This window comes from Eufriesea mexicana, unplaced genomic scaffold (assembly GCF_001483705.2).
Source record: "Eufriesea mexicana isolate 0111107269 unplaced genomic scaffold, ASM148370v2 scaffold1030, whole genome shotgun sequence".
Lineage (NCBI taxonomy): Eukaryota > Metazoa > Arthropoda > Insecta > Hymenoptera > Apidae > Eufriesea > Eufriesea mexicana.
Window position 1 is genome coordinate 1,025,918 of NW_016909159.1, and position 72,089 is coordinate 1,098,006.

The window sequence follows — 72,089 nt, forward strand, 5'->3', positions numbered from 1 at the left end:
CGTCAGTTTGGCTGCTCTTGAATTCACTAATCACACGATCATACATATTCTCGAAAATCACTAATTCATCACTAAACATGCGAATACCACTGACACGTATTCCCTACTAACTCTGTTTTCTTTCTCCTTTCCCTTTTTCCCGACCTGCCAATGACACGTTACCAGTTGTTCTCCCACTACCGATTGCGTTTATAAATATCCCAGCCACCGAAGTGTAGTTTCTCGTTAGCACAGACGACGCGTTCGTACCACGGAAGGGCATAAACTTTTTGATCACGAGTTCGGTATTCGGTGTTCTCGAAGGCGCTTCGCTCGTCTCCATTTCGTTAATGTTCGCCTATCGATAATATCGCGATTTCGGATCACCGATAAAAGCAGCAGAAGCGGAGATATCTTCGGGTTGATAAATTCGAAGGTACACCTTTTGTACGAAGGGCAATGTTGGTGTTAGTGCTTATAAATAGCTCGTGTTAGAATGTAAAGTGGTTAGGTTATCTTTGAATGTTTTAATATACAGCGTTTAATACAAGTAGAAAGTTAGATTAATACGTTCGGAGTGTTTTCATTGGAGGAATAATATACACAATCTGTGGTAAAGATGTTCAAGATGAAAGAAAATTGTGAGATAAGTAGAATGAAATGAATTTGTTTGAAATACTAAATATAATATTGGTTTTTTTCGTAACAACGAATAATAATAGCGAGCAAACGAATATTTGCTCCCGTTAAGAACAAAATACAAATTTGTCAGATATTTTAGTACATTCAAAGTTTTGTTTATTGATTACTAATTTTCTCAGTATGCAGCAAATCGACGTACATTTATAATTATTTGATTGTATCTCTTAAATAAAAAGTGAAATTTGTTTTTCGGTCTTGCATTTTTCATATAAAATTATAAAAAATATTATAATAGGTACATTTCCTTTCTCAAAATCACAATTTTATATGAAATTGATTTTCAACTGTATTATTTTTAATGAACAAATCTCTGAATGTCTATTTTTTCTACAATCTGAATTTTGTCTGAATATCTCTGAATATGTGATTAAATATATTCTGTTAGATTGCGAGTTACGTGCATTTTTAAAATATTACTATGGATAACCTTCACGATATTTTTACTGTAGGAAACGAAACAAACATTCCTAAGCAATCTTCGAACAACAATTTATGTAAGAGAATAGGAAATGATTTACTTTGTATTTTACGTGAACATCATCGTTTGTATAACCTACGTAATCTGTACATCGATAGGAATATTATCTTATTATATACTGTTAACTGCAAAATTTATTTGTTTTTTCTTACATATCATATTCAAATATAATATGAAGAAAATACTATTACTTTAACAAACTAATTTAATAAAATAGTAAAATAATACTATTCTTTTATTATTTTATAATAAAAATTAATCTTTTCCATAAATATAATAAATTTAACGAAAAATTAAGTTTTTTATCAATATATATTCATATAGATATACTTGGAATTCGTGTGATACAAATTTCAATTATGTTTTAATTTTTTTAGTATCTATATTTTTTCGAAAATGTTAAAAATATTCCTCGTTAAACTTCTTCTTAAATTTCCAAATTTTTTTTTTTCTGAATGTATAAATTTTTCATACATAACCGTAGCGAGTAATTGATGAAACAACATAATCCAGTAAAATTGGGAACATTTTTGCAAAAAGTAGAATTGCTTTCATTTTAATATAAATAATGTACTAATAAATAATATGTACTTCAACAAAAACATGTAAAATGCAAATGGCGCGTAGTACATTATTTAATTCAAATTGTTCGATATTTTTACTAATGGTTATTTATTTTATTACTGTTGCCAGAAATAAACATTTTAAATGCATAGTGAATTTGTATACACCTTCTGTATTTAACTTGAAAATCGTTACATATGCATTATAAATGTACTCCGTTTATATATTTGTCAAAGCATCAAAATTTCTACCACGAATAAAACCACCGTTGAATATAACATACTCAGTTCCATCAGATAGTCACTAACCAATCACGACACAATGCATACTATACTGCTCTGACAACCCCTGACGCAACAGTTGCGTCATACGAATTTCAGTGGTTCGTGACTTTTTGCGTATATACATATATTCCTATAGTGTTCATATCTTCTTATTTTATTAGTATCTTAAACAAGTGGTCTCACGTGAAAATCATTCTCGGCATTAACCAATCGTTAAGTGTTAAAAGTTATGAGTTATGAGCATGAGTTATGACATCATTCATAGAACACAATATTCACGAGGAAAACATCTTCGATCATTCACTTATCGCATAGAAGCATAGATTAAAATATATATGTAGATAAGCCAATAGCGCAATTTATAAAAATGTTACTGTAAATAATATCATATCTGAATATATAGTTTCTTTTACTAGTGATATTCTATATCTGTAGTTAGAGTTGTGCTCAGTATTTTAAAATGCAACGAATATTAACTTTAATATCTTAGAAATAATTAACTATTGTGACTAAAATATTTTATGTATATAAACAAACTTAGTTTAACTATTTATTCATGTTGTCAAGGATACAAAAAATTTGTTTAAACATTAAAAATAAAATATTAATAGGTAATATTAGTTCCAGATATTAATAAACTACCTTTGGCATCATCTTACTATTTATTATGGAAAATGAATTATAAATTTTGGGAACCACTATAGACCAGAAAGAAATACTATTTATTTATGTTGTCAAGGATACAAAAAATTTGTTTAAACATTAGAAATAAAATATTAATAGGTTATATTAGTTCCAGATATTAATAAATTACCTTGGCATCATCTTACTATTTATTATGGAAAATGAATTATAAATTTTGGAAACCACTATAGACCAGAAAGAAATACTATTTATTCATGTTGTTAAGGATACAAAAAATTTGTTTAAACATTAAAAATAAAATATTAATAGGTAATATTAATTCCAGATATTAATAAATTACCTTGGCATCATCTTACTATTTATTATGAAGAAAGAATTATAAATTTTGGAAACCATTATAGAGCAGAAAGAAATACTTGGTAACGTATTTATAATAAACAATTTATTAACCCTTTGTACTTTGAGAATATTTTAATTTTTACAAATACTGATATCGATATACCTACTTCTACAAAATTTTCTAAAACCAAAGAAGTTAAAAAGCCTTTTCGAAAAAATTAAAAAATTGCAAATATCATTGTAAATTTATTTACATCCTAGATTGATTTATTTTTACAATCTTATTGATGAAAGTAAAATCAAACGACAGAACATTAATTTTTAATCTCTCTGTACAGGTACACATAGCATGTGAAGGATTAATAAATGGAGATATAAATTTATAAAAAAGATACTTAGCAATGCGCCAATTGTAAGACTAAAATGTTTAATGGTAGAAAGTTAATAATTATACAGTTATTAATAATAAAATAATATAAATCCATAAAAATCTACTCAACTACGTATTAATATCTACGTATTAATAATAAACAGTTAATAATTATACAGTTATTAATAATAAAATAATATAAATCCATAAAAATCTACTCAACTACGTATTAATATCGATGTCTTTATGTTTATGGCAGAATAGATTGTTCTGGCTGAGGCTCTATCGATAATGTAGGTGTTGGAGCGAGCGATATTGAATCCAACGAGTATGGAGAACAGTGTGTACATTTCATAGAAGAAAGTGCTTGTATCTCTACTTCCGAGATTATAGAAAATATTCTGGCTTTAGCTACTGCCTGATTATACGGAGAAAACTTCTTAACCGTAGATGCCATGCTTTGGAAAAATAAATCGATGTCGTTTGTATCATCTCTGGGCTGCGTATTTTCGTATTTGTTACTCGAAATGAAGTCCATGAAAACAGGTGACATAGCTTCGGTTCTTCTTCTAATCCTTTTCTTAGCCGAAGATATCTCGGTTGCTGAATCACGAGGCTCGGGTGATGCTTGTTCCTCCATTTGTTGTGTACATGGCATATCTATACAGATATTTGAGGTTATGTCCACGTCTGACTTGTCATTGGTGGACATGTTAAACTGGCTATTCGACTTCCTTTCTTTTATAAATGGAACCAAGAAGGATAATTCGTTCTCGTATTTCCACTTCCTTATTTTTCCTATCTGCGCACTCTTCACCTTTTTCCTCTTCTTTAGAGCTCTTCGATAACAGTCTCGAAGACTGTTCCACTGTTTCTTGCATTCTTTAGCTGCAAGAATTAAATAAGGTTAATAAACGTGGAGCTTCTCAGCCAAATCTTTCATTAGTGGATTCTCGAAGTGTCAATTTCGTCAGCAAAATGTGATCACCGAAATATGGGATCTGGTTATAAAATTATTTATTTATTTAATAATAATTTAGGGGTAGTAGAACCTATTAGTGTACAAACAAGAAATTTAAAAATACATCAGTTTGTTACAGAGAGAAAGAATATAGGTTACGTATGGTACAAATGTCGATATAGTCGATATAAATAATTAGCTTAAAGATTTAAGATCTGGTTTCCAAACGAAGAGATACTATTGCCAAAAAATTGAAGGTTTGGTGAGAAATTGTTTGCAAGAATGCATATTCTATTGATAGAGTCTGCTGAATCAAGTCGTGCAGTATTATGCTGGTCAGGTATAAAGATTCGAGTCACTTAAATTTTTTGAAGGAGCATGAAAATTAATGAAAGATAATAATTCTGGACTGTCTATAATAGCGTTTATAATTTTGAAGAGAAACAAAAGGTCGGCAGCAATTCTGTGGATTCAAGAGATTTAAGATTAATAATAATATTATAAATAATAATAATATATAAATAAAACATATAAATTCTACAATTTTCAATAATTTTGTTACCAAAAATTAGAAATATTCTGCAAGTATAAATAAATCTGAGTACGAAAACTGCATGCCAATATATTTCATAGTTTCCTTAGAAAAAATTCCACGAAAAGTCGATTTTTATAGGCTGGATTACAATACCTCCTTAATTTTTTCAAAATTGATATATATTATAGTGATCTTCTCACACTTGTAACCAGATACTCATCATAATATATTCTGTTTATTCAAGTACATTTTTTAAATTTGCTAACCTTCTTGTTATTGAGAAAACTCAAATTTCGACTTATCCATATGTAGGATAAATATTTGGGAGAAGAAATTAACCAAAAAGTTAATTCATTGAATTTATTATTTAAATAAATAAATTTGTTACAAATTCATTTAGATAGTCAGACTAGTCATTAAAAAATGCAAAATTTCTCCATTTATGTTATTGCGCTATTTCTAATAATTCATGTAATATTCTATCAAATGTGTTTCCCCACCCCCTACCTTAGGGTCGATTTTCAAACCACATGAACGATGGCAGATAAAAAGAAAATACAAACCCAAGCAACTTATTCCAAGTATCTTTAACGATTTTAACAGTTTATGCATACATTCAATCAAAAAATTAGATATACCTTTATCCAAGATTCCTAAGTTGTCCAAGTTCATGAGGTAGTACTATATGAGCCGTTCACTGCACAAATCGATTAACTCCACTTTTTGAAAAATCTTAAATTTAAGTGTCAAAGCACTTGGTATAGTCATAACTTTTTATATTTATAATAACTTTCCCTGATAATTAAGATTAACACCATTAAACGACAAAAATTTTTTGGCCACTGAATAATAAATAATTTATTTCAGAGATCACTTTGATTAACTCCGTACTCTAATGTAAATCGTTGCAATAATGCAACTCAAATGCACTAGCAAGCCACGAATGATAACGGTGAATTTTTTAGTGCCGTCTTATCAGAATTTAAGTAAAATTTAGTAAAATTTAAATTTATTATTTTTTTCATCGCCAAATCGATTAACTCTTCCAGTAACATAAAAATGGTAACATTACTAACGATTACCTTTTGGCTATTTTTTCTTATAAATTTTATATACCGTTAGATGAAAGTTACATTTGTATTTATGCATTCTACGATATTTATTTCGATTTAAATTATAAAGGGAATTTTAAAAAACAATATACATTATTTCATTGCATTTCTCCACTTTTTGTTTTATGGAGTTAATCAATTTGTGCAGTGAACGGCTCATATGAAAACAATTGTATAAAAATATCGTGACAAAAGAGGAGTGTTGCAATTTTTGTGTCGTGTTTCGCCGAAATCGTGTGTTCAAGGTACCGTATCATAAGAGAGTTGACTGTACTATTTCTGACCTAAGCTATAATTACTCTTAAAACACAGTTGTGATAATAGAGCCTTATCGGTGAGTCCACTATCAGACCCTAAGCCAGAAATGACCTTCTTTCCTTCCTCTGTCTTTCTCTAACACGCTATAATATAATTTTTCGACCTAAATCCATGCACGAAACACGTGCAGTACTATCAAATGCAGTTTCGACATTTCGCAATAGACAGTCAGCAAAGATATTAAGGAGCTTATGGAGATAACGATTAAATCAATTTACACGCAGATGTTACAATTGGGATCAGAAGTGGTAGCAAACATACCACCGTATTAATATCCTAACCCACGTTTATGAGTATTAAGACGCTACTTCATGTGTGCAAATCATCCTGTCTTTTAACTCTTTGCACTCGACAGGCGACTCGGTGTCGCCATTTGCTTTAAGTATACGACTGTGCGAAGCAACATTGTGTAGCACTGGATGTGACGAGGATAGAGCTTTCTTTCTTTTCTTAACTATATATTATATATAAATAAATACAACTCACTACGCAAAACAGATTGCTGAAAACTGATTCTCATAATTGGCTCAATCAAACGACTCCTCAGAATCAACTTCTTCAAACGACAATACCACAATTGTAAAAATTGATAGTCAATTAGTATTATAGTAACTATTATGTTATATAGTAACTCGAGTATTGAAATATTCTTGAGTATTCAAAGATGATGTAGTAAAACTAAATATTAAAATAAACTCTACATTCAGTAACGACAGACATACCCAAAACTCATGATATTGCACGCGAACAGTTCGTAGACACTAGGGATTTCCTCTCGAACCTAGGTCCCTCTGTCGACCAACACTATAACTAATGTGGGGGCGATCCCTTCAGATAACAATAGCTCAAAGATTTATAAAGTAAAGAAATACAAAAGTAAAAGTAATTAACATCATTTATGAAAATTGATTGAAAATTTAAGATGTATCTTTTCGTGTCGTTATGGGACGTTATGAAATTTCTACGATACCTCACACGAAATTTGGGAAAAAGATATAATAAATAGTCTACGATGGGAATTACGTGGGTCAGTTCCATTGAATGGGAGGCGTTGTAGTGAAAACTAAGCGGTAAAGTAAAATCTACTATGCGTGGCTGAGAAGAAGTCATCTCGTTCGGTTGCGGGTCAAGAGGGGTATTCCACTAGTAATACCCACTCTTCTATGACACTGCCAAAACTACTACCTCCGAGTTCGGTAACGTGATTCGTTAACATAGGCGTAAGATATCCGTAAAATTCTTACACTCGAATAATAGAAGACGCAATTGAAGACCTAGGATTGGAAATACAAAGCAGTGAGTCGGATAAGGAATCAGATGACAATAGCTCGGAAGATTTATAAGGTAAAGGAGTACAAAAGTAATAATAATTAACATCGTTTATGAAAATTGATTTAAAATTTAAGATGTATCTTTTATGATAAATTAATTATGTAATTGCATCGTACTAGATAACCGTTTAAAAAATCATACGATGCAACATAAATATAAAAAATATGTGTACAGTACAGCACGTTTGCAGCATAATGCAATGAAAAGTTAATCAAGATGCTAATTAGTAATTAGTAATTGCAAATAATCACGTGTTCATCGGTAGAATCTGAAGTTAATATGTTTTTGGGATGAGTCTACGCTCTTGCTTCTATTTGTTGCGTCTGTCTCACTTTGTCTCGTTGCTTTGTTCGCTTTCTTTGTCACATGGTGTTCTATGACCGGGCTAATAGGAAGGGATCAGTTCTGCCAATAAGGAAAGCGCTTTACTCTACTTCTGCCATGACGTTAGAATGGTTGGGCTGGTGGGGATTCGGTCCTACAAGTTTCTCAGATGACTTCCTTTCAGCAACGCAGAGTACTTTCCAACTAGCTCACCCGTTGTATATATTGATTGCCATTGTCTACTATGTGTTCATGGCAACAATAGTGAAATGACGGTGGAAATTAAAGCGTACATCATCATGAACATGCACGTATATATGTATAGGATGTCCCAAAACTCACGTAAGATTTGAATTTGGCGCCATTTGTGCAGTAAATTATTGCCAACGAAAAGAAAAGACAGCGTGACAGCTGACAGTTCAGGGTTATTAAAAATGGAGTGCTACGCGAAAGAACAACGCGTCTTCATTGTTAAGCAATATTTACAACGTTTAATTAAATACCTACGTTTTCTATCAAAATTACTTCCTGCGTGAATTTTGGCACACCCAATACAAGTAAAATTCGATTTTTAGTACCAACATTTTTGTTATTAATATCTCGGAAATTAATAAACGTTGGAGGCTAAAATTTTAGATTTAGAGTCTATTCCCCCACTCCTCCCTTTTCACAAAATTTCTGAGATATTTTGGAACTTTATTCAAGTTTACCAATTTTCCCTAGGGATAAAAGTCTAGTGGAATGAGATCGAGAAAACAAGTTGATCACTTCATTGTTCTCTCTCCCCAACCCCATGCTGAAGGAATTGCGTATCAAGATTTGTCAAATAAAATTTTCGAGAATTAAGGACCAGACCAGTATGATTCAGGACGTCCTTAGATTTACTTTTCTCATGCTTTGCAATAATATCGAGCTACCATTTACTTTTCATAAACGAAAAGTAAAATATTGGATCGACAAAAAGATAATGTAGGTGTTTTTAATATAAAATGATAATCGGTTCATTTGAAACAGAAAAGGTTTTATTAAATAATATATTTGTAGGAATAGTAAGTGGGAGAGTTCGTGCAAAGGAACCCTTAGGCCTATGTAGCTGGTGACGGGCAATAGACAGCAACCTAGTACGTGACCCAGTGAGAGCAAGGCTATGGGAAATGCGTGATTGAGGAAGAAAGCTTGAGTATGAAAGAAGACAGAGTGCAAGGTTCAAATGAGGGTGTAAGGGCAGTCCTAGGGCAGTCCTGTTAGTGAAAGTTGTATAGGAGGTTAGAAAGAGAGTTGAGTCGGTGACAGTTCGAAAAGTTGACGTGAATTGCGTAATTAGGCTAGTCTTTTAGTTTCTATTTTTACTCTTAGGTCTCTTTAGCTCGTAAATAAAATATATTGGAATTAACAACATCCTTTATTCCGTATATTTGCCAATCAAAACATATTTCTGCATATTGAATATTTTGAGTTATGATAAATACAGCAGGACCTCGATTAACCAGTTTAATGGGGAGATAGGGAGTCCGGATAAATGGAATCTAACGGATAATCGAGGCCCGAGGGAAAATAACTAAACACATTTTCTGTATCAAATTAAACTGTTTGTTCCTGGAAAATTTATTTTCTGATAATGTGTCAACGATTACAAAATATGAATTACATAGTAATAGTTATGGTATAGTAATAATAGTGCATATGTCAGGTTTTGTTTTTATTTTTCGATAGTCATGCAACTCATATTTTCTCTGCTATTATTCAGTTACATAATATGTAAGAGCAATAGTATCAACTGATTTCTCAAAGTGACGAGTAAGTAATCGAGACAGAAAATTTTGTAGACACGTAAGGAAATCGTAACATTCGTGTACATAGGGTGTTCCACTTAAGTTGACACAATGGGAAATTCCGTAGGAGGTTGATTTATAGAAAACAATCTGACTTGTAGCATTTTGAATTACAAAATACTAAAAGAGAAACTAAAATAATAAGAAAACGCGTAAGTTTATATTTTTAACTCATTTGTTTATGAAATTGTTCCCTATGTTATATTAAATGGAACACCCTGTATATGTATACATATATACAAATGATATTAAAAAATGCTATTCAAAAATACAAAAGTACTAATTACTAAAAGGGAAACTAAAATACAAAGACAAAGGCTAATTTATTCTTTTTAAATTATTTATTATTATTATTAAATGAAACACCCTGTATGTATATACATATATACAAATGTTATTAAAAAATGATATTAAAAAATACAAAAGTATTAAATACTAAAAGGGAAACTAAAATAAAAAGAACACAGGCTAATTTATTCTTTTTAAATTATTTATTTATGAAATTGTTCCCTGTATCATTTTAAATAGGTCACCCTGTATATATATACACAAACTCTATTACAAAAACCAAAATACTATAAACTAAAAGATAAATTAAAATAAAAAAACACGCGCCAGTTTATTCTTTTTAAATTATTTGTTTAAAAAATTGCTGTGTCATCTTAAATGGAACACCCTGTATACGTGTATATACAAACGCTAGTTGTTGATAAACAGACTCCTGATAACCGAGACCCCGGTTGATCGAGACCGCGGATAATCGAGAGCCGGTTAATCGAGGTCCTACTATAATTCCAATTAGGAACATTCCAGATTACGAATTTGATCCAAACCGGTAGTCTGCAATAATGTTCGCTCGAACCCAACTATTACATAAACATTCCGTGCCTGAATCTTAAAGGTCGATTTACATTATCATTTAATTTCCGTTCAAACACGAAACATTTACGTAACACTTCGGTTGATGTAAATATTGTAGGATATTAAGGTACTAATGTTTATATGTGGCATCGCAGTCAGTTCACGCACGTTACGTTTCCAGTACACGACGATCGATATTCCCGTCGAGAATATTTCGGATGTTCATATTCTGGATGTCCACTTAGTCCACACAAAAGACTAACAAAATTCTCCAACAATTTTTCTTTTCTTTTAATAACTTACGAACAGCAAAACGGAATAAAGAATTTCCATTTCTTAACCTCTTCCTCTTTGTCTAATAACACTACTACCCAGCATAAATCACTTAAGCAAAAGTGTATATGAGAGATTTCTTTGCTTTCCTTTTCTTTTACTTCTTTCCTACGCCAAAGTTCGATTGACGCTATACGTGTGCACTAGATACATTCGAACCCAACTTTCCTGCTAAGGCCTATGAGGTAAACGGAGATTGCTGATGTTAGAGAGAGACAGAGAGTCGGTTCGTCCTGGACGCCATTTCGTGGAGGGCGCCACTTTTCATACGCAACAATTTTATTCTTCCACCATTCTTTTATTTGTGTAAACTTACTGATGTTCTTCGAAAAAGTATACTTCTTCGAATGACACCGAATTTTGAGAGAGGAGGACTTTTAAAACTTTCGAACATTTTTAATTTTTTAATCGTGCTCATAGTGATTTGAATTCTTCGTCATGTATATAAATCAAAATTAAAAAAAATTAGATATATAGCAGTTGATTTTGTAACATTATACTTTCCTGCTACACTTTTTGCACATTTATCAGATTTAAAACTTTTTTTGAAATTATATAACTTCAAAATCAAATATAATTAAATTAATTAATATAATAAAAAAATCAAATTAAATTTTTTTTCGTAATATCTCTCTTACATCTTTTTTTAATAATTGTCAAAATTATTTTTTTCTATTGTGCAACATTACAGTATGTTGAGTTATATTATTATTACATATTATCTGTTATTATTTATTTATCACTGTAATGATATTAAACTATAACTAATGATAATAATAATAATATTAAACTATAACATTACTCAATTATTATTATTTTTATTACATTATACATTTCCATATAATGTACTATGTTCAATAATATTAAATCATAATATTAATATTAATTAATAGTAAACTATAATATTACCCAATTATTATTATTTTTATTATTTTTCTATAACGTACTCTGTCAATTTCATGTTAAATTATATTTTAAATAGATTTCATTCTTCCCGCATAAAAAAAAAAGATAAACATGTTTGTATGTTTAGTATGTTTGTATACAATATTACAATTAAAAGTATCATGCTTATATAACAGAGGTTTTACTATGTGGTTAATAATATTGTCAATAATATGTGACCCCCAATTATATATCTCCCAAATATAGAAATAAACTGACAGTATTATTATCAATCTACATAATCAATAATATATAATACAATATCTAACTGATAAAATGTATATATTTACCTGGTTGGTTTAAAAGTTTTCCAATTTTTTTCCAAGCTAATTCCTTTTCGCTGTTATCACCGTATCTCTTGTTTTCTTGATCATATAAGAATCTGCAGTCTTTAACAAGTTCTATTAAACTCTCTGTATCCATTGTGGAACTATGCGTGCAAGCGACGAGTCCGAAACGAACGTATACTGTCTGAGCGTAATCGTCCAGTCACATTCCGACAGAGTAACGGTCGGCTGTTGTCGGAACTGCGACGAACTGAGTCATATAGGGTGACCCGAACGAACTTGAATATTCCTTTTGTTTTTATTAACGTTCGAAAATGTTCAACTCCTTCAATGTTTATATCGAATATACTCGTTGTGGAAAAATGAAAATATTTTTGTTTAATGTCGAATGTATTCATCATGAGAAAAGAAATTTGTTTTTGCATTACATATCGCAATTTTTAAAGTTTAGAATAGGTTTGAAGTAAGCTTATATTATATTTAGACGAGGTTTAGGTTATGTTAACTTACGGAATAAATAAAATATATTAATATGGAGGTACTACTTATATACTGTCTTCATAAGCACATCGACTGCAGCAAAGATGGGAAACCTAGGCTAATTTATTACTGAATTTGTATAGTATCATAAATAAAATAAGAAAATAGTCGAATCTAACCTAACTATTAAAAGTAATTCTCAAAATATTGATTAGGATAACTAATTAGTTGTAGTGATTACGTTAAGTTAGGTTATTTTTCATTTCGTCAATGAACGATGAGTTCATAATGATGAGTTTCAGGGAAAGTGCGATATCAAACATATTTATAGTTCGTACAATAAAACAAAACAGTAGATAAGGTAACTGCGTGCGATTGACGCGTGAGTATTACAGGATCGGAGCACAAATTTTATTTTAATTTCCCAAAATATATAGAAATGAGTTTACTACGCATAGAACTGTGCATAAAAATAAGTAAACACCTATGTGTTTATCGACTGTTGATAACATGTGATTCAACGCAACAGACAACATCCTGTGGTGAACCTTTCTACTGTGGTGAGAAAATGGTAGTAGTATACGTAATAGGGAGGAAATGATAAGTAGCATATACATATATGTAACAAATTATATTCTCCTAATTTATGGTTTCCATTTTTCAAAATATTTCGTCCTACTCTAACGAATTTAAACAATATTTTTTAAAGTATACATAAAGTATATATTGAATGAATTTTTATTTTTTAAATTTTTATAAATTTTAATTCAGTTAAGTAGTATCAAATTTAGAAAAATTTCAGTTTTCAAATCTGTATTTTATTTTATTTAAGTTCGTACCTGAGTTTTACATTTCTACAATATGAGTAGTATAACTACACAATTGGTCAAAATGATTGGTTTCAAAATCATTATTTTTGTTGTAAGTATACGACTACTTTTGGAAAAATTAATGTTAATTTCCATCGAAATAAGAACGTTGTCATATACAGTATGTCTCAAAAATATATGTCAGTCTGTTGCTCAAAACTTATTTCTTAGTACTTTTACAGTATTTCAAGTTAAATTAGTAAATATTTGAGTTTATTTAAGATAGCAGTTTTATTAATACTACTATTGACCTGTAATGCGTATTTAACTGTAGTGTACGTAGTTAGTAACTATTGAAGTAGTATAATGAAAGAAGTACTTTTATATATCCATAATTATGTTTATATTTTAGTGAAAGTTAATATTCATTTTGCTATAACTGCTCATATTCGGTAGTTTAAAACACAAAAGTCAGAAATCAATCATTTTGATCCATTTGGTAGTTTTAGTGTTATACTTTTGAATATATATAGTCAATTTCAGAAAATTCTATTTGGGTATTAAAAATGAAAAGTCCACCCAATGTAGGTAGGCAAGGTAGATAGTTACAATACCTACACTTGGTTACGATAGGTTAATCGATTCAGTTTACCCTGTTCTGCTATGTTTTCCTGTTTAGGTGATGCATTTCTTGGAGCTTCTAGGTTAAGTTCAGAAAAATTTGAAGAGTTTTCATAAATAGTAATATTAGGATGTACAGTGTATACATTATAAATATACGTGTGATTGTTATGTTACAATATGTATTTACTAGACTATACGATAATTTTATTTCCTGTATATCTTTAATTCGTGCATTTTAGGGTTTATGACAGGTAATCGTCAATGTATTTCTCATACTGTAATCTTAGAATATAACGTTAATGACAAAGTGAACTTACTGAAGCTTATTAGATTGCTTTATTATATGCAATAAATATATATTTGTAATTTCGAATCTCATGAACATATTACTTAAATTATAAATTAAGTAATATTGATATAAATGTAAACATTTATAAATAATAAAAATAAATTTATAAATCTATAAAATTATAAATTAAGTAATATTCACTATGAATATTACTTAAATGTCGTTTTATTCCTTTTATATTAATATCAAAAATTTGTAAGAAAGTTTTGACGAATTAATTCTGGTCGGTAATTTTAACAGAATGACATTATCGAGAATTGTACATATATTTATACATATATAATACATATTTCGCACTGAATTCTTTTATGCGATTAAATATTTTGTTTACTAAACCTGGTATGAATAATTGGATAAATTAAATACTCTATAAATATTTATATTAAAATTTCAATAATATTTCATATTAATTCACGAGGTGACCCACATAAATATTTTCGAAAATGTTGATGTTAAAAATATGATTCAGGAAAAATTTAAATAGTATCATGGGACGCATAATTAAATATAAAAGGGATATGATAGACAGCATTGTCTTTTTAAACGTAATTATATATTTTTTAATATTATAATTGGCGTAATCCACTATTTTCTAGAAAAATGTCACTTATAGCAAAAAATCATTAGTTTAAAAGAAATTTTAATTTTAATATTGAATAGCAGTCCACGCATTTAGACTGATAGTTGATTTTCTGAAAACCAACTATAGAATGAACTATAGAACTATTTTACTAATGCTCTTATTCAATATTAAAATTAAAATATTTTAGTAATTAATGACTTTTGCTACATGTGAGTTAGAATTTAATAAGCAGTAGTAGTTAGGTGAGCATTAAATAGTATTTTCAATAATCAAAAATTAAAATTTTGCCTGAGTAAAAATTACAAATTAAATTTGCCCATTTTATAAAATATTAAAATTAAATTTCTCTAAATTTTACGATTAGATGTTTTTAAATTGTTATATATACAGTACAATATAAAAACATAATACATTATAAAGACACATTGTTACATTAAAAATATAGAAATGGTAAGCAAAATTTTTATAAATAAAAATTTTACAGACATCTATGCATAGTGTTGCATGAGTATATGTACCCTTAAGTATACCATATTACAATATAACGTAAATAAACATGTCCTACTTACATCCATAATAAAGAGCACTCGAAGTCAAATTGGTTGTACTATAGCCTCTGTTTATTATTGTCACTAATAATTTTATCACCAATTTTATATTTATTTTTATATACTATTGTCTTATGTAACACTTTTCATACTATTAATTTTTATTATACTTAATACCAAATATTCCACTATAATTAATTTCACTCTTTTTTTTAATGTTTCTTCATATTACTTTATATTTTATTAAACAATTTTTCTAAATTTTCTTTATTAATTTCAAAAGTTTATTAAGTACCTTATTGCGCGGAATTTAACTTTCACTTTTACACGTAAAATACGAGTGCTCTAGTTACAAAACGTCGAATTCCTCTCGAACAATATAACCTTATCTCTGCACGGTTAAATCTGATAAGTGAAGCACACGATCTTGCTAATAATGCTTATAATTTCTGCACTATCAGCAGTCATTCAGTTTCACCGAACTGAAGCATTTTGAATTTAATATTTTTTAATTTTGTGTTTTAATATTTGTAAAATTGCTTCTTTACTTAACAAAAAAATATTTGCATTGGTATCTCAAAAAATATGAAATATATGTATCTAGACATATTGAAACGTTTTCCTTTAGTCAATAATTTATGACTTTTATAAAATGTTGTATTTTATGCTCTATATTGTGACTTAATTATGATAAATATTCAAATTTTTTCATGGTGCATTTTAAACATAAATTTTAATATTAAATTTTGATAAACGTATATAGTATATGTCCATACAGAAATGTAATAATCAATTACCATAATTATTCTCACATTTCACATTTCACGACTCCAGCAGTATCGTATTAAATATCTCAAAATAAACCGTCTCTCGATAATACTTTAACTTCTAATTATTGCGAATGAATAGTTCTAAATTCATTAAAGTGAACACGTTTGACAGAGTTCAACAGACACATCGATAATACCAACTTTAAATTTACCAACACTGCAGACGACGTTTTTATACGCTTGAGAAGTCACGAATTTTTACGATCTAAAGTATTCGCGGAACTTGCAATTCTAACGGGCGACTGCAACTGTTTATCCTACTGTTCATAATCAGCTTTATTCGAGCGTCGTTAATCAGTAAACGCTCGTGCCCAATTGGCCTTAATCGAATTGTCGTTAATTGCAAGCTAGTACACATTAAGGCTTGACCGAATGACTGCAATTGCACGTCGAGTAAACGTGTTACAAGAGATCGTAATCTAGAAATATTTCATTCGGCTCGGTGGTTGAATTATTGGTGCAATCAACGCAGTGGGTAAGAAAGGTTTGTAACTTGTCGACTTTAAGTTACGATTATTTCACCACAGATGACTCGTGTGTAGTATTGCATATAACTAGCCTATTAGAAACTAAGATGTGTCGTTTTAAAAATTGGAAGGATTAGATTCTGCGCAAGGAAAAAATAGTTACGTTTCGAAAACAATTTTTGGAAAAAAGAAATATTTTTCGATTTACTTAAGGAAATATTAACCCTTTGGACTCCACTAGCACCTTTAATTCTAATATCGCTGCTATTACAAAAGTTATATAATTTAATTGACGAGTTATAATAATGAAATAAAAAATTTTAATTTCAAGTGGCGATTTCAATACACAATGTGTACAAACTAACGAGCGATTTAAACTAATTTTTTTCTAACGTAAATTAAGATTTATAACAACATTTTTTTATTTTAAAGGAAAATAAATTTTTATTGACAGATCCGTTTATTAACAGCATTTTCAGAATTCGACTCAAATTACAACTTATTTACATTAATTACTTACAATCAGATTACCCAGACACCACTTATTAGTTTCTTTGTTTTTGGTTCTAAGCTCATGATTAAGACAATTTGTTATTAATAATATATTTAATAATATGCACATTTTTTACAATTTACAGTTACGTGTTTTCATCATTGGAACTACATACTTTTTTGTATTACTTTGTTAAAAAATTATCTGACACCACGCAATCGATGTTATAGGTACCTATTTCTTGTTTGGTGTCAATAGAAAGTTTAGAAAGCTCTTCTATGGTAAGGTAGAAGTCCTCGTTCGTATTTACAGATACTAGTGTTATTTACGATCGTTATAGTAGAACCACTTCTACATCAAACTTACAGGGTGAAAAAAGTGTTTGGACAATACCATAGTTATTTTTTTCATATTATATTTATATTTATATCACTTTTGTTTATTTAGAAAATGTACTGAAATAAAAATTTCATTTATGTAAATAGAAATCAAAAGTTTTATTAATTAACCATTGCTAGCTTTAAATTTTGGGTTCCATTTTAGTCTTGTATTCAACTCTATATAGTCTCCCTTGTCTCATTGTTGTTAAGTCCATTTAAGTACAATATCGTCTACATTTCCAGTTTTTGGATTCGTTAAGTTTCTCGTACTAATAGTAACATCTGGAAAGTTTATATCTTTCATCAAGTTAGAATTTACATTTTTGATCTGTGTGTATAGGCTTGACAACAGCATTGTAAGTATTTTTATTAATCTTCTTAAACTTTCGTCACTTTCGATCTCTGATTATTTTGCATTTTGCTCAAGTAGTTAGAAGTATCCGTTTTTTGTTTAAGTACTATTATAATACAATGCACTATTAATTTCGTAATAAGTTCTTATGATTAAGATTTGTTTGGCGTAATATAGGATAATATACATATAAAAGTATATAAATTGTGTCTAAGTACTTTGCTATAAAACGCTATTTTGATTATATAATGTTCGGATATTAGGACATCTGAACAATGGCGATTCGAATACGATGGATTCTAGTATAGTACCAAAATGTTTTTAATATTTTGAAAACTAATAAATTCCCGGGGCTGAAATTTGATATTTAAAATACATAACCCGACTTCTTTCAAATTTGGTACTTGACGTGTTTTGTTAATTTTCTTTTTGGTAGTATCAAGTAATAATTAGTAATTTAAATTATATTTAAGAAAAATTTACATGTTATTTCAGAACTGGATGTTTCTTTATGTCAAAAAATTTTTACAAAACTTTTTGTTCCACTGTTTACGTATTTTTATTTTCAAAAATTTATGTATTTCATTTGGATAATGAAATATATTTTAAATAAAATCGAATTATACATATACGTTATTTAAAATGTGTTAATGATTATTTCTGGAATAGTTGTATCGGATAATATTCTTTTCAAACCTTTTTTCTTTAATTTTACATATTTAAGTAAATAGGATTTGGAAGATAAGGGGAGAAATAAAAACACATATATTAATTAAATAAGATATCTGCATTTTACAAAGCAATAAGTTACATATGAATCCTTATATAAGAAACCAAAGAACTGAGTCGCAGCTCGCGTTTTATAATACAAACTGTATAGCCAATGTTATTGGCTACGTATAGCGAAGTGTTAAAAAAGCGTAAAATGCTTTCCATTTCTGAAGAAGTAAGGCTCTGATATTTCGTTCTCCATGATACGTTACATGTTCATACTTTGGGCCGTTGGAGAGGCAATCATTTGGTAATTGTGCACATGAACGTGTTTTCATGTCTCGATACCACTGTATCGAGAAGCTCGATATTTTTCCCTTGGAAGACTGGAACAACAATGTAGTCCGTCGACAAAAACTACTGTCGGATAATATAGCACCAAAACGCGTAGTAAAAAGCAGAATATAAATAGCCACGACATCAACACGTTTTTTAGAAATCGGAATTAGCACCACCTACGAACTTGTCATCTTTTCGATTATGTTGAGAAAACAGCCATGAGTAAAATTATGCTAACTATAATCGTAGAAATCGACGGATTTCACTTAATATTATTCTTCGGTTCTTGTTTAAAAATTTTACTCTAGCATGGTAGACCCTTGTATATATAATTAACATATATATATATATATATATATACATATTATATATAATTATACATATTATATGTATATATATAATCAATGATTTGATTTTTCGTCTATAATTTTGATTCGCTATCGTAAAAATTTGATGTGACCGACAGTGGTGACGACGTTGATAGTAAGAAACTAAATCTAGCGATTCTGAACTAGTATGTCCTTTTTCTTCTTTCGATATTCTTCATATTTGTTTATCTTTGTTGTTCGCCTTTCAGCCTTGTAAATCAACAAGTATCCGCGGATGATTCGACGTGCGGCAATTCATCACCAATTTTTTCGGCTATACGTTGTTCAGTAGGTTCCTTATCTTTGTTTTCGTCGGATTCAAGATCCGACAACTGTTCGCATCAATCACTAAAAACAAAAATGGAATGATTCTTATAATGCGATGTCATATATAGTATTGTAGTTTTAATAATTTTGTACTATAATGTAAAAAAATACATAATGTATTATCATAAAAAAGAAAAAAAAAACTGTTTATTACAATTGCTATGCTATTCCATACATCAGTATATTAATTTTCTGTTACGATTTTTAGATTTCTCCTGTATAACTTTTGACATTAATCATATATTTAAAAAATACAATATTTATTATATTTTATCGGATTTTTATATAGAGTATTCGCTCATTTTAATCGTCAAACTATATAGTTTTTATAATAATAAGTAATACAAAAAACATGGCAAATAAAATACGACATACAAAATTTTATAAAATTACTAACGTTGTGTATATTTTTGTTATTAAAACCTTCTGGTATATTTTTTTATATTTAGGCATACTTTGTCCTATTATAATATCTATGTATTTGTTTCTATCCATGTATCACAGTAGTACATCAATTCGTATAATTAATAAATTAAGCAATTAATAAATACCTATCGCTGTTTTCGGTTGTTCCTTCCTCGCTGCAGTCCAAATCAAGTTCACCTTGAATGGCGCTTTGTAAATCATCGACTCGTTGAAGCGCCAACCTAAGATCGTCTCTAGCAACTTTGGTCTCCGCTTCAATAGCCTCGAGGGATTTTTCCATTTCACGGCGCGCACGCGTGGATTCCTGCTCACGTGCAAGCGCCGCACTCGCTTCTTCCCTCGCTTCGCGTAACGATCTTTGCAATCTTCTCGCTGCGTCTTGAGCACTCTGTTCCTTTGTTCGAAGCAACGCTGTTTCGGTTTGCAACTTCTCAACGTTTTCTTTCAATCTTGCTATTTGAGTCTATAATAGAAGAAAGATAAATGAACTTTTATCCACCAACCTTTTAATTTTTCAGATATCTGTAACAAAACTATTTTATTTCACTTACTTCTAAGCGTGCTCTCGTCGTTTGTTCCAACTCGAGTTTACTTTCTAATTCCTTGGCGCGAAACTCGAGTCGTCGGGTGGCAAGGCTATTTGCAGTTGGATCGCCAAGTTGTTCAACGGACTCGAGCCGTTGAGTCAGCTCTGAGAGTTGATCCTTCAACGACGATTTTTCCGCTTCTAGTGAAGCAATCTGTACCTGCGCTTCTTGTAACTGGCCCTGTTCCGCTGATACTTGCTGCACTGCCGCCCGATACTTCTTCAAGACCTGTGAAAATAAAATAGTTATCATGTGTGGTCCATATGTAGTAGTAAATTTTACCGTGTAGAGATAAGATGATTAGTAGAAAGAATGTGCATTCCATCATAGTGTAATAGAATCATCTCGTACCGTATAATTATGTTATAAGATTTTTAAGTGTGTCTTTCATTACACTTCTAGGTATTCTTTAAAAGAGATAAGATATAGAGAGATAAAAGTAGTCAATATAAATAAATTTAAAGTAGTCTTGTAAAAGGATGTATTCTATGTAAGTGGAATATCAAATAATTAAATTGGGAACGTACTTCTGCCAATTCTTCTTCATTTTCTTCCAATTGCGACAGCAATTCAGTTCGTTCACGATTAGCTACATTAGCCCGTTCTTCCGCTTCAGAACGTTGTCGTAGAGCTTCCTCCAATGAAGCTTGTGTCTCATTTAGTTCTTGTTCCAGCGCCTGTTTTGCTTTAACCGCAACTGCTCTAGCACACTCTGCATCCTCCAATTGATTTTTCAATTGTCTTAGAGCTGCTTTACCCGTTGAGTCACCCTTTGATCTCTCAAGCATCGTTTGAGCATCTCTTAACAAAGCTTTGGTTCTCTTTAAGTCTCTTTTCAGCCTGTTACATACAAGTAAATCAAACAGATTATTACATAAGTAACATGTACAACTAAAAAGAACATATATTATAAAATATAGAATAGAACAAGTATCAAATATTTAACAAGAAATTATCTACGGTAGGTATAATTTGTTATTCTTGCACCATTTTCAATGTATATGGTGATTTGTGTATTTTTAATATGAAATAAATTTTTTCAGAAAATCGGAAGTATACTAATGACATTTCTTTGTATTTTCTAATAGAATTTTAGTAAAATTTTATACATTAACATGGACGGTTCATAGTTCTCTCTGTTTTTTTCTTTTTTTTCATTTATGTGTACTGAACCTTAAAAAAAAAAAAATTTATTAAAATCGTATAGCGATGTGATTGAATAGTCTATTTGTTACGTATATGCTCTTTTATATAGCAAAACTATTATAACGTTATAAGTAGGAAGTAGATTCGGAAAAATTTTATTAATATTCACGAAATAATTTTTTCTTTAGAATAAAAATTTGGTATGACGTTACTTCGTTCAAAGTTTAGAAAGCTCCTAAATTCGTAGATTAAACAGATTTTCAGGCTCGTTATATCATACCAGACATAAAACCGGATATAAGTTCGCCTATAACAAGTACCTATGCGTGGTTTCAGCTTCTGCAGCGCGTTCTGCACGATCCTGTTCTTCGATAGCTACCAAACGACGTTCCAGTTCGTGCTTCTCGCGCAGCAATATCGTCCTCTCCTCATGTTCGTTCTCCAGCTGCGATTCCAGAGCTTTCACCTTTTTCAATGCATTACCACGTACATCTTCCAGCTCCTCATCCCTCTGTTGCATCTCTTTACGTATTTCCTTGCGTTGCTGCTCGATGCTCATCTCGAGCCTCAGCTTCGCTTGCTCGAGCAGCTGCACCTGGCCTGCAAGGTCGTCCAACTCCTCTTCCTGATCCTTCGCTCTCTTCTCCAGTTCGTGCTTCGCCTTCTTCAGTTGTGCTACTTCCTCCTCCGTTTTACCGCCAAACGTTAGCTCCTCAAGCTCCTGACTCAATGTTCGTAATCTTTCTTCCTTTAATTCAATTTCCAGTCTTGCATCCTACAACGAAAAACAACAAATGAGAATAGTTATAAATGGGAAATTGATATATATTTTTTTTTATTTAAGTCTACAAATTCTAAAAAAAATTTAAGAAAGAGAAAATCGAATCGTTGATAAGTAATTTTTGCAAGTATACTTACGCTAAGGTTCTGTTCTATGGTAAACTTCTCCGCAATCGCAATTTCTTTTTCTCTGGCCAATCTTTCACGTTGCGCTTTCTCTTGGCGTAGATCGTTCATCAAATTCTGAGTTTCCGAATCGAACCTACAAAAACAAATAGAACGTGAATACTAAACTAAAAATTTGCGAGTATCTGGACTGTCATTCATTCATCTCGACTCGTACTTCATGATTTCGCATATTTATCGAGTATCAGTTTATCGACACGCGGAAACGAAAGAATCTCCGTTAGTGTCGCGATGTCAATACATTACGATCCCAATCCTATAAGGGACTGCGCGCATGCGCATGTTTTCATCCCACTGAAGGATGCACGCAGATTGATCTTTGTCTTTTTTTCCTTTTGTATTTTATCGAAGTTTACGGATTCGAAAAAAAATAACGGATTTTTTTGTTTTAACAGAAAAACTATTGGAATTCGTAAAATTGAGGAAGTTATGAACCTCGAAGTATGAAGCCATCGAATGAGGAACTGCACAGCAAAGGAGATCTCAACGATATTATTATTTCAATTATTCGTGATTCCTGCACTGTAAATATTTTTTTCAGTTCACATTACAATTGATTTGTCAGAAATTTACAATAATTTTGAATTTTATTGTCTTGTAATAGCAGACTGATTAAGTATAGTGAGGTTCGGATCGTCCCGTGCTACGTTGAACTGACAGACACGATATCTCAAATTTTAATCGACCGATTGACTTCAAATTTGAATTGAGTTTTCAGAAGACGTGCCTTCGTCGTTGGAACTATGGATTTTAAGATTCGACGTAATTTCATTTTTTTTTTTTTTTTTTTTTTTTTTTTTAAATTGGAACGTAAAAAAGTAAGGAGAAAATAGGTATTCGATTTTCAAAGTGCTGTCATTTTTTTAAATTTCGAGACTTTTTCTTTTTAAATCTGCTTGGGTATATCATTATATAAGTCCTGCAATTTTTAATATATTATCTAGAAAAAAATTGTGTATATTGTTGAAACACGAATAAATAAGATGGCGAAAACCTCGAGTTAAATTTTTTTATGGTTTCATTACGAAAAATTCTTAAAGATATCCTTGCTTTTGGCCTGAATTTGCAGATCTCTTTAGGTTCAACGCCAAAATTTTGATTGGGATAAATTTGAAAATTTGGAAAAAGGATGCTAATTCTATGGGTCCAATGATCTTTCAAATGTCGCACAACGAAATTAGAACATCCTAGAATACCGAAAATTCTGCGAAAGCAACTCAATCACGCTAGTTCAGTACCGTTTACGCAAAAGTTTCCAAAAATACCTCCTACATGGTGGCGATGGAATAAATGCGAGTCGTTATTGAAATACCGGATAAAAAAAGACGTAGAAGCTTTAAGGAGCACCTACTTGCGCTGTTTCTTTTCTAGAAGATTATTCCTGGCCGTTTGTTCTTCTAGCAGTAGTCTCAGGTCATGCATTTCGCCATTTAGTTTTTGCACGCGCCTCTTCCATTGTCCAACGACCTGACGTTGTTCCTCGACCTCTTCATAAGCATCAGCTAACTGGAAAACGAAAGGACATTATGTTATTTACTATTTCTAGTTTAATTTTCTATTATGATTCAGATACAGAAAGTATTGAGAAAAAGAAATTTAAGATTTGTGGCTGTTAAAAGTCAAAATTAAATTATTTTGAATTTTACTAAAGATTTTCTTGTTTTTTTTTTTGTTTATTTTTAGATTCTAATATTCTTAGATTATTGCACATTTGATTTTTTATTTGGTTTTTGTATAACAATTAATGTATGACATTTATATATTTTATGTTATATGGAATTTTTGGCATGTAAGATATATAGAGATATAGATATAAAAAATGTAATATACAAAATTTGGAAATTATTTATGTCAGTATGAGAGTATGTATCTTTTAATTTCATTTTGATGAAAATACGAAATTCTTAATTTCTGTAATTTCAACATTTGGTTACTTAAAATACTTATATCTTTATACATTTGGAAAATATTTATTGTATGAGTTCCTATGAGCAATATTTTTTCTTATTTTTTGAATATGTTACACTCAGGTGGATCTGTGTTCTTAAGATAAATTATCTCAAGAGCTACTGACAAGTTTTTTCTGCATATAGAATAATAATAGACAGGCATAAATTAAATCTCTAATTTCAGAAAAATCTTATGGAAGACATATATGAGGATATATTCACAAGCCAAAATAATTTACTCCACTTTCTGAATTTTAAAAAATTTTAATGTCAAATCATTTCTAAATTAAAAATAATTTTCAACATTCTGTTTTTTGTAGTTACTTGATTTAACAAGTAAGAAATTTGTATTGTAGAGTTTGTGCGAAACAAATTGTGTCTTCTTCTTGGACCCTAAATAACGAGCTCAAGTGATAACTTCAGAATAATGAAATTTTTAATATTTTAATATTTGTAACTTTGACTTATCTGAATAGAAGTTGCTTTTTGTGTGTTCACGACTGATAGTTTAATAAGACATTTCTAATAGATCCCTACTTTATGAAGATCAACGCTCTCAATAAGAGGGTTCTTTATTATTGAATTAAAGTAACTTAAACGTAATCAAGTTATTGTTAGAAGCACAGAACAGTGCACGTGTACCAACTATATATGTGTTATGAGTGGATGGAAAGTTGGCTAACAGAAGGAATGTGATTGGTCATAGTATAATGGGACCTGATTCCTGACACAATCATAAAGGCAAGGTACACTAATTTTCATTACTAGCTAAGAGTGTTATACCTACAAGTGACAAAGACAAGATGCATCAAGACTGAATGTGATAGACTGATAAGAAGAGATACAAAACATTGGCATAGATGTAGACTCATGAGCAGTGATCAGCCTTTTTGTTGAAAGGGTACTCCGAATGGGTTCACATGAAAATCATATGGCAGAATAGTTTTGTAAGTCATATACAAAGTTACATGAGAGGATGGCAATTACTTTTTTCTTTGTATAAAGCCTGATCAACTATCTTGACAGTAAAATAAAATAAGAAAAATTAAATCAGTCTACCAAGAAGTCTTTGTTGGATAAATTCTAGAAAAATATGTCTCCCCTTAAATACAATAAATCAATATCTTCTTGTATGTACTTAGATAATTATCATAAATTGCAAATGGCTAAAGTACATTCAATTTTAAGCACACATGGACAGAAGCCACGTGTCGTACACCCTACTTTGCCGACCTCTTCTCAGGAGTGCTAACTATTAAGATAAGATAAAACCCTTGCCGACATAACTTATCCTACTACTATACCAGCCTATGCCACCAGGAACCTGAAAGTGAAGACTTTGGAAGCATTGAAAGTGAACTTTCATTCCGACCTGCTAGACATTTCTCCAGCAACGCATAAGTACTCTGCTACAAATAACTTAATGCACTCTACAGGTGATCCGCAGTCACCACTTGATTAGAAATTGAAACTCTAATGACAAGAGCACACAAGAGAAATGATAAAGTTTGATGGCCAATACTAGATTTCAAATAATACAGCAATACATGAAATACTGAAGTGAAAGAGTTCTATTGGTTAATATAAATGTGACTATACTATAGAAAAGAATATCATCCACCATATGAAGAGGAAGCTTCAAGTTGCTACTTTACTATAATAAGAACATCTGCACATGAGTTGATAGCAGTTTGGTGAATGACCAGTTGGTGTTCTTTTTTAGGTGTCCATCTACTCACCTTCTTCTCCAACTGCTTCTTAAGCCCGACCAGTTGTTCCAGATCGTCCTCGTGCTGCTGTGCCATCTTCCTCTTCGTGAACTCTAGCTCCCTCACGGCATGCTCGTATCTCTGCTTGTAAACGCCACCGTCCTCGCCGTCTTCAGCGTCAGAAGCCACGCCGTTCAGGTCTGCGGCCCTCGCATACAAAAGTTCCATCTCCAGACGTTCGGTCGTTTGCTGAAGATTCTTGTTTGCCTCGGTCACATCCTGGAGTTCACGCTCGAGTCGTAGGCGTTCGGACGTTTCGGCGTCGATTCTCTCTGCTGCCAGCGTCGATGTCGAGTGCTCTTCCGCGAAATCGGCGGTCATTTCGCTCAGCTGTAATAAAAAGCAAGACAGGAAATTATTTACGATTCATTTGTGTGAGTACGATGGAATTTATCTGGGCCGAGTCAACAGCGTTTGATGGTATGACAAATTGGTAAATGGGGTATATTTGGTAGCTCTGTCATATGAAAGAATAGTGGTTTGAGTGTTTTTGGATCTGACTGAACAAATGATGGTGCTTAGTCAAAGATTTAGGACTCCCATTGGACTCTTTTTGTAACAGTAAAGAATTAAAATATGAATATAAGTATACAAGGATAATGTGAGTCTGAGTTAGTTGAAGGTGAGCTATAGTCAGTCAGAGGTAGAGGCAGAGTTTGGAGTAAGAATTTAATGAAGTGTTGGTATGTTATTAATCATTATTATTAAATCTTATCTTCTTTATTAGGTATAGATTTATAACTATTAGGTATAGTTATATTACTGTACCTAGTATAGTTATATTACTACACCTTGTACTATTAGGTATAGTTACTATTATGTAACTATTAGGTATAGTTATGTTCTCTTTACTGTAAACTTTGTTTATCGACATGCAATTGTCATCAGCATCCAAATTTTTCTTCATTTTTAAACGTTGTTAACTCACTTGTGACCTTAAGTCTTGTTTCTATCGATGATGGTGTTTAGTACAGAATTTGTTCCATTGTTTTAGACAAGGGTATTTGCAATACTGAAGACGTTGGAATTATTATCAGCTGAATATGTGTTTTCTAGGGACAGACTTAGGTATTGTGAACAATTTGGAAAGTTACTGTTTCAAATTATTTAAAAAATAATCCACTTTTGAATTATATATCAAATATCCTATAATATGCATCATATAAAAAGTGAATCAATGTATTCACAAATAAATACATTTTTTGATATTTACAATAGTTATTCATTATTTGGTTTCTTACTTCTTATTACTGCTTCTCACTAACACTATTATCATGATTATTATTGCACTTATTATCCTATACTTATCTTCAGAAGAACATTTTATTTTTTCAAATAAACAATTCCCTAATTCACTATCTAGATATTACCAAATAAACAATATAGTAACAAGTGGCCTGCTTATTTATCAAATAATATTTAATGCTATTTAAAATAATCATTCTTAAATTATCATTTCAAATAAATTTCTGTCTGTTCTTGAGAATCATTTTATGTAATAGTGACAGTTTCCTATATGCATAATTTACCATCCCAGGATTTACCATTCTGATTTACAAAAGAAATAAAATAAAAATTCGTTTTGTTCAAAGACTAAATACTGATTAAATACTAATAAGTAAGAAATTTGGTATCTTTGTCAAAGACAGCACACGTTCAATGCTCAAACATGTTACTGCAATACATCTTAGAAATTTGTACCCTTCAACGTGAGTTACATAACAAATGAAAAATAGAAGCGGACTCTGAAGCTACATAATTCAGCATAATAATAGTAACGAGAATATTAACGAGGAAAGAAGAAAATACAGTTTCGAAGTTTATCCGCTTCCTTAAGTCGAATTTCCAACTCGTTCTCATTCACAACTCGCGCATAACCGATCGAGAGTGCTCGCTTTCCTGAATACTCTCCCTAGTAGTCTGTCTCGTGGATATACGTATGGTCTATGCGAGTGTGTTATACACTATATACACATTCGTGTTTGCTTCCTTCAAAGAAAACAGACACGAAGCCAACGGAACACTTAGCACTGAAAAAACACTGCTAGATCGATTTTCACGAAGTATCATTACATCGGTGCGCGTTGGACCACCCAGTGATACCCTATTATGCTGCGCTTGTTTTCTAGTAAGATTAGCTTTTGATACTATATTTAATACGGAGCTCGGAAAATACGTCTCTAAATGTCGTGTTCGTTTTAGAACACAGGATGAAGTTGTAAATTCTGATGTTTGAAGTTAGGGGTTATGTCATTTCTTTGATCAAAGATATCGACGTATAACTCTGTGTAGGATGGTGTTTTGATCTTGGTCAATAAATTGAATAATAAGAATGCTGTGCGACATTATATGGTATATAGTAATTCTATAGTGTAGAGTATATATATACTTATGTGTAATAAAATATAGAAAATACTTGGATATAAGAATATGATAATGGGTATATAGAATATAATAATATAATAAGTAATAACTATAGTGTGTAGTTGGTGAAAATTATCCTATTCGATAGATGGATTGTCTTATTTAATAAAAGTTAGATATTGGTGTAAATTGGTTGTTAGATGTTTGGTTTGACCATGGAGCAATGATTTTTTCTTTAGAATAGGAAAATTTTTAATTATGAGTAGTTTTATAAGAAATGGAAATAGTAGATATGTTTCATTGTCTTAGGTTTTCAATAAGACTCCATTTTATTCTGAAGTTATACCTATTTTAAATATCTATTATTGTATTAAATTTGTAGAAATTACATAAGAAGCTATTATGTTACCAAATGACCATACTGTACATCTGTACTTTGGCAGTAAATATTCAAAACAGTTTCCAATTTCAGTGCAAACTCAAAGACATTTTACTGCTGAATTAACTCTCTTAGAATGGGGAAATTTTCAACTATGAGTAGTTTGATGTTCTATAATAAATGGCAAGAATAGATATGTTACATTGTCTTAGGTTTTCAATGAGACTCCATTTTATTCTGGAGTTGTACCTATTTTAAATATCTATTATTGTATTAAATTTGTTGAAATTGCATAAGAAACTAATGACCAAGCTATACACCTGTACTTTTGCAGTAAATATTCAAAACAGTTTCCAATTTTAGTGCAAACTCAAAGACATTTTACTGTTGAATTAACTCTCTTTTTATAAAAGAAGATTGAATATTATGTGTTTAATACTTTATAACTACTGGTAACTATAAAAAAGTACCAGATTGAGATAGTCATGTGATCACCATAGCATTCTTCTAACTCTGTATTTTGCTTATTGCACAAATGCCATAACTGCTTAATAAGACAAAAAGAAAAGGAAATATTTCTTAGAACTATCTGTGAATATTTCATACATAGCCCTTTAAACGTGTCCTAAACAAATCTTTTACTGAAAAAGTATCCTTCTATTGTACCATAAAGTTTGATAGATTGCAGGAAAAGCATTAGCAAATCTGCAGATGAAACACTTGCATAAAATTCAAAATTACCAACTAAACACCTAACAAATCAGTTGACTTAAGAATGAAGCTGCAACTCCAGAGCAAGGGAGCAATAAAAAGGAAGAGAAATGATTATTCGAATGCACAGGAGACGTGCAGTATACCTCTTGACCGACACTGTCGGAGATGGTCCTGTCTTCTGAGGCGCGCGAGAGGGACCGCCTGGAACAGCTTTTCGCGACGCTGTTTGACCTGCTGTAATACTGATAACCACGAATCATGATGTTCGTAGCGCTTTGGCTCCTGCCTATTACGCCCCTGTCCTTGCCTCTAGGCAATTGCAGACTGAAGTCGTCATCAGACTCATCCCTGTGACCCAAGCTACGCCACTCGTCCATGATATGATCGGTCCTCTTGAGAAACTGCGAGATCTTGGAGGACAAGTAGGAAGAAGCAGTGGCGGGCTCCATGTGAGAAGCTGTCGGTCTGAAAGACTGCCTGACCCTCTGTTTGTCGCAGCCCAGCACGAAGTTTAGACTAGCATCGAACACCACTGGAGCCTGTTCCTTCACAGCCACGTCCTCCATGGACCCCAAACAGCTCGTGTTCTCCATAGGGAACATTCTCCTCGGAGGAGTAGCGAAATTCGTCGGCGAATCGAAGCCTGTACGTCTCGAGGACAGGGCAGACACAGACCTCGAACGACAGGAGAGACTGGACGAGAGACTACAAGGCGATGGACTCCTGGTCAAGCATAACGCGTGCAATTTGCTGGTTGGTCTCCTGAACGGTGGTAATGGTGGTCTCTTGGTCACCACGATCGGCGAAGACCTCTGAGAATTTTCCATAATCGCGTCGCTCGAGTCATTAGACCTACTGGCTAATATCCTACTAGCCAGGGACTCCTCGAAGCCCTGCAAGCTGTCGCTCAAGACGGACGACATCGAGTTCGAATACATGGTCGGTACTGACGGCATCCTGGCAGTTCCTTATCTTCCTCTTATCCTCAATTCTGACCTCGTCTCGTCGACATAACCTCCACTTGTTGCAGGACACTGGTCTGAGACATTCGCTGGGACATGCTTGGGGTACCCCGGTGCTCCCTATTCCTCGTCGTAATGAAATCGCATAACGTCGTGGTGGACAATGACTCTCTGGCAATCTTGTTTACGATCCTTTCGCCGATATCGACCACCCTGTCCAGCAACCAGTTGCGCGGGATGTTCAGAAGCGATCGAATTGCATGATTGCTATAGAGAGGCTGGTTGGTGGAGCTGGGTACTCTGGTTCGGTTCGATCGGACCGGCTGGCACGAGCATTTAATTGCGTAACGACGTCGTCGACGCCCGTATCGAGAGGGAGTCGCGGTGCAACTGGCTACTACTCTTCCTGGGTCAGCCGATACAGGGCCGGTTGGCGGTGTGGTCTGTTGGTGGAGACGGTCACCTCCGAGTTATTCTAAGGGAAACGGGGCGCGAGCGAGATGGAAAAGCAGACGGGGAGCAGCGCGGGATGGAGCACGGGCCACGGTCTTGGACCACCGCCAAATCTTCGTCTTGAGTGTCTGGGCGGGCAGAGGAGCAGCAACACGTCGTAGGCGAGCAAAAAGAGCCGGTCACGGAGCCGGACAGGAAGCAGAAAATCGTTCGATCGTTCGGCTGAAATAGTCCAACGGCGACGGATCGAAAGGTCGCGCGAGTGAGACGGAACCGGTTAGAAATCGCGGAACAATACCAGCAGCCATCGGGTAACTGGCGGCGCGGGGTAGGTGGCAATGCCAAGGTCGTGAGAGGAATTTTCATACGACCATTACCTGCCAGCAGGCAGGAAATGTCGGTCACTGGAACTTTTATCTGAGCGTGAGGCAACGCCGAGGTCGGTGCTACCCGTGATGCTCCGCTGATCAGATCCATAACGCGATAAACGGCCCGCGGCACGCTTCGGCTCACGCAGTTAACCCAATTGCACGATACAGGGATTGCGAGTACTCGGACAAACGACGGTACTTAACGAACTTTCCTCTGCCTCCTGGACAAGCGAGATCTAGCCGGGTGTCGATTGTTTAGCGAGATATTCTTCATGAAGGATGAAATTGCCCTGGTAGGATGAAGTAGGTAAATGATCTATAGGACTTTCCTCGGTTACCAATGAGACCAACTGTTTCGAGAGATAGCTACTGCTGCTGGATCAGATATAACGAATGACTCTTGCCATTTCCTTTGGGGATATTCTGCTCGATGAGGTAGACAGATGTATGGACTCGTTTCTAAGCTACCGTCTTAATGAGAGGTTATGTTTTGATAAGGAATTTTAGATTTAGGTGGAATTTGTGAGGTAAGTGAACTATTGTTGTTGAAAGGTGTCTAAATGTGAAAAATATAGGGGTAATTTTAGAGGTAGATGCTTTTTGTTTAAGGATGAATCTTAATGCTGACTAGAGTGGGTATTAAGAATTTCAATTAAAAGTCTCAAAAATATTTTGATCTTTGGTGTTAAAGTTGGAGTTTTAAATGAGTATTTTTGGATATTATAGATTTAGGGAAAAAGATAGTGACAGAGTTTGAAGCACCTTGAATGCACTTCTGTATACTAAGGTATATAAATTTCTAAAAGCTTCTGAACTTTTTTACAATAAATAAGAGATAGCTAATGTTGTTGGATCAGATATAATGAATGATTCTTGCATTTCCTTAAGGGATATTCTGCTCAATGAGGTAGTCAGATGTATGGACTTGTTTCTAAGCTACTGTCTCAATGAGAGATTATGTTTTTATAGGGGATGTTAGATTTAGGTGTAATTTGTGAGGTAAGTGAACTATTGTTGTTGAAAGGTGTCTAAATGTGAAAAATATAGGGGTAATTTTAGATGCTTTTTGTTTAAGAATGAATCCTAATGCTAACTATAATGGGTATTAAGAATTTCAATTAAAAGTCTCAAAAATATTTAGACTTTTGATGTTAAAGTTGGAACTTTAAATGAGTATTTCTAGATATTATAGATTTTGAGTAAAAGATAGTGTTTGAAGAAACTTGAATGCACTTCTGTACACTAAGTTATATGAATTTCTAAAAGCTTCTAAATTTTCCTACAATAAATATTATTAATAATATTAACTTACGTCTTATTTTCTGTAAGATTGTATTAGAAATGACTATTTAGTATTTATTTTGCAATAACAATGGTGAAACTTTTAATGTAATGTGGATTTATATGTTTAATATTATGCTAATTATTATTTTGGATAATAAAAATTATTAAATAGTTTTCATTATCTTAAATGAAATTGTAATATACTTTTAAAACAAATAATATTTTTAAGAATTTATATAAAATAATAGAACAGAGGAAAATATACACCAAGGACTTTTGAGAATGGAATGACAAATGTCTCTGTTTTCAGATATTTCTCTCCTATTCCAATAATACTTACCTAAAGCATTTTGAAAGTGTTACATAATCAAAAAGTTATATTAGGAAGGAAACTTAAAAGTGGAGACAAAATGTATAAAATACTTTAAATACTTTTTCAATTATTTGAAATGCAATTTGTGTCTGAACACATTTAATGTAACAATAAACAATAAACAATAATTTCTTTCATTTGCTTAATGTATATAATGCAGTATCCCTGGTTTCATTTTTAATTTATTCTTTTCTCCTTGTTTCCAAACTACTTCTTGGTATATCTCTGTGATTATGTAAATTAAAAAAGATGCTTTCAAGCAATATTGCTAGAACTAAGGAGGGCTACTTCAGAATATAAATTATGTAGATACACTTCCTTTGTTCCATAGTGGTTCAGAAACGGTACTTTATCAGTGACATGAAAGAACAAATATTTTGTCATTATCTTCAAACAGTTACAATGGAAAGAACATGTAACACTTTAAGTTAGAACATCCTGAATGTATCAGGTAAACAGTTTACTGGTTATTAGTGGATTAGAGGTACGCAAAAAAAAGAAGAATCTTTTGTCATACCTTTGCTTCCAATTTATCATTGTCGTGTTTGAGATGATTGCGCTCCTGCTCCAGCCTCTCGACTTTCGTTCTGAGAATTTCCAGTTCCTCCTGTTCACAGAAATATAATTACTAGTTAGTTTAATTGAACCAGCTTTAAGAAATTTTTGTATATATATAGCGACTTCGAAAACTGAAACAATCTGCAATATTTTTCTGATAGTAAAGGGAAAATATAAGAGAAAGAGAGAAGAATGTATCTTTGTTGCATAATTACTGTAAACTATGTTTTATTGTAACAACCTGTTTATAATAATTTTACTGAATTTGTTAATTTAGTATTTATGTTTCACATACAATTAGTAAAACAACGTTTATTAATTTCGTATTTAATATTTAATATTTAGTGTTTGGTGTTTAGTGTTTGGTATCTGGTATTTGGAATTTGGTATTTGGTATTTGAAATATTAATTAATATTTATTTTGTTTAGTTTGACAAGTAAACAATTGTTTTCATTTAATTTATTTCCATTAAGTTTACCATCTATTAAATTTCTTTAGAAAACTGTATCAACAAATATTCATATTTAAAATAAATATAAATCTATATTAAACATTTAAACGGTATGATAAATACAATTGCAACTAAAAAATTAAATAAAAATAATTCACATTAAGAATAATTATAAACAAATTAAAATTATTAATAAAAAGAATAATAAAAATAAACAATAAAAAAACAATAAAGAAAAATGAATAATGAAAAATTATTCAGTTGCAAATATTAGATATTTATGGCATAAGAGAAAAGCAGGAAATGGGAATATGAGAGATCATAGACGGAAGAGAAGGGGGGTAGAGAAAATGAGGATAGTAGAGATCCGTTTAATAGCGGCTAGAATAGATGTGTACAGTAATAATTAAGCGAAGTTAAATGAAGTTAAGTACAGTATAATGTAAAATTATATGCAACACGAGAGACACCCAAAAATTCAAGAAAATAAGGCTAAACAAATAATTCTTACAATTATATAATATTATATGGAATATTATAAATGCTTTTGCAAAATGTTAAAAAATGTAATTTCATTCTGCATTATGTATTTGTAAATCCTTAGCTTATTTATTTATCTATTTTCTTTTAACATTACACTATAATTCTTTCTGTTTTCATTTTAAACAAAAATTTCCCAAATAAAGTATAAGTCTTTACATAATATACAATTCTATATATAAATATGTATCAAAATATCACATATATTTTCTTATTACTTTACTGAATTAACAATTTCAGTAACCTTAAGCATTTTCATATTCATATTAAGAAGCATATAATAATTATATAATAAGAAATAGTATTAGAAATAATTATAATTAAATACAAAATGACAATAATAAGTATAGTGGAATAATCACTGAAATTTGAAGGTCCATGTTACTGAACATTACATTCTTTACAAAATTTGAGACATTAATAATATATCTACTACATTAAAAATTATCAATCCTGAATTTTAATCTTTAAACAATTTTTTGGATCATATTAGATACATTATACAAGTTCACCTATGCAAGATGAAGTATATTATTAATAATTGCTAAGTTCCAACTACTAAACTGCAATATTCTCATTTGACAAAGGAAATGTTTGTTCACCGAAATCACTGAATTCGTTATGAGAACGTTATTTGCAAGCATCAAATTATCTGTTAGAGTCAGTAAAATTTACAATATAAGTTAATATAAAAATAAGGAAGAAAAATTAAACGCAATAAATATAACAAAAATTAATAGTTCATTTGTGTATGATAAATTTCGACGTGTAAAATAACAATCCTGAACAAATTGTATACTAAAAAAAATATATTGTCACTATATTGTTAACACATTGCGTACGGGTGACGAGATATCTCGTTTCCAGGTTTCTTCGACTTAATCAATGATTAGTTGCGACGGGGGTCACCATTGAATTACCGATGGTAATAATAAAAGTTTCTAAATATTGACATTTGTTTAACACGTTGACTGTCATGGGGGTCACCGGTGACCGGCACTCAACTTGGCGGTGGCGCCACGGGGGCCACCGGTGACCGGCGACGCGACCATTAGTAAAAATACATAATTAGAGTAAATATCGATACTGATAAATTTTTAAATAGTACCATTGTTACTATAATGGTTCGAAGAAATTAATGCCATACAGAACATGCAAAAATAACTTTATTTATACAAAGAAAAGGTGAACCAAAATAGTCGGCACAATATGTCGCCACTTTTTTAGTGCAATTCTTTGCTCTCATTCTTCTTAGCTGATTTGAATTATTTTCATAGCACACTTTGCAAAATCGCCTTACATTTCGCACACTTCCAGGTTTCTTTTTAAATTTGTGACGACGTTTTTTCTGTACGTAATTGTGTATATTTCTATCAATTTGGGCGCGCCGGTCACCGGTGGCCCAGGTGGCGCCACCATCGCGTTGACCGGTGACCCTCATGGCATTCAACGTGTTAAATGAAACAATTGTTGGATTATCCATAAACTAGTTAACCTATAAAAAGAAAGCCTTCTTTATTCCTATATCATTAAATCAGTTATTATATTAATATATAATATTATCCACAAAGAAATTTTTTTAATTTTAAAAACAAAATTTATTTATTTTATTCTTCCCTATATTACTATATTAATTATTATGTTAATACATAATATTATTATATTATTATTGTTGAACAATTAGTATTATAAGTTGAAGAAAAATAGTGAGAATGGTTGTCATTTTAAAAGAGCTACAGATTGTTCCAGTTTCTGCATTATCTTAGCTATAGTTATATGGAAATGGTGCTACACGTTTCCCTTGCATGACTATCGGTAGAAAATTGTCAGTACATAAAAATAGAAGTCGTGTTCTCACCGTCTTCGCCTTCAACTGATCCTCTGTTCGATGAACGTTCAATAAAGGTGCAACTTTCACATATAATCTCCACCAGGGCCATTCTCTTACGGACATCCACTTCCTAACGTTCCTCTGTATGCACCTAACCGCCAGATCTTGCAGCTGAAAGGATGTAATACGTAAACATAGTGATGGGCTTTCGAATCGTTTAAAAATACGGGCTATTGTTGTAATCCGGTCTATAAAAATCGACTTTTTGGGATTTTTTTCTGAGGAAACCATGATACATATTGATATGCAGTTTTCGCACTCAGATTTGTTTATACTTGAAGCATATTGATAATTTTTTTTTAATGAAAATAATAAAAATTATGGAAATTATGTAACCTTGGGTAAATCACGTTTTTAAAAATGGGCTCTGATGGCTGACGTGATTCCGGGCTATTTGGTTGTCGAAAATGAAAAAACCAAAAAGCATTTTAATTAGTATAAATACGACTATAGCATGAACAATCGAAACAGCGAAATTTTGAAAATTAAAAAAATGGCGGCATTTTGAAGTTTAAATATCGATTTTCCTTGTGCTTTTCGTCTTTGGGTGGTAAACAAAAATAGAAAAAAACATCAGATTTTAAAATTCGTGGTTCACGTGATGAAGGTACATCCGATGAAGGTCTCCTCCAAATTTCGAGTCCATTGGTCAACTAAAACGCGAGATATCCCGTCAGCCAGTTCAAAAAATACGGTTTCGAGAAAAACGCGTTTAAAGTTTTCGTTACCCATTGTACAACATGTACACGCCGCACTTTAAACATCCATAACTTCGTTAATTTTACGAATTCGAAGAAATCCTTTTACACAAACATTTTCGAAAGCATACACTTCGAAAAAATGTAAAAAAAAGAAAATCGATTTTTTTAAACTGGATTGCAACAATACCCCCTTAAGTTTCATGGAAAGATATGACATAAAAGGATGAGACAATTTTAAATTCGGCATAGAAAAAAATTCTGTGTTATTAGTTTCTAAAGAGTATTTTAAATCGTAATACTTTAGCTCCTTTTCGATGTGATTATAAGGTCGACAATGAATTCTTTAAATATAGTGTTAAATATTATTTTGTTTGCAATATAACAGAAAATGATCACAAATACAATTTAGAAATTGTACAAGAAATTAATCTAAATTAAAAATCTTATTTATAAATTTATTTTATAAACTCTTATTATTTTAAGAATAATTTTCAGTAAAAAATAATATATGCATAAAGATACAAATATAGATAGTAGTATACGTTATATTATGTTCATATGCAATAATATCATAAAATTTTATTATAAACTTCATTAAAATTTTATAAATTTTTATTATAATATTGTATTTCGATACTACTCTCTTTTAGAGTCTCCCAAGTGGATTCAATTAATAAGATATTGTTCTTGTTAATGGCAAAATTCAATAATTTTTTTCTACATTCATAACTATAGTCTACAAAATCTTGCTTAATTATCTTTGCAATTATTAATTTTGCTTTTTTTTCATCTACTAATCTTATCATTATTGTTATTAATTTATTATGTATTTATTATTGATTATTGTTATGTTTCTAGAATTAATCTTACTGATCTATTATGATCAGGGGCTTCCTGTTTCATTAATTTATTAATAAATAAATAATATTCAACATTAATTTTGTAATATATTAGATTCATTTACTGAAAAAGATTCAGAAATTAACAAACTTGTGAATATTCTTGGTCTTCTAAGATTATATATGAGCTGTTCATTGTACAAATTGATTAACTCCATAAAACAAAAAGTGGAGAAATGTAATGAAATAATATATATTGTTTTTTAAAATTCCCTTTATAATTTAAATCGAAATAAATATCGTAGAATGCATAAATACAAATGTAACTTTCATCTAACGGTATATAAAATTTATAAGAAAAAATAGCCAAAAGGTAATCGTTGGTAATGTTACCATTTTTATGTTACTGGAAGAGTTAATCATTAACTTCGTTTTTTAATTTTTACCAGTAAGTGTATATTATAATATTATTATTACAAAATTGTATACTAATATTGTATTATATACGTATAATAATATCATATGCATTGCAATACAAATTTTAATTTTAGAAACCAATCACGCGTCAACAGTTCTAAAAGAGGTAAATTTAAAAACAAAAATAATTATTTAATCAACATTAATACCAATAAAGAACTTTTAAATAATTTAAAACTTATTCACATTTAAGAACAAAAATGCATTTTTTTAATAACTCAGAATTTTCTTCTATCTTTAATATACTATTAAATGTTAATAGATGTTAATATGTAAATTGGATTCTATGGGGCTCTACCAACTACACAGAAACGAGTGAAAACTTTGTGTTAATATTACTGCTGAGAATATATGAAACTTTAAATTATTGTTCAGTCTTGTGTATCTTTCTGGATTTTTAAATATCAAGGTATTCAACAATGTGTTTTTCTAGAAATACTAAGAATTATACAGTGGAATATAATGCACGTGTTAAGTACCGTGAAGGAAAGAAAGTAAAGTGTTCAGAGTGGAGACTTGTTCGAGCAAATAATTTTGCAACTTTCAGGCTGTAATATTTTTTAAACTAACAATTTTAAATAAAGTCAAATAAAAACATGTAAGTTAACCCTTTGCACTCGAGAGGTGAGCTTCAGTCACCATTTTATAAAATTTGGAAGATCGATATTAATTAATATATCAAATTTAATTTAATGTAACAGTGTGCGAGGTATCGAAATCAAATAATTCTATAATTATATTATATTCTATATTTATATTATTTTAAAATAATTCTTTATTTACTGCTCAAAAAAGCATCGTCAGATTTTTAGTAGAGAATCTTTGAATTTCTACTCTTCTCTAGCCAAAAAGTCGTCGAGTGCAAAGAATTAACACTGTTTTCATAAACAAATGGTATTCGTCATTTTAATCAAAAATATAGTGACTCGTACAAAATAAAATTTTTAGATGAATATATATTTAAAAATGCAAAATATACTAATATTAAGACACGTTTTATTTTGTAATATTCCACTTCGTCAAATAATACCCTTTTTTAATTTTAATTTTAAAAATACCGCTTGTCATAGTTATTCGTGACGCCCTATATATGGAAGGATGTGTTAATGATTATCTCTTTCGCTTGTTGGAAATTACAGGATATATAAACACATTATCGGAGACCAAAACTGCCACTCTCTAACACGTAGCTAAATATAGATAGTATATATCGACAATAATAATTAAAGTGTATGATAATGATGATAATAAAGATGCATAGTCAAATCAATAAAAATCATTTTTAATTTTTGTCGAAGATAGCAATATGTTTTGAATATTTAGAAAAAAAAGATATTGATTTACTAATTTTAGTATTATCATAATAATCAATTTATGTACAGGAAGTTCCACAGTGTTTTGGTGTCAAATGTTGTCAGTGTATTCTACGTGTTTGAGTAAGAAATAAATATTATGATTACATTTTTAACCCTTCGCACTCGAGAGGCGCCTTTCAGTCGCCATTTGATAAAATTTCGAAGCTCGATATTAATTAATATATCAAATTTAAAATAATGTAACAGTGTGCGAGGTATCGAAATTAAATAATTTTAAGTGTTAATTATTGTACGATTTCTTATTTAGTGCTTCAAAAAATATCATCGGCCTTATGGCAGAAAATTTGTCAACTTGTGCCCTTCTTTAGCCAAAAAATCATCGAGCGCAAAGGGTTAATATAATTAATATAATTGTATTGCTAAGAACGATGGCCGTTTTGAAATAGACTATTAGTTGGAATAGACAAAAATTTAGTATAATATTAAAATTATTATTTGTATCAGTAATTAGTATTAAACAAAAATCAATATTAATTTAATGACTTCAGATATTTATATTACACTAACCATAAGTTTGTTATTAATTCCTTTCAAATTTTGTATTTTTATTACATTTGACAAAAAAAAAAGAAAAATAATGGAAAAAATGGAACACCCTTTATTAAGCAAAGATTAGTATTAATTTAATAACTTCAAATATTTATATTACACTAACGATAAGTTTATTATTAATTCCTTTCAAATTTTGTATTTTTATTACATTTGACAAAAAAAAAGAAAAATAATGGAAAAAATGGAACACCCTTTATTAAGCAAAGATTAGTATTAATTTAATAACTTCAAATATTTATATTACACTAACGATAAGTTTATTATTAATTCCTTTCAAATTTTGTATTTTTATTACATTTGACAAAAAAAAAAGAAAAATAATGGAAAAAATGGAACACCCTTTATTTAGCAAAAATTAGTATTAATTTAATAACTTCAAATATCTATATTACACTAACGATAAGTTTATTATTAATTCCTTTTAAATTTTGTATTTTTATTACATTTGACAAAAAAAAAGAAAAATAATGGAAAAAATGGAACACCCTGTATATCTTAGTCAGAAATGTATAATGTATACTGAAGTTAAAAATAAGAAATATCGAAATAAGAATAACTTACTAATTAATGGTAAGTAACATTTTATAAACATGATGGTAATGGAAAGCATACTGAAAAATTGATTAGTATATGACACACCGATGAAAGCAAATCACTCATGCAAAAACGAAGTATTTGGTTCAATATTCGTCATTAAAAAAACGAATCTGTTTAACGAAATATTCATCATTGCTAAATTAGCTTACTATAATAGCAAATATACTTTCACGACTCGAAGCTTAGATTTTCTAATTTAAAAAAAAAAAAAGAAATGAATTGTATAACAAAATTTTTCAAAATAGTGATCAATAGAGAAGAAAAATAATAAATAAATAAACAAAAGAAACGAAAAAAATTAAAAAAATTGATTTATTACATATTTATTAAAAATCGGATTTATCAAAATTTAATTAAAAAAGAACACTATTCTAAAATTATATATAATTATATAATGTAATCATTTTAATTAATTCCAAATTTAACGAATTTAAATAATTTTAACAAATAAGTAACTTGATAATTAATTCACATATATATAAAATTACTAAGAATTTAATTAAAAAGAAAAAAAAAATTGTTTATATAAAAAAGTTTATTAAGTCGCGTGACGGAAATAAATAAAGGAGCCACTTCGAAATTTCTCGGGATGAGTGAAAACTACCGTACGGGCACGCAAGTGAAGGTGCACTTTTACAAACTCAAGAAGATGTCATGACATACTTTCAAAGTGTTGAGTTTACGACGTGCCAGATAACCCCTACACCTTGCTTGAAGAAGAATAATGTGTCCAGTTAGCTTCTCGTCTCTCTGGGCCTCCAGTCGCTCCAGGGTACCCGATCTGAAAAATATCTATCAAAGGGAAACCGAGAGATTAATTCGACGTATTCGATATATTTCGTATCACCGTAACTCGTAACTACTAGCGATTAACGTATCAGTCATATCGATACATTATTAAACAATATCGTTCCATTTATAATTTATTCCCTCATTTTCTTTTTTTCCTTTCTAAATAATTTATCGTATCTATTAATACTTTTAATATTTTTAATTTTCAATATTTTAAATACGATTAACATACTAATTACATATATATACACTTCTAAACGACATCGTTTCGTTTATACTTTATTCTCAAATTATTTTCTTTTCTTACTTTTTAAATAATTTAGCGTGTCTATTGGAAAAATTTAACGGTTAAAGTTCAAGCAAATATTAAATACGAATATTCCAATAATACATGGAGATTTATAAGACAAGAAACCAGTCAGAGTTAAAATTAATTGGTATAATACCATACGCGTAAAAGCAATATCGTGTTTCATTAGAATTAATTGAGATGGCGCTAGCGTAGCGGTATGTACTAGAACTCGCGGGAAAAAGAATAGAATAGAAAAATGAACGACGGATAAAAGGAACGGGGATATCCCTGACACGATTTTCACGATTACATTCCATGCGAAGTTACATTATGGTAAAAAGTACTCTCTCTAAGGAGCAATTAAACAATAAAATGCCACGTTGCTACGAAAACATACCGTTCTGAGGCTGATTCTAACCTTACTTTCGTAAGTTTTATAATTATTCGACACGAGTCATTCGATCCCACTACGAGCACATAAATTAGTATAATCAAAATTGCAATTATTTTCAGGGTTATTCCGTTAATAATACTCTTTGGTTACCTATTTCACAGGAAAATGGTGAGAGGTTATGTTTCACGTATCTCAGCGAAATTTACGAGATAATCCATCGTATCATCTGATCTGAATTATCCGAAGAGTAACGTTTCTTACAAAATGAAGGCGTAAGTCTGAATTATGAAAAATATATTTTATCTTTTAATTATGTCAGTGAAGTATTCGCCGTAAGAAATTTCTGACTGACACAACTTCTTTGGTCTCATTCCAGGGTAACAGTTGTATATAATGTTTCGAGCCAGCGTAATTGTACCCACTTAGGTGCTCGCAATCAACGTTTATTATCTCGAATATTATCTTGCTGACTGTTTGTAAACATTCTCACAGCACTCAGCTCGCAACGATTTTCAGGCCGTTCTCTTTATAGGAGAGCAGTTCGAGTCGAAAGTTGCAAGAGCACTTTCTATCAGGAAAGTTGATCGATTGGTAACTACAAAAAATACGATTTAATTCTATCAATTAAATGAAAATGTAAACGTTTACTCGACCCTTTTTCTTGTTCTTTATCGACGAATTAAGTTTTGTGGAACGTCTTTGGAGATTTCACTTATGAATATTCAATGTGCCACGAAATTAATATTTCGTAAATATTTTCTAAAAATTTGTCATACATTATGTAATGTTATAATTTTTTCATACCAATGTAGTATTTAAATTTTTTCATAGCATTTTTGCAATTTTATTTGAAATAATTCGTATCGATATTTATTATAATAATTAAATATAATAATATATTATAATGAGATTAATATATTATTATTATATTTAATTATTATAATAAATACCGATCCGAATTATTTAAATAAAATTGCAAAAATGGTAAGAAAATTAATAATTAAATATAATAATAAATATCGATCCGAATTATTTCAATAAAATTACAAAAATGGTATGAAGAAATTTGAATTATTTCAATAAAAATTCAAAAATGGTATGAAAAAATTTATCACCTTCAAAAGTTATGATAAATCAAATTTTATAAGTGAAAGATAAACAAAATTTATCTAGTCTGAAGGAAAATATTTAAAGATAAAAGAAAAATACGAAGAGTATTATTATATTTATAAGAACAAAGGTTTTAAATTCGTGGAAACTTGCAATGTTTAATAAAAATGATAGAATTAACAACAATAAATAATTATTCAACGTTACAAGGAAAAAATTTACGTCTTGTAATGTAATTTGATATTTCAAAATTATTTTCCAGATGATGTTAAAAAATTTATATAAACTGATACTTTATAGGAGAAAATAAGAGACAATATTAAATATCTGAAAATTTAAAATGAATTTAACGAAATATATTCCATCTAAATTCCATCTAAATATATACGTTATTCAGATATAAAGTACTATCTATCTATTTATCTTTGAAAGTAGAATATAGGGTAATTCTGGTAATTAAGTGGAACTGCGATACTACTCCGAAACGAAGAAAGAAAATGAATGGCAAAAGAAAGCCCTATATCAAGTATCACGAAATAATTAAAATACCCGATTTTGAACAATCAAGGCATCATTAATCTCTTTACAAGTACATTAATATAAAAAGAACGAGATTATCCTTCTTCTGAAATGAAACCATATAATGTTTTTCTATACTTCGATTTCTCTACTCGTCCTGGATATGAAAGGATGTAGATCATCGAAAACCTAACATTTTCCGGAGTACCTCTTACCACTTTTCAAAAAATTAATTACATCGGTACGAAATTAGAGATTCACCATTAACCAAACTTACCAATGATACGATAATTAATAAGAATAAACGTTTATTATTACTAATAATAATAAACTAATATTTATTCGAAGTAATTAGCATAAAATTAAAAAAAAAAATCAATCTATGTTCAAATATAATATATTTCCATAAACAGAAAAAAGGAAAATTATTCAAATATAGAAAACTGTATCATTGCTTTCCCTAGAAATACGTATATTTTCCTTATCTTAATACGATAATTAATAATAATAAATTAAGATTTGTTCCAAATAATTAGCATAAAATTTTTCGAAAAGATCAACGTATATTCAAATATAATATATTTGCATAAACAAAAAGAAAGAAAATTATTCAAGTCTAGAAAACTGTATAGTTGCATTTTGCTTTCCCAAGAAACACGTATATTTTCCTTATCTTAATACGATAATTAATAATGATAAAATAATATTTGTTCCAAATAATTAGCATAAAATTTTTCGAAAAGATCAACGTATGTTCAAATATAATATATTTGCATAAACAAAAAAAAAGGAAAATTATTCAAATCTAGAAAACTGTATAGTTGCATTTTGCTTTCTGCAGAATTATATGTTTCCCTTATTTTATTTTATTTTATTTTATTTTCTTAAGCCAATCGAGAAAAGAACTATAGAACCCAATCTTAAACACCCTAAATACCCCAAGTGCTCTAAAAAATTCGAAATTCCCCGAGTCTCCAGAACCTATCGCATATGGGTAAAGAAGATGATCTCGTCAGTCGAGTTATCATGGAAACCTAATCAAATTAGCAATGGTTCTCGATAAGTATCTAATGTGTCTAGAAGGCCAATAATTACGCGACGGACCTGTCGTTCGTCGTTGTAGGGTCTGCAAGCTTTCCACTGGTCTTTACCGGCGAGCTCCTGGGTTTTCGCGTTCTCCCCCTTGCAACTGTCGATGCTGCTGGCCCCGCTGGAAGTCGATATGCTGCCTCGGACCACCACGGTAGGCTTCTTCTCTGGCTCCAGCCTGCTCACGATCGACGTAGCGTCGAACACACCGATCTGACGGATATCGTTCTGTTCGAAAAACCGTTCCTTGCCAAAATCTCGGCTCTCACTTTGCACCACGCCATCCTTCCACTCAACCTCGTTCTCGTTGCTCATATGCCCACTGTCTTCCGAACAATTGCCATCGGAAGTGTACCCATTGTAATCGTGTATGCTTTTCACGTCCACGCTCTTCTTCAGAGTAGTCATCGACGGCTCGATAGTCGGTGTGTCAGACGTGGACCTAGTCTTGATCCAAGGATCTTTCACTTCCTTCGAAGCTTCAGCGTTCTTACAGTTAAAGAAGTTCACCAGATGCTCGATCTCCTTGGTCCTCTTGCCCACAGCCTTGCTTTTGGCCTCCTGTCTCATCTCATTGTTCCTCTGGCAAGCAGGCTTCAGAGACTCACTATTGGTAGCTGGAACCACCACGTAGTCCACTTTCTTCTCAGCTGATGATCTGTCTTCCTTGATCATAGACCCATTGGCCTGCTTTTCCCAGTTCTTCCTGAGCTCCTTGATAGTCGACGTCTCCTTTTTCTTCTTCGACTCCTCGATGACATCCTGTCTGTCGATTTTGTCGATATCCAACCTAGTCCTCAATCCCTTGGCAGAATTCGGCCCGTTCTTAGCCTCCTCTTTCGAACTGTTCACCTTCTCGTAGTTGTCCATCTGCTTCACTGAATCCTCTGGCTTTTCCAGGCTCTCCTCGATCCTGACCACTGTGGCGGTGTACTGGTCAGGCTGAAGGAGCTTCGCATTCGATTCATTGCTTTGTTTCACATCGATCTCCCGTACCTCGTAGACGGAGTTGGCTCTACGAGGAGGAGCAGCGTCCACGCAGTCGGTAGACTCGACCATCGTCGCACGAGCGTGCTCATCGTCATCGACGTCGTCGTCTAGCTGCGCCATCAGCCGCGCCACCCGTTCCTCCAGGTTGCTGGTGTACGTTCGGGTCGGCTGACGGTTCTCCATCGAGCAGCTGAACGCCTCGCGACAGTTCTCGTAGATACGCTCGTCCATCGAGCGGTCCAGGTCGACGTCGTTGAATGGCACCGGCTGCATCGTCGGCTCCACGGCTCGATCTACCTGCGATAGATCGGCCAGAGATCGACCCACACGAATGTTTCGATGCGCCAGAAGCGGGATCTTGCTAGGCCTCGAGGACCCCCCGAAAGTCCTTCTGCCTGGAGGCTCGTTCCTCGATATTGCCTGAACGCTCCACAGGCTGGCGGACCTGTTGATCGCTTTTCGACGTGGAATTTCCTGCTTCCTCTCCTTCTCCGTGATCATCGGCTTGCTAGACTCGCAGCTGAACGAACTGTTCATCCTGAACGACTCCTCGGACCCTCGGATGTCCACGGACACGCAGCCCAGGCTGACGGATCTATCCAGGGAGGCCTTCTTTCTCAGAGCTTCGGGCTTTTTCGGCAATTTCGCAGGGGCGTAGGATAAACCCTTTTTCAAAAGTGTCCGATCTTCCAGGATCGTGCAGGATGACGTGGAACTGATCGATCTCGTTACTTGCCTCTTCTCTGTTCGCATGATCGTCGACGGGCACCTAGCAGTCTCTACGCGACCGTCAGCAGGCGTCGAGCGACGAGACTTGCTCGGGCAGGAAGCTCGAGTCTTTGTTGGCTCCGCGGAAAAAGTCGTACGGGCACTGGCATGGTCGTTAGAGACGATCTTGGCAGTTGTTCTAGGAGGTGCTGCAGTTTTTGTCACTCTCGGCGACTTACTTGTGGGAGTGGATCTGCTCTGGTCAGGTGTAGCCTGCTTTCTCGGGATCGACAGGGGTGCTGCTTTCGACACGTTGGGGCTGCTCCTGGCTTTCACCAGTCGCGACCCCGTCGTCCCTGGCCATCTGTTCACGTTCTCCAACATGTCGACGGAGTGACGATACGTTCTGGGGAGCAATGAACGAGTCTCGTCGATCGATTACCGGGTAGGAAGCTGCGACAAACTTGCCTCGTGGACACGGTCAGAGGTGTTCCAGTGGTCCAACCCAGGTTCAAGCCTTGCTCATTAGCGTCGCACTTTCTCGTACACACGCGGAACTATCGTGAGTCTTCCGGCTCGGAGGAACACTTGCTAGTCCCCGAATAACCGACGATTCTCTTCGCTGACAGTCCACCACGCACGACCTCGATACAGCAATCCAAAGCGACTTTTCCGTCCAGTTGCTTCAGCAGCCGGTGCTCCGTATCCCGTCTTCCTCTTCCGCGCCGATCAGCACCGGCATTTTTCTCGAATCAGCAGCCGTCATTGGCGAACACCGCTCCTGGACAACAACCGTGTCGTACGTTTCCTGCACTCGAACACGTTCGGGAATGGACCTCGCTGAGGCTTCCTCTTGCGTGGAGAACGAGCCGCGACTAAGTACCGTAAAAGCCGCGTAAAAGTGGACGCGCGTTTTATGGTCACAAGGAAAGGAGAGAGATAGAGAGAGAGAGGAGAGAGAGGAGAGAGAGAGAGAGGGAAAAGAGACAGGAAGGGGAAGGAAGACAGAAGCAAAGGGGAGAGGAAGGGTATAGAGAGTGCGGAGAAAGGGAAACACGGAGAGAGAGAGAAAGAGATGGAACAAGGGAGCAAGAAAGTTAGAGAGAGAGAGAGGGAGAGACAGTCTATGTGCCGCTTCTTCCTGCATCTTCGCGACAAACTCCGCCGACAGGGAGATGGAACCGTTTAATACTCGACCGGTGGTTGATCATTTTCATTGAACACGACCGTTTCTCTCGCCACACGCGAAATATTAGCTAACCTAAAACCATCCGTACGGTTTTCGTAACGGCACGCTTTGCTGCTATTGCTTCCCGGGGGTTATTCGGTTTTGCCTTCGGGTATAGTGACCCCTTTGTAACGCTATACAAGTTTCTTTTCATCACGTTTTTTACTCTGTCTTTACAAATACGAATTGTCTTTTTGCGGTTGACTGTTTTACGCGTTTCAATGTAGAATCGCTAATTACGAATGGTGTACCTAATTAATTTCCGAAATTATTGCGACACGATTTTCGATCTTTTAATTTGTCTCTAAATTAAATAAGATGGTCCGTTTTCTCGTGATCATGAAATTTCGTGGTAGGTGCAATTTTTAAAATTTGTGAGATTAATAGTAATTTACAAATTGCTATTATTGTTGATACTGTAACACTGGTCTTACAGGCCATTTTGAAATTTTCCAGCTGATGTTTCGCGTCATTCAAACCATTTTTGTGCTCCTCCTTTGCATGCCAAATAATCGTTTATAGGTATTGCACAAATTTTTCTGAACTTTGAATAGAGTAATTTTTTCTCCAAAATTTGATTTAAGACCCGTTTCTAGATCTTGAAAAATTGTTTTACTCATCCTGATGCATGTGTGCAATGAAGAAAATTGTTTACATTGGAATTATAAATATGAAAATGAGATAGTGAATCGAAGAAAATTTCATGCTCCTGGATTATATAATAATTGACGATTTATAGGGGCGATTTGCAAGAGCAGAATTGTGATGTGTAATACAAAATTAGAATATCGAAATATATTTTACAAACTGTTTGCTGGTGTGACAGATACTTGGCACGAAATTACGGAGAATGTGTTAGCTTTGGGAACAGGAAATACTGGTTTTTTGAAGATTTAAATTAGCAGTTAAATATTACGTTATAAATTTTGTGCAACTTCAGTTATAAACAATTATTATAAACTTGGACACTCAATTGGTATCATTGTATCACAGGTGACCACAATAATTTAAATTAGATTAAACAATTTTAAGATACTTCATTTTGTTTTTATTTTATAAAATTAAATACTCTAAATTGTATGATAAACGTTAATTTATTGTAACATTCGAATGTTGAATATTAATCTTAAACTTTTCATTGCAGATAACAAAGTACTATAATAACGATGCACTATAACAATTTCAATTTACTAATACAATTTTCGAATCTCCAATTATGTATTTTTCATGACAAAAATAAAATATAAAATTCGAAATATGAAAAGAAAATTACATAACCTAAAATTGTATACTCGATATTAAAAGAGAAGGAATCTAACGTAGTATGCAGTGTGTTGAATACCAGCCCTAAATTATCATTGAGTCATAGATATTCATAATTTAGTTAGATTACATAACCTCAAAATATTTTATTTTGTTTTTATATACTTCTCACGAGGAAGATTATTAACGAAGATTATAGTATAAGAGATGGGATCTGAAAGTTACATAACCTAAAATTGTGCAATCTAACTCAAACTTGTGTTCACCAGTGAGTCAATGACGCGAGTTGAAGATTGAAAAAATGTTATAATGAAATTGTACTTTATTATTTAGCGTTAAAAATGATCAATATTTGTAAATTTTGTGATTGAATTTAGAAAATTTAATTTTCGTAGAAAAAGTTGCTGGAAAAATGATATTAGCATACGGAGAAGCTTATGTTTGAAGGGCAGTTTGATGGTGTTTGAAGATTTTAATGCTCTTAATGTTTCATTATAGAATATATTAAAAGAATGTTGGAAGAGTCATAATTTTTGAAAATTACTGGGAGATAATTGGTGATAAATAACAAGGTAGATAATACTTCTGATGTAAATATGCTGTTATTCATCACCTGACGCGAATAGGAAAAGTAAGGAAGCTTGAGAGACTGAGTTGGCATGAGTTAAGCGCCACGAAGAAGCCAAGATAAACATAAATAGTCACTTTCGTTTATTTCGAAAAAGTAGACAAGATGGGTTGAAATATGAAATATTTCTCTTGCTATTTTTCCCATTTTGGATCTTACTAATTACTATTTTTATAAATGGACAATTTTTTAAAGAGTAAAAGGAATATTCAAAAAATTATTTAAATTTTAGAGTTAATGAATTTTATGAATGAGGAATAAAGAATAAATACAATTATTTTTAATTTCCTATTTATAAAAGAATAAATAAATTTATGTGAAAATCATAGTAATTAAATATCAAATCATATCAAATCAAAATTCTATTCCAAACTTTATTAAAAACATATATATATTTTATATGAATTAATCTATTAGTTATATTAAAATTGTGTTTTAAATTTATTACATTATGTATTGATAAAAAAAGAAAATTTTTAACAGAAAACGACTCTATTTTTCTAAGAAAATAATTATTTAACCCTTTTACAGTGTGATGGCAGAGAGAACTGAGAATATCATCACATCCTGTAAAATATAATATTGTTTCAAGTTCTACTGTATAAAAATTAATTATTATAATTTATTACACACGATTAATTGAGATTAGTATTTCTTTTACACAAGATATCATGTGTGACATTGACAATAAAAATATTTTATGAAATTATTAGTGGATTAAGTATCTCAAATATAATAATAAAAATACAATGAAGCATATTCATAAATATTTATTAATTCATAAGTAATAATTCATTTATGGAAAATTGTCTATTATTCTTTTTGCAAAAGTAGACTAATTTGTTGCTTCATTTACTCGGCTACTTTTAACTTTCTTCTGATAAATTGGGACTGCAACATTAAGGAGGCAAAAGGAATATAATAAAATAAAATGCAATATTCTACTAATTAAATCCTCATTTTAAATTAATTATTGTTTAACATTCTGCAGTTCATCTCAGAAAACTCTTCTTTATTCATACTTTGAGAATGAAAAAAATTTCCCTTACATAAAATTAATTTAATTTAGAACACCTAGTAAAAGAGAAATTAAGTTGAAATCACACGAAAGTGATGAAATATTGCTACACATGCATCAAATGAATTTATAAACCTATTTAATTTGCAAAGGAACAAAAATGATTAAAATAATTGCAAGGCTGCGTAAAATTATATAAAAAAAATATTAATCGTAAACTCGAAATGCATAAAAATATTTTATCCAATTAAAATTTGTCAAATTTTTTTCAAAATATTGCAATGCAATCAGTGAAATTTCATTTCCTACAGTCCCCCAAATCAAGCATAAACTTCGGTCGACACCTACTATACGATACACAGTCGAATGAAGAATGTCGATTTATCACGACAAATAGAAACGCAAACTAGCCGTTAAACTAAACGCAAAAATTCAATACTGCCGCGCGACATGGAACCGGCCCGTAAACTTCATTTCATTGGCGGGATAAGAATATTCGATGTCAATCCGAGCCTATACACTAGCCCATTGAAAACCACATAAAAGTCTCGAAGCATTTCGAGCGACGCAGAGGGCATGCGCAGCTCGTGCGAGACAACCGTCGCAAATTTTTACGCGAATTTCCACGCCTATGTCTACACGAATTTCCACGCCATCTCTTACAGCGGTCCGCAAACAGGCGGATGTCGAGCGTGACCGATGAGATTTCCAACGAAATTTCGTCTGCGCACATAATCGCCCGTCCCGAAAAGAATCCCGTTACGACAGCGACTTTCTATCGTTAAGCCAAAACGCCGTTCGATTTGTCGTTCAGGAACGTCAAGAGCAGACGTTAAGCAAATGAACGGGGCTTTATGATCGAACGACCGGGCAGAACGAGCAAATGCTTTCGGCAGGATAATTCAAGCGAAGATCATCAGGAGAGTAGCGCCGTGCGCGTGCGCACGAGAGCTCGAATGCGAGTCCGCTACTTCCACAGCTCGATCTGTATTTACCGTTATCGAACTTAAAAGGTACCACACAAGCCATAGACTATAATTGAGAAATCGACGATTCTCCCCGCCACCTGTTCCTCTTCTATCTCTCTGTCTGTGTTTCTCCGTCTCCGTCTTCCCACGACCGAAAGAACAGACGTTGCTCGGCGATACTTATAAGCGGCTCGTTGTCCCCGACGATGCAACGTTTCCTGCCGATTCGTTTGTTACATACCTATACTTGACAAAACAAACGCGTTTCACTCGCTCGTTTCGCGAAACGACTCGTATCACCGTCGATAAGTCGTCCTCGATGCTTCGTTACACTGATATACGGCTTTTCGAAAGCGAACGACTAGAAACCGTCGTGTTAGTTGTTAGGAAATCGAAGTTCAGAGGACACTTCGATCGCGTGTCGCGTCGACGAGCTTGACCGAGACGGACAAACGTCGCATTATTACCCGAACACCAAAACGGAAGCACTGGAAAGTCAAACGACGCGTGCCGGTGTGCGCGTGACCGAACGAAATGTTAATGGAACGAAACGAAAGTGAATAGAGACCAAGTGTTTCCAGCCGACAGACCAATGGGACCGAGGATGAGTGAACCGATGCCCCTGATCGGAATCGAGACCAACCGCGAACTGACTGAGTGCAGAAAACTTTGTTCGAGTCAGGTGCAAGTTCCTGTCCCCCACCCTCGCGCCCGGCGAACCCCCTCCCCCCGCGACCCCCATCACGGTCGCGAGTGGCGCTGGCTCAAACAGTTTATTCCCTTTTACACGCACTGTCTTGCAGTCTCGAGAAAACAATCTAATGGGGGAGCAACGTTAGAATCTTTGCGGCCGATTATCTCGGCGAAAAGTGGGAATTTAAGACAACGCTTCCAGTCAGACGTTCGTAACTCGAGTACCGTTCAATTGTTTTACGTACCACGATGATATCGCGGTATATTTTACCGATTTTTCTTTTCGTTTTCGTTCTTTCACGCGTTCACTGTCAATCAAATTTCTGCTACCTACAGCCTGTGACAAAAACATAAGACATCTAGGAACATTTAGCGATGCTCGAAGTGAATATAACGGAAGTGTTTTATACTGTTCTACATATAAATTGCGCTTTTTCAGACTTGACAAGATTCTGGTGAAAAATCGCTTAATAACACGCGTGTTTTAGAAAAGATATGGGATCTCGCATAGATCTGAGTGAAATTTATATGAAATAATAATTTAAAAATAATTACTGCAAATTACGTTAATTATTAAGTGATAGGGAATGTACTCCAAACAATATTATATTTATTTGGTGGATTAAATAATAAAATTACGGAATTAATTATTTGATGAAATAAGGTTTTTTTCTTAATTAAAAATTAAAAAAATTTTTTTTAAATACTATTCACACGCAATAAGAGTATTGAAACAGGTTACTATAACTTGTTATACGTATTATTTATTACTATATATAGTTATAGGTTATAGTTATAATTATAGTTGTAGGTTATAATTATACAATATATGACAATAAATTTTATTAAGTTTATCAAAGAGATTTATTAAACATACGTGTATGTAATAATACATTTTTAAGTTGTGTAGGGTTATAGAAAATTTATAATACCAGTAAAATAAATGTTATACGATAATTACAAACTTTTAAACAGTTAAATATTTTTCTTTTCGTTTTCTTTTTTTTCAACAACACAGCTATGTCAACCAACCTTTCCTGAATTTATAAACCAACTCATGTTCCTAGTTTAATTGTTCACACCATTATATGGCTAACAGTAAAGTTTAAAGACCATGGGAGAATATACCGCTCTAAGCAATAACTGGTTAATCTACGTCAAGCAGGTAAAAGAACACCTAATTCAAAAATTATTACAGTAGTCTCTCATTCGATGAAAAGTGAATACAGGTAGACGTTTACCTGAATTCCACTTCATAACTAAGAAAGTGATTTATACCAGTCATAAACCTTAATAAAACTTATTAAAAGGAAGGAAATGTTTATTGTTCATTTTAAATTGAAAATTTTTTATCAGAATGGTCTCTGAATTATAACACAATTTATGTACATACAATGTTTAATATTTTTTTATTATATTAATACAACTATATTAGTATCAGTCTCTGAATGATAACATACATACAATACTTAATATTTTTTTATTATATTAATATAGTTACATTATGTATGTATAATATATTATATTAATATAGCTATATTATATATGTATATATATTTTTAAGTGATTACAATATACTTTATTTTTTAATATTTTCAATTGACAAGAAATACATGACATACAAATTAAAATTTTTAAATGATTATAATTAAAACTATATACCTTATCCTCCCACACTTCTTAATTAAAATATTAATTAAAATATTATCCGTTGTATGTACATAAATTATGTTATCAATCAGAAACTATCATACATATATATTAATACAGTTATATTATATATGTATGTACATAAATTACGTTATCAATCAGAAACTATCATACATATATATTAATACAGTTATATTATATATGCATATATATATTTTTAAGTGAATATAATGTATACGTATACTTTATTTTTTAGTATTTCCAATTGATTTTCAAAGAAATAAATGATATGCAAATTTAAATTTTTAAACGATTATAATTAAAAGTATGTACCTCATCCTTCGTCACTTTAATTAAGAATCATCAATTTCAACGAAGATTAATGAAAAAGTTTAGCTAGGGTACAGAAGATACGACCCCCCTAGCAGGAACTATACTTTTCACCTTTTTCTTGGTCATATGGGCTAATGCCACCCAGTAAGCGGAACAGGTCCGCCATAATTTCTATCAGATTTAGTGTTGCGCTCGAGCCGTAGCATCCATGACTACCCAGGCTTGTGCCTGTACCTCAAAAACCAGCGCATCTATCTCCCAGCTCGCAACTACCAGGGCGTGACAAGATGGATAAATTGCACCGTCGCCTTTTAATCAGTTCATTCGGCTAAGGCAGCGAAGACAATCCTAACTGTTCTGGCTGCAACAAGTCCTGCCTACTCTCGGGCCTTTTTTCTCGTCGAAATGGGCTAATGTCAGCGAACCAGTGGAACTGGCCCGCAGGTATAGAAGACATCGGCTTAACCCTTTCTTTATTAAACTTGATTATAGTCATCTAAGGTCGAGTGCTCATTTTATATCAAAGGCGAGTGCAGTTGCGCAATGTCAAAAACTCGCTCTGGACCAAAAGTGATTATAGTCATCCGGCGATGGGTGATTCATGGCAAAAGTGGCTACGGGGACATGTCATTTCGGCTCCTTAATTTATATCAAAGGTGACTTTAGTCATCCACTATCAAGAGCTAGTTCTTTCCATTAGAGATGATTATAATAATAAAATGTCAAGAACTCATTGTATATCTAAAGTGACTATAGCTAGCTGATACTTAGAATATGTGATGACTATGCTATAGTCATCGAAAGTGGTTATAGAATCTTCATTGAAGATGACTATAGTTATATAATGTTGAATGTTTGCTTTATACTAAAAATGATTATAGTCTCACAATACTAAGTACTCGACTTATGTTAAGGATGACTATAGTTATCTTACACTGAGTATTTCTGAAGTGTATATCTAAAGCGACTATGGCTAGCTGATATTTAGAATAAGTGATGGCTATGCTATAGTCACCGAAAGGGGCTATAGAATCTTCATTGAAGATGACTATAGTTATATAATGTTGAATGTTTGCTTTATACTAAAAATGATTATAGTCTTACAATACTAAATGCTCGACTTATGTTATGACTATAGTTATCTTACACTGAATATTTCTAAAGTGTATATCTAAAGTGACTATGGCTAGCTGATACTTAGAATAAATGATGGCTATGCTATAATCATAGAAAGTGGCTATAGTCATCTAACATTGGCTATTAAATCTTCATTGAAGATGACTATAGTTATCCAATGTTTAATGTTTGCTTCATACTAAAAATGATTATAGTCTCACAATGCTAAATACTCGACTCATGTTAAGGATGACTATAGTTACTTTATACTGAGGGTTTGCGTTATACTAAAGGTAATTATAGTCTCACAATGCTAAATACTTCACTCATATTAAGGATAACTATAGTTACCTTATATTGAATATTCGCTCTATACTGAAGGTAATTATAATCACGAAAAGGCGAATTTTCATACTATATTAACACGTTGATTGCTATGGTGGTCATCAGTGACCGGTGCAGCTCCTCAGTGAGGCCATGGTCACCACTGTCCGGCAATACTAATTTTTTAAATTTATATTTGTTTTATTCTAACCAACTAGAAAATTGCATAATTTTCATTAATTTCGTTAAAAAACAAAAAATTGTAAATATTCTGCAAGTATAAATAAATCTAAGTACGAAAACTGCGTAACAAAACGTATCATCGTTTCCTCAGAAAAAAATCCCAAAAGGCCGATTTTTATAGGCCAGTTTGTTTTCCACAATTGGAATTTGATTATTCCAATAAATATCATATACGTGTCATAATTTATAATAACATATAATATATAATATTAGTTGTGCTTTCTAAAACATTAATTCAAAATAACTCGTAAAATATACTCTTTCAGCTCACTTGTCCTCTACAGTGGTAGCCTATTGAAAGCTGCATACCACTGGTACCCGACAAAGGGGTCCCCCTGACCGTAAGGAGTATTATTTTTGGTCCTATTCTTGTCCATATGTTCAAAATACCTCAATACCTCATGTTAAGGGGTTATAACGCAAAGGAATAGTAGTCAATGGAAACGGTGGAAAAACTATATAGATCTTTATTAAACGGGCGAACGGTTAAATCTAGCCTGGTCACGCAGGTCACAGGACTTCTCCAGAAAACAGGAGACAAAAGACAAAATGCAGGGGAAGCCCCGACATCGCTAGGATGTACTATGCGTGGCTCAAAAGAAGTCATCTGAGGAACTTGTAGGACCGAGTCCCCACCAACCCAACCGTTCTAACGTCATGGCAGAAGTAGAGTAAAGCGCTTTCCTTATTGGCAGAACTGATCCCTTCCTATTAGCTCGGTCATGGAACACCATGTGACAAAGAAAGCGAACGAAGTAACGAGACAAAGTGAGACAGACACAACAAATAGACGCAAGAGCGTAGACTCATCCCAAAAACATATTAACTTCAGATTCTACCGATGAACACGTGATTATTTGCAATTACTAATTACTAATTAGCATCTTGATTAACTTTTCATTGCATTATGCTGCAAACGTGCTGTACTGTACACATATTTTTTATATTTATGTTGCATCGTATGATTTTTTAAACGGTTATCTAGTACGATGCAATTACATAATTAATTTATCATAAAAGATACATCTTAAATTTTAAATCAATTTTCATAAATGATGTTAATTATTATTACTTTCCTACTCCTTTACCTTATAAATCTTCCGAGCTATTGTCATCTGATTCCTTATCCGACTCACTGCTTTGTATTTCCAATCCTAGGTCTTCAATTGCGTCTTCTATTATTCGAGTGTAAGAATTTTACGGATATCTTACGCCTATGTTAACGTATCACGTTACCGAACTTGGAGGTAGTAGTTTTGGGAGTGTCATAGAAGAGTGGGTATTACTAGTGGAATACCCCTCTTGCCCTGCAACCGAACGAGATGACTTCTTCTCGGCCACGCATAGTAGAGTTTACTTTACCGCTTAGTTTTCACTACAACGCCTCCCATTCAACGGAACTGACTCACGTAATTCCCATCCCATAACACATTTATTATACCGTTTTCCAAATTTCGTCTAGAAATTTCATTACGTCTCGTAACGACTCGAAATGCGCCCGGAGCAGGCGCCAATAACGGTCTGAAGGCATCTTACACATGCAGAGTAAATCACAGAAATCGGGGAATAAATTGAAGAGCGGCCGTGTCGCCAAGAATGCGACTTACATATGCAAAAGTTGCTTCTGTAAACGAAGTGAGGTTACGTTAAGGGTAGCGGTGTGCGCGACCGTTGCATAATGATCGGATTAGTATTCCCGTTCGCGTGGATACCGAAGAAAACGAATTACAATGATCCGCCATGCTCGAATCTTTCTCTTTCGTTAATTTCAATTTAAGGAATTCGAAGGACGCGACCGGAGAAAATGCGCATGGGACTGTTTAACTTTTCTTACGGATTCAAGGAATGCAAATTTATGGTAAACGAGACGTTGAACAATGCACGATTCTTCCACGGCAGCAGCTTGGTGAACCACGCGATTGTCGATACTTTCGTTATTAAATTACCGGTGATGCCTCGATTAAACGAGAGTTCGAATAGCGAAATAGCCGAATTATAATGCGAATTGTGCGAAATGCATGACGGGAGCCGGGTTTAACCCTAGCGTTAATGATGGTAAAGTATAGTCATCCAATGTCGTGCGACCTTTTTACTCTAACGGTGATTGTTAGACTCCGGATACCTGTCTGTATAATTTCTTAAGGGGTTATTCTCACGAGAGATATAAAAATGCCGATTCCTTTTTATTATATATGTATTTTCGAACTCGAAATTTTAAATTTCTTTTCCTCGAAATGTAATTTTTTAAATTGGAGTGGATAAAATTTTGAAAATTATAATGTATAGTCGATTGCTCTGAAATTTTGATACATTGTTTTCTTTATACTAATGATTCTTACTGGAACCAAAATTATATTTTTATAGTAAGTTTATCGGTTTTTTGTTTTATTAAAAAATTGTGAAAGAAAAATTTTTGGAATATTAAATTTTGTTTATTATATTTATGGAATTAATGTAATATATTATGTTATTGTATAATATAATTTGTTTATTGAATAAAAATCTTTTTGATCTTTTTGGTTCTGCAAATTTTTAAATAATTACTTATACCAGTGATGAAACAAAATTTTGGAATATTTAATTTAAGCTGTTATATTTAGATAATTTATTGTCAACATAAGATAATTATTTTGGTTCAGACGATTACAGTAAATCTACTGAATGGAAATCTTTTTAATTTTTTTATTTTAATAAACTCTAAGAGTAAGATTTCAGTATACTCATTGTCAGTAAATCATTTACGACAGTGTTTAAAGACTTGTGTACAAAATGAAATATTAATAAAAATTATTAAAATAATTATTCTATATTTCCAAAAATATAGAAAAGAAATATAGAAAAATGTAAAATATATTTTAAAAATGCAGAAATGCAGAAAATACTTTTAAAAGAATTAACAAATATGGTTAAAATTTTCAATATTTACATGGGATTGATTTTTTAAAATATCAGGATATGTGTAATTCTGATTATTGCACTAGATTTATTACAAGTCAAATTGGTATTTTAAAAAAGAATTTCTCACTCGTTATTCTAATTAATATTAACTAATATTATACATTAAATTTTTAAATAAATTTATTTTAAGTTTAGAAATTTATATAAAATACATTAATCTTAATTTATTTTAAATACAAGTATATATTATTACTTTTGTGCTATATTCATTTTAAAATGTTCCGACACTTAACACCAGTATTTTACTTTAGGTGCAGTGCCGTATCAAAAATTTGTGTCCAACGTGTCTATTTCTCTTGTTAAATCTTCGTGACTCGAGCTGTTCGAATACTTTCCTCAGTGATTCTATGTGATTATGGGTAATTTAATTTTCACGTTGGCAACCTGGTACCTAGGTGACCATTTCTTTGTTTCCTACAATCTTTTATGTTTCCACGAAAATATTGACACGCCATATCAGAATACATGCATTTCGTGTACGTTTATTTCTTGAGATATTTACGAGTCTTCATATAAATTTAACAATCTCTATACTTTAGAAGTGAAAAGATATTCATGAACTACCTTTCTCATTCATATTTCAAGGAAATACTAAAATATAAAATATTAATATTAATAAATATAAAATATTTCTGGTATTTTAATAGAATAAGATTTTAATAATAAATATAATAATTTTGCAAATAATAGTATAATTAATATAATAATTCTATAAATAAATAATAATAATATAATAGTAATATAATTCTATAAATAATAAATATTACTCATTGCTTTCTATTTCGAAAAAATTCGAAATGTTTCAAAAATGGTGGGAAACGAAATGAAAAAAATAAATGTCACGAATTTATGTCACTTCCACTATCAGTTCCATCGATTAAATATTTTTACAAGTATTTATCGAAGACAAAACATGTTCGCAACTCCGGAACAAATTGCTTCCCGATTCATATTTACGACTTTATGTCATCCTTGGCATTTTAACAGGTGAGCCGCCATAAAAGAGATATAATTCAAATATACATTGAAGTGACTAATTTCTTAGATATTACCGTAAATAATAGATCTTGACAGAATACACGAACATTACAATTTTTACTATTGTATACTATTTTTTAAAATTAATAAATTTTATGCTATTGTATATTCGAGCCATGAATTTGAAATATTGATTGAAAATAATTCGATTATTATGTCTTAATTTTTCTATAACATTATAATTGGAGGAATTAAAAATGTCATCCAAATATTAGAGATATTTGAACCTCTTACATGATTAATTAAATTTAAGTATTAAATTAGCTGGGTTATTCTAAGACAAGAATAATAATAAGAAGAAGAAATAAAGAAACAAATAAATAAATAAATAAACACATAAATACATAAATAAATAAATAAATAAATACCTACATATTTTAAAGTGAAGGATACACTAGAATGTCAATTATTTCAATTAACTGTGAGAAAAACTTGTTCAGATAATCGGTTCGAAAGTAGTAAATTTACAATTATGTTGTAAATCAACTAGAAATTAAGAACGTATTTTTATGTGAGCGTAAGAGAAAAGTAGGATAAAAATAAATTATCATAATGCATTTTCAGCTTCGATACCTGCTGGAATAGTGTATGAATTAGTATATCTCGCTGCAGGTTAATTTGTGTAACAATTTGAGCCAAGCACTGATAAAATGAAATCATGATCACTCATAATTTTAAATCCTGAATTATTTTTAATTATATCCATTTTAGATGTTATTTTAGTGGTTACAGATGCTTATAAAAATTGCGTAGTGATTAGTATGAATAGAGAATTCATTATGAAGGGAAATACAATAAGTGAAGCTCCTATCAAGGAGACCATAAACAAAAATAAGAAATGAATAAGGCAAAGGAATACAAAATAAATGGATCACTGTGTCACGAATAGCGATTACTTCATTATCAACACTCGACTGTAACAATAATTTTCAAATCCAGGTATACTATATCCCAAATTTTCTAATTTTTCAATTATAGTATAAAGATACAGGACTCATTCTCTATTTGATCATGCGTGTAGTTAACATTCTCATAATCGACATTCTGCTGTATAAACCAACATTATAATCACTTTTCTTTTGCATTTTTGTTTACTGTTCTCATCTTTTAAAAATTTGAAAATATGTGCAACTGAACCACCTTGCAATTAATTGGTAATTGTTTGAATTTAATAAATGTAATTATCAATACTTAATCTGTAATAAATAATTCCTTGGAATTCTTAACACATAAAATTTATTAGAAAGGTAATAGATGTCTAAACAAAATGGCACGGTCGATATATTATATGAATAATGGCATGATTCATCATTTTTATTTTTATTCACATCTTTATCAACACGTTTTAATATTATGTATATTTTTATTATTACCCATTTTATTTTTATCTATATTTATGTTACGTTATTTCATTTTTATATATTTTATTTCATGGATCATTCAGACATTTATCATGTATAGCTAGTCCTTTTCTTATTAATATCTAGTCAGTTATAAACAGGACAATTCTCAGTACGAAAGAAAACTTCGCACATGGAAGCATCTGTTTGTCAGATTCCGCAACTTTCTCTCACAGGCTATAAATATTTTCCTGTTTTCCAGCCATTCATAATCAATTCTTTCAAGTACATTTCCTGGCCATTGTACCATATTAGAAACAAAATAATATTCATATATATGTTATTCAACATTTAATTACAAACTCTAGTATTATTATAGTAACAAGAACCTAATGGTACTTGATAAAAAGTTTTCAAATCGTATATTACATATATAATCAGGATGATCTTCTGAAAATTCACAATATACACAATGAATATACACAAAGTAGTCAATTGAAGATTTATAGATTATTCTTACTAGCTTGCACATATTGAAAGTAATGATAAAGCAATGATATAATAATTTTAGTTTCAATTTCATCTGTGTCCATTAAACATTACACGTGTTGAAACTAAAAAAGATAAAGAAGTGTACCTCTTTCCCATAGGACATGCAAATTTACCTACAGAAACTATACAACAGCATAGAATATATAGGGTGTCCCAGTACCGGTAATACAACCGAGGATGGGGTGATTCTACGTGAAAAAACAAATAAAAAATAAAAAATAAAAATTTTTTATTCCAAGCTTCGTTTTCGAGAAAATTGACTTTGAATATTCACCAAGTGCACTTGTGTAGCTATGGCTTATATGAATAGATCATCAATACACGAGTATCGGAGGTACAACCAAGGATGGAGTGATTCTACATGAAAAAACAAATCGAAAATAAAGAATAAAATTTTTTCATTTGAAGTTTCGTTTTCGAGAAAATCGACTTTGAATATTCACCGAATACGCTGATGTACTAATGGTCCATCCGCCATAGCCAAACTTAAGTGCACTACCGGCTGTACTACCATTACTGCAACACTGTAACTATTCCACTTTATAAAAATGTAAAAAATATCTTAATCCTTTGAACGCGATAAAAAAGCTCTCACTTGACAATTAACAAAATTATAAAAACGAATATTAAATATTTAAGCTCGAAAAGATACATAAAATATTAAAATGAAACAATAATAAGTACATACGTAAATTTCTATATAATTTATATTACCATCTCAATGTAAAAAGTGCCACTGACTTTATAATTCTCTATAATAATAAAATTCCAACCCCCTAATTCCCTATAGTAAAGAAAACTCTAGAAGAAACAAAAAATGTATAGTAAAAAGATCTTCGAGAGTAAAGGGTTAAGTAACTATCATAATAATTACCCAATCTTCCTTTCCACTTTCCATTCCTAACCTAACACATCTGCTCTCATTCGTTAATCCAGAGACAATAAAATTTTATCTTTCGAAATACTAATTATATCGTGTAACGAAAGGGCTATAATGACTTCTTGCAATTACATTCTCGTTATACGTATGATAAAAATATCGTACATCGAAAAACGTGGACGAAGGAGAAAGAAAAAGAACAGCTAACTCCTGTTTCTAATTACGCGGCAGTAACTTCGCCGGAGCCGCATAAATAAATGGTGAGCAGCGCCAGTGCCGCGGCGCGTCGAGTGTAAGCAATCAGATGCGCGCGCATCGTTTATATCCACCATGGACGAAAGTAGTCACGCGGCGGCCGGCTAAGTAGCATTAAGTCGTCGACAGATGGGCAGTCCCCTGGCGAAATTGCCGCCGCGTTAATTGCTATGCATTAATAGAAAAATCAGGTGCAAATGACATAATAACCACACGTCGAGGAGTATGTGACGTGAATGATTATTCGTAATGTAGATGTGGATGACCGGAGAGAAACGATCGCGATCAAGAAAGTCGCAAAGGGAATGAAACGTAAATTTAAATATAACACCGCAAGGAAATTCGTAGAGAAGAATATTGGTAACGATAGCTCTCGTAACATTGATGACAAAATAATTGCTCTAAGCCAACTTTATGTAAGACTGGATTGTTTATTCAAGGTACACGATGAATTACTCACTGAAAGGATACGAAGTGAAAATGGCGAATAATTGGACTTTGAAGAATATCATTTTCTGTAATTTTTAATAATTCTTAATAATTTGAAAAATATCAATAATAATAGAATATAAATGTAACTTTTTTAATCGATATGTTTAGTGTTAGATATATTTAGAAATAATGGGGTAATACAAATGTTTGTGTGTTCGAAATTCACGCAAGATTTGAATTTCGCGCCATTTGTACGGTAAAATGTTGCCAACGGAAAGAAAACGATAGCGTGACAACGAACAGCTCAGGGTTATTAAAAATTGAAAGTATTTACAATTTTAATTAAAAACCTATATTTTCTATCAAAATTACTTCTTGCATGAAGTTTGGGACACCCAATACGTATGCTTTGGAATGTATGAAATTTTACCAGGGGTGTACAAATGAGACTTTTTTTTTAGGGAAATCATGTAATTTAAAATTTGTTTATAATTTATACATTAATTTTCCTATCTCGTAGGCTTAGATAATTAAATTGTATTAATCACGAAGACCCTAGCGATATTAATATTAAATTAAATAAATTTTTTAGAATATACTATAACTTTTTTTGAAATTACTCCTATAGGGGAGGGTTCGTTCCCATCATGATTTATTTATTTATTTAATTTAGTTGTACGAGACTTTTGTCATACAGCTTAATAAGATGAGGATTCAACGCATTAAGAATTTATGAGTCTCATCATGAAACTTCATAAAATCTGAACCTCCATCATAAATTAATGGGCGTAACTAATTACAAAATTTTGTTGCTTTGAAAAACTTTTACCCTCGTATTGTTCAGTTTTTAAGCTGTAAATGAATTACAAAAGATTCTCCTAGATCATACTTAATTTTAATTTCTTTTAATACATTATTAATAAGAGTTTAATCAATTAAAATTTATAACCTATTCATTTTGCAAGAGGATAATAAGATAATGATGATAAGAAATAATCGAATAGTGATCTATTCGATTAATATTTTATAACGTGTAATAATATTAAAATCCCATCGAAATTATATCTTGAGAATTAACAATATTATTAAAGTATTATATAACACTAAAATGTTTATTTACAAATGTGGATAGTATAGCATGAATTTTATGTAAGTTTAAAATAAATATTTCTTTTAACACATTTAAACAAAAGTTATAAATTATTTAAAATCAATTTTAAAAAATTTTGAATTTGTTTCTTTAATCCTAAATTCTGTTTTGAATTCTAGTACTTTCACAAGTTTATGATGTTTCAATTGTTATTAAGAAACAGGAAAGGTTTATGGGATATTTATGACAGTGTTTCCCAAACTTGTAATTGAAGCACCACTTATACAAGTAGAGAAAGCTATAACAATGAGAATGCAATAAAACATATATGTATATGCATGTTTTGTTTTATTAATAGTAAATAATATATAGCATGAAAAATTATTCTACGTGTAACTCATTATGATTTACATGTACACAAATTTTTATTAAAAGCAAAATTCCTTGGTCAAAAATTTCTCTTGAAATATAAACATTCGAATGCTTTTAGTAAATCACTGTATACACACTATTATATGTTGTTGTATAAATATACGTTATTTTATGTCATAAAATATATGATTATATATTAATTTTTTTTACTAATTATAATTACAAAAAGATAATTATAATAGAAATAATAATACAATTATATTAAATAATATATATATATATTTGTTATAATTGTACACATTACTTTACCTTACTTTATTTTAATGCATTCCATTTTTATTTTTCTAAATTAATAAGCCAAAAAGTTTTACAGTGTAACACCTTGAGAACCTATAGTTTGAGTTATGATACGGTTGTAAATAGTATCTAGTTCGTACAGTAATATTTTAGAAAGTAATTTAGTAATCTGTGCCAAAAGTGTAGCCGTAAAATTGGTCGTTTCAATATAACAAGGACCTCAAATAAACCGCTAGGTTAGTCAAAAGGTAATTGTTCTCTAAAAACGTAACAGCCACGGCCTGGTTCCTTCAATTCCAGATTTAAGTCTGATCGAGTGTTTCTGGTAAGAACTGAAACGTTGGCATCATGAATATAAGCACTCTACAGAATTAGAATTGTTTAATATTTTCAAAGGAAAAATGGCACGACACGAGTGTGAATTCAGTGAAATGATCAAATTAATTACGATCTTTTTTATCACATTTACGCTATCAATTATGGCATTATATGAGACGTTCACTGCAAAAATTGAATAACTCCATAAAACAAAAAGTGGAGAAATGCAATGAAATAATGTATATTGTTTTTTAAAATTCCCTTTATAATTTAAATCGAAATAAATATCGTAGAATGCATAAATACAAATGTAACTTTCATCTAACGGTATATAAAATTTATAAGAAAAAATAGTCAAAAGGTAATCGTTGGTAATGTTACCATTTTTATGTTACTGGAAGAGTTAATCGATTTGGCAAGTGGAAAAAGTAATAAATTTAAATTTTACTAAATTTTACTTAAATTCTGATAAGACGGCACTACAAAATTCACCGTTATCATTCATGGCTTGCTAGTACATTTGAGTTGCATTATTGCAACGATTTACATTAGAGTACGGAGTTAATCAAAGTGACCTCTGAAATAAATTATTTATTATTCAGTGGCCAAAAAATTTTTGTCGTTTAATGGTGTTAATCTTAATTATCAGGGAAAGTTATTGTAAATATAAAAAGTTACGACTACACCAAGTGCTTTGACACCTAAAATATTAAGATTTTTCAAAAAGTGGAGTTAATCGATTTGTGCAGTGAACGGCTCATATGCAAAAGATGTTACTAAAATTGTATTAAAATTATATCAAGACACAGTAACATAATACTTCTAATTAACTGTGCTATTATCGACGAAGAAATATTATTTAAATTATCATAAAATATTGGAAACAATGTGATATTTCAACGTTTTTGTGTTCTTAAAATCTGTATTAGTAATTGCAATAATCATATGCAAATTAATAAAAATATTCATTTAGCTTATTAGATATTTTTCGTCTTTTATATTTTTACTCGCATAATACTCGATTAAAATTAATACAAAAATGCATTCTATATATTATCCAAATTTTATCCAATATTTTTCATAAATCAAAAGTAATTTCCGAATTAATGTCACAAAATTGATTTTACTTGAAAATAAATGAATGAAGAAAAAAAAGAAACATAAAATAAATTAATATAATAAAGAATATATAGAAAATATTTTACCTGTCCGGAAATATTGATTAAATAATTAGCACGGACACCTTCACGATGATAGAATTTTCCGGGTAGAATAAACAGTTTATTTTTTCAAAATTTAAAATTTATATGTATCCTTGATACATATGTATCAACTTTCTACATGCAATTGAGGAAATCTAAATAACATTTACATAAATCCATACGTAATCGGACGTTTAATGTACCTATATTCGCGTTATATAATTTTTTAAAATAAAGTATTCATAAACATTTTATCACACAATATTTTATTTCCTCTTTATCGTCCTATAACGTCGAGAAATTGTTTATTTCCTATATTGAAACAGGCAACCTTGAATACCGATACCATATTCGTCCTATCCCTAGGAGACCGTTGCGCCATCTCGGATGTTTTCTTAGGAACTAATCGATAGATGCTTTTAATATTCATATCTTTGCTTATTAATAAGTCCTTGTGTGGAATCGTAATTTTCTATAAAATTTCGAAGGGGAAAATCGACAGGTATAAAATCTGGAGACCTTGCGAAACATAGTGTACTTGACGGAGATAAATTCGTCGTACAGTTCCGTACAAAAGAGCAAAGGTCTCCTGAAATCTGAGAGGCACGTCTATCTAGATAAGCCACGTACACACCACACGACATCCCACTCGAGACAGAGAAAGTTCTATTTGAAACATTTTTTCGAGCAATGAGTAATTCAGTAGACACGTACACGTTCAAACAGGACACCCTATATGTATAAACAAGTGTCTACTTCGCGTCTCATATCCCTGTTACATAACTCTTCGATAAATCACTCGCACACGTTTTGTCATATAACGTCTTAACCTCACTTTTACCTAACGAAGATAAAACTAAATTAATGCTCGAAACGTAATATTTTTCGGTCGCAAAATGAAATCTTATATGTCACGTATTTTCATTTTTCATTCGAATAAATCACGTAATTTTATTTTTAAATAAAAACATTTGCTTTTATTACTTTTTGTCTAGCATATATTTAAATCATGTGATTTGTAACTCCATTAAAGAATAAATTAGAATTTTTTGAAATTCTGACATGCAACGATTTTTCTTCACAACCATAAATATATATTCATCAAATTCTGTATGTGGAAGCTATAGGTCACCATTCACAAATACTATGTTTCATAACGTTTTAACTGAAATAGGTACTCATTTGTACAATAATTAGTTTCAATTTTTCATTTAATATTAAAAACATTATTTTTATTTATTTTTTTTTTTTAGTAAATACGTCGATTTGCATTTCTACACAAAAATTTGTTTTCCCTCATTTTAGAAAGGATTTATTATACTAGATTACATAAAAAATAATATTGGCATTTTTAGTACAAAATGGCAATCACTTCGTTCGAAACAAAACAAGTTTTATTCAGTAACATATTCACCATTTTGATCTACGAGAAATAATCACAATTAAGATCACTCCATATTAAAAACATCGGTCCATACAGAAAAAGGGCGCCATCTGCTGCAATAATCTGACACTACTTATTAACCAATCTAACATACCGTGTATCATAGGGGGAAAAAGTTACTAGTATCGCGAGTCTATTCGAATAAAATTCCCAACAAATTTACTGTACCAAAAAAAAAAAAAAAAAAAAAAAAAAAAATATTTGTATTATTCACACCTTGAGAGTTAACCTTACTCTTACCCGAAGGAAAGTAAAAATGAATAAACGTTAAAACTCAAGATAAGAGAATCGTCAAATCTCGCGCAGCAACCTACAGGACACCCTGTGTATAGGCAGCGTACAGAAGTCGCGACTGAAATTTCGCGGGTCTCGCGAAAGCGAGGTCGCGGGGCCGTTCCTCCCGTACGCATAGAAAAGGCCTGCGCGCGCGTTCAGCCCGATCGATAGATCTCTGCGGAGATGGCAGCTGCATCGAGAAATTGGAAGCCATGTCGGGAACGCGTTGGAAAGCTGCTGCCGGGAATGTCCGCTGGCCTACTGACGAACAGGAGAAAGGAGACGACATGGGAGGAGATACGGGAGAGCATCGCAGGAGAAAAGGAGCCCTGGCCGCGTTATGAAATAAGCGGGATTCTTTTCACGCGAATCCAACGTATCCGCGATATTTTAACCTGTGTTAAGGAGGTATTGTTGTAATTCGGCTTAAAAAAAATCGATTTTTTTTTTTACGTTTTCTCAAAGCGTATGTTCTCGAAAATGTTTGGGTAAAAGGATTTCTTCGAATTCGTAAAATTATGGAAATTATGGACTTTTGAAGTGCGGCGTATATACATTGTACAATGGGTAAACGAAAACTTTAAACGCGTTTTTCTCGAAACCGTATTTTTTGGACTGGCTGACGGGGTATCTCGAGTTCTAGTTGACCGACTGACTCGAAATTTGGAGGAGACCTTCACCAGCTGTACCTTCATCGCGTGAACCATGGATTTCAAAATCTGATGGTTTTTTCTATTTTTGTTTACCACCCACAGGACGAAAAGCATAAGGAAAATGGATATTTAAACTTCGAAATGCCGCCATTTTTTTAATTTTCGAAATTTCGCTGTTCCGGTTGTTTATGCTATAGACATATTTATACTAATTAAGATGCTTTTCAGTTTTTTCGTTTTCGATAACCAGATGGCCTGGAATCACGTCAGTCATTCGAGCCCGTTTTTAAAAACATGATTTATCCAAGGCTGTATAATTTCCACAATTTTTATTATTTTCATTGAAAAAAAATTGTAAATATTCTCTAAATATAGATAAATCTCTGCGCGAAAACTGCATGCCAATATGTATTATAGTTTTCTTAGAAAAAAATTCCAAAATGCCGATTTTTATAGACCTGATTACAATTACTTCCTTAAGACAATCGGCAGTGCCGGACACTTTCGTGTGGGGCCCGAGGCAAGAGTGCTGGACTGCATTCTTTTTTTTTAGAGAAAGAAGAGTGAGATAGAGGATATATACGATATATGAGATTGGGATTCATTTGTTTCCATGAAATTTTAGGCCTTCACGAATTCGATATGTATAGTAATGTGCTTTTAATATTTGGATATTTTTATTGAAGATTTATCTCTGTTGGCAAACGAATGTGTTAGTTATTACAGATAAAATAAATAATTGGTGTTTAGTTTTCTGTAAAGCTTAAAATAAGGTTGACTTAACCTTGGAGACTTTTTGGAATTTATATATTAAATTACTAATATGATAAAAAAAAAAATATTTATATACCATATATTTTATATATATATTTTAAATATACTACGTTACTGTATCTCTTAGAATTCTATTTTAAACTACAAATTTTGTTACTTATGTCACTTTCTGTTATTTTTTCTTTTTTTTTAGTTCCTCAAAAGAAAATATAAATTTATAATAATTTGGATAATAGTATTATGCGTAATGAATGAAGTAACTGATAATTGTGTTAATAATAGTGGAACTATGGTAATTATGTAATTATAAATAGTCAGACCTGTTTTCTTACATTTTCTAGTCATGTTCCTGTATAATATTTCAATGTCAGTTATACTTTTTATGGTTACATTTGTAATAATATAAAAGTAAAAAGAACAGAATTCGTATTTTCAAGAAATACGACAATGGGTATTTCGAAACTTTTCACCTTCTAGTAAATTGAATTTCATTCGCTTCTTGCAACGTAATATGGGATATCGACACGAGTCCAACAACTTCCGGAAGTACCACTTTCATTTAGATTTACGATTGGTACGAAGCTCGTGACATTGTTTAAGACAACGTTATTTGAACGCTGTTTCACTCTGGTGATTCCGAATAAGAATTATTTTACTATCACAATATTACGTGTCAGGAAATGGAATTTTCAAAAATATTTGCAATTTCCAAAATGGAATATCTATATAATAATTCTTAATTTGATTGGATTAAAGAAAGGATATAAAATATCTGCTATAAAATTTTTAATTTAGTAAAGATCTATATTTTATTAAATATTTTTTACTTTATTTAATTATTTTATAATAATAAGAAAACATTTAAATGTTTAATAATAATAACAGAAAACTGTGATCTAAAGTATAAAAAAATTTTGGAAAAAGTATGGCAAAAATAAAATTGTATGTACACAAGACACAAAAATAAAAAGAATAAAGATACATATTTTATTTAAAATATGGAATTTCTAAATTTCTCTGTCCTCAGATTTTTCATTGTGTAAATATTATTTGTTTCATTAACATAATATTTTGTCATTATTTTATAATACTAATAAGAACACTAATACTATAACCTATAATTGTGTCTATGATTATGAAATTGATCTAAGTTACTTCTATTTGCTTCTAAAATATTAAATTTTAAATAAGTCATAAATTATAAAATTAATTGCGATAAAGCCACAAACTCAATCTAACGATTCAATTCTTCACTGTTTTGTA

General features: G+C 31.5%; 2 protein-coding genes across 4 annotated transcripts; both read right to left on the reverse strand.

Annotated features, from left to right (window-relative positions):
- Window positions 1–3,611: 3,611 nt before the first annotated feature.
- Window positions 3,612–5,529, reverse strand: LOC108547438 (uncharacterized). Its single transcript, XM_017899967.1, has 2 exons — window positions 5,496–5,529; window positions 3,612–4,249 (listed from the first exon to the last, which is right to left on the reverse strand). The coding sequence occupies exons 1-2, from the start codon at window positions 5,527–5,529 to the stop codon at window positions 3,612–3,614; spliced, it is 672 nt and encodes a 223-aa protein (XP_017755456.1).
- A 14,068-nt stretch (window positions 5,530–19,597) lies between these two features.
- Window positions 19,598–53,218, reverse strand: LOC108547458 (unconventional myosin-XVIIIa). Of its 3 annotated transcripts, none has more exons than XM_017899989.1 (13): window positions 52,828–53,218; window positions 45,799–48,262; window positions 42,251–42,379; window positions 37,013–37,156; window positions 34,122–34,211; window positions 26,675–27,034; window positions 24,338–24,492; window positions 22,939–23,062; window positions 22,341–22,795; window positions 21,402–21,714; window positions 20,839–21,102; window positions 20,413–20,750; window positions 19,598–19,882 (listed from the first exon to the last, which is right to left on the reverse strand). In XM_017899989.1, exons 2-13 carry the CDS (start codon window positions 47,863–47,865, stop codon window positions 19,876–19,878), a joined length of 4,446 nt encoding a protein of 1,481 aa, XP_017755478.1. In that variant the 5' UTR covers window positions 47,866–48,262; window positions 52,828–53,218; the 3' UTR covers window positions 19,598–19,875. The 3 variants fall into 3 exon arrangements, with proteins under 3 accessions (XP_017755478.1, XP_017755477.1, XP_017755479.1); XM_017899988.1 differs by having other exon boundaries at window positions 45,799–48,289; XM_017899990.1 differs by lacking the exons at window positions 34,122–34,211; window positions 37,013–37,156; window positions 42,251–42,379; window positions 45,799–48,262; window positions 52,828–53,218 and adding an exon at window positions 30,305–31,365.
- Between the last annotated feature and the right edge of the window lie 18,871 nt (window positions 53,219–72,089).

Bases quoted from the DNA above. Each gene is read 5' to 3' on its own strand.
- LOC108547438 (XM_017899967.1), bottom strand. From the start codon at position 5,529: ATGAACTTGGACAACTTAGGAATCTTGGATAAAG. The intron at 4,250-5,495 runs GTATATCTAATT...TAATTCTTGCAG, and splicing joins CTTAGGAATCTTGGATAAAG to CTAAAGAATGCAAGAAACAG.
- LOC108547458 (XM_017899989.1), bottom strand. From the start codon at position 47,865: ATGTTGGAGAACGTGAACAGATGGCCAGGGACGACGGGGTCGCGACTG. The intron at 34,212-37,012 runs GTGAGAACACGA...TTCTGTGAACAG, and splicing joins ATCAGTTGAAGGCGAAGACG to GAGGAACTGGAAATTCTCAG. The intron at 24,493-26,674 runs GTGAGTAGATGG...TTCGTTTTCCAG, and splicing joins AGAAGCAGTTGGAGAAGAAG to TTAGCTGATGCTTATGAAGA.